The sequence below is a fragment of the Eschrichtius robustus genome, chromosome 1 (assembly GCF_028021215.1).
Source record: "Eschrichtius robustus isolate mEscRob2 chromosome 1, mEscRob2.pri, whole genome shotgun sequence".
Lineage (NCBI taxonomy): Eukaryota > Metazoa > Chordata > Mammalia > Artiodactyla > Eschrichtiidae > Eschrichtius > Eschrichtius robustus.
Window position 1 is genome coordinate 62,458,150 of NC_090824.1, and position 72,089 is coordinate 62,530,238.

The following is a 72,089-nucleotide window of genomic DNA, read 5'->3' on the forward strand; positions in this document are numbered from 1 at the left end:
TTTTCCCATTTTGTTTGAGTCTTTAAATATTATTTGAATAACTGCATAAGATAATTCTAATTTTTAAACATGTATAAATAGAAATATATTTTGGATATCTTTATGCTCAAAACATTTTTTGTGTTTCAGAATACTTTCTTAGGGTAGATTACAAGATTATATTTACCAAATACTAGAAGCAGCCATAGGATCAGAAGGGATTTGATTTTATGTAGTTAATCTTATTGCCTTTGAGAACAATTCTATTTATTTTTATAATCCTTAAAAATCTATGGAAATTTTTCTTTGCATCTCTCTTAAGTGTTAGAGACAGAAACCCTCAAATCACTCTTCTCATTATGTTCTCTGGTGAAGAAAGAAAACATCTAGTTGTTATCTTAGTAGAATAAGATAGTTAAAGAATATTATTAATTTTAACGATCATTCTCTCTAAGAAGATAAAGATGTTAATAATGATAGCAGCCAACTTTACTGAGAACTCACTATGTGCATGGCACCATGTTCTAGCATTTTACATGCATTAACTCAATAAAGATAATTGCATGATTGAGAAAGAAGATGAAGAGTAATTCACCTCAACAACTAGGCGTGGTGAGCCAATTTATCAACACAGGAAGTAGGTTTAGGTTTCCCTTAAATAAATGTAGAATATAAGAAAAACTGCTGTTAGTCAACCAGTAGATATACCAATAGACACTTTCTCATCTTGAGGAACGTTGTAGAATCCCTCAGAGGCCATTAAATATGGGAGAGGAAAGCAATTGGGAGAAGGAATGAGTGACATGTGTACTTTTCATTTCTTTCTTTATGAAGTAATGGATGGCTGAAAATAGAAGGGTTAGGATGGGAATACCAGTGAGAATCAAAGAAAGGAATATAGTCAAATAACTTGAGAAAAGTGTTTAAAAGAACATAGTAGCCCGATTGTATGTGCTAGCCACTGGTGTGAGAAAATTTTTATATTACCTAATTTTATGCTCACAACTCTATAAAGTGGGTGAAATTATCCCCACACAGTCCAAGGGAGAAACCGACCAGCAAATGCTTGACAGAGTATAGAAGTCTGGGTTAGAAATATTCAATAAATACATTTAATATTTTCAAAGAGAAAATCAACAAAAACAAAAATAGGTGATGAGACACACACATTAACCTAGTAGTTAAGAAAAGTAACCAATTAGACATCTTAGATATAAAGACTATATTTGAAATTTAAAAACCTCAGCTGTTGGGCTAAATAGCAGACAAAATACAGATGAAAAGCAAATTAATGAACAGGAAGATGGAACTGAGGAAAACTCCCAGAACCAAGCTATTAAAAGACATAAAATATAAAAGAAATTTTAAGAGACACTTGGGATACATATTTTCAGGAGGAAAAAATAGAGAGAATGGTGGATGGGCAATATCTTAAGAGAAAGTGACTAACAATTTGGCAGAAAAAAAATTTTGAAGACCCATGTCTTCAGATTTTAAAAGCTTATCAAATGCTAATCGACATTAATTTTTTAAAACTCATGTCTAAACCCATGATGAAACTTGTGAAAAGTAAAATAAATCATTAAGCTTCCATAAAGAAGACACAGAACACTATAAGGAATGAGAAAATATTGTCATTAGATTTCTCATCAGTAACGATAGTTCTAGAAAAAAAGTCAGAAAAATACTTTCAAAGTACTGCGGGAAAAAAAACAAAAAACAACCTTAGAACCTGACAAGGTTCTAAGAAAAAACCTGACAAGTCAAACTATCAGTGAAGAGTGATGACAAACACATTTTCAGATACATAAGAACATAGAAACTTTAACACCCACAGATCCTTGCTTTAAGATGTTTGGAGAAGTGGATTTGCAATTGTAGTTCTTGAAGCAAACTTGCTTCAAAGTCAGGGAATGAACTTTTCAGAACAGTAGAAAATTAGAAGTAGAGTCATTATCTGGGACATCTGTGCTTTGCCCAACACCCTCTTCCTGCCCTTATGAAAATGTAGCCTGGCTGGTACTATTGGCTTAGCAGGAATTTAGCTTTCTCAGTTCTGGAGAATGTTACTTTGGAGAGTGTCACAACCACTGCATGACCCCTAAGAGAACAAAAAGGTCAATAAAAGCAGTGATAGATCTCTACTTCTGACCAAGATGGAGTAACAGGATTCAGATCTATCCTGCCAAGTAAACAACTAGAAAAAAATTTTTTAAAAAAACAGATAAAATAAGCAAATGCTTTCAGACATTGGACAATAGGAATCATAGGACTATGATCCCTGAAAGGAAGCAAACAAGTTGAGCCCTACAATTGTGCCAGTTTACTAGGCAGTAACTAGACAGTTTCTAGTCTGCAGCTCAGGGAGGTGGAATGCGAATAAAGTCTGTTTGTCTCACTGGGTTGAAGAGACAGTGATCAGAGTTTGGGGAGGCAAGGCAGCTAGAGTTTGTGGGACAGGGAACCAGAGAAAAGGGAGCTCTGCAGAGAAGGAGAGTTCTGGAGATCTGCAGATCTTTGGCTGAGTATTGATCCAGGTTCATGTGAAAGAAAACTAAAGTAACAGGCAGTTTCTAAAGTAACAGGCAGTTTCTAAAGTAACAGGCAGTACAATTACCAGTGCTCACACAGGAATGTAAATAGTTTGTGTTCTCACCAACGCGAGTGGAAAGCTCTTGCAATATAAGGGGCATTGATTAGAATACTCAGGATGGGTATCACCTTAGTTGTGGGGCTAAGTTAGCCCTGGCCTACAGCTGCTCTGGACATGCCAAGACAGAGCTTAAAGACAAGCCTCAAAAACATAAAACTTATTATATGTAACTTAACTGCATATCAAAATAAAACCCTAATTAATGAACGCTTCAAAATCCAGAAACCAGCAATGTAAAGTTTACAGTGTCTGGCAATCAAAAAATCAGGAAAATATGACCCATAACCATAACAAAAATCATTCAGTAGGAACAGACCCAGAAATAAGAGATGATGTAACTAAAAGACAAAGATATTAAAATAATGTCAACCTTTAAAACAAAAAGGTAAGTGGTTTAGCTAGCAAAATCAACTTTATTTGGGACTAACAGAGGAATTGCTATTTGGGACATGCAAACCATGCCAATTCATAGGCAAGTCCAGAGAACAAAGAAAAGGAGCGCTCTTTTATATAGGAAAGGAGGAGGATGGGAGGGACTGTTTTGAGTTAAAGTTCATTGGAGGAGAACGAGAATTCAGGGTTGTGGCAGCTTCCTATTGGTTGAGTCGCAGGGGATTTTATTGGCTGGCTGTTGCTGGGCAAGGAGAATATCTTCCTTCTTTCTGCTAGGGTATGTAAAGTAAGCTTCCTGTTGAGGTATGCTGCAATGAGTGGTATGTTTGTGAGAGCTCCCCCTTCAGGACTTCCTGACTCAATTTTGAATGAGGTTTCCCTTTATTCATTTTCACATTTCACCCTTTTGGTCAAGATCTTTCCTCTAAAGCATCACTGATCAAGAGTCAGTTTTCCCATATTTAGTGGTTTTATCCCTTTGATGCCAGGAAGAACCTTTCCTGGTTGTCATGTCCCACACTGGAGGGAAAGTATACAGATTGGAAGCCACTGAAGCCACACTTGAGTAACAAGGAAGGGTAGGAGAGAGAACTCTCAGGCATTTCTCATCTAAAGTCTATATCTTATCAAGGTCATAAGTGTTGGAGATCATCTTGAAGCATTGAGCTAGCATCACTTTATCAGTACATTGTTTCTACAAGAGTTTGACAGGCAATAGGTACAAAACTTAAAAATAATTATGCAAAGCAACATTTAAAGTTATATGACAAATCCAGATTGTATCATGGTTCTAAACCAGGACTTTAGACTTGAAGGTAGCCAACTGACAAAATCAAAGGACCATGGAGAGTCGGGTTATATTTGTGTTAACCAGTGCACTGTTCCCTGATCTTACATAATTGGGTTTCTGCCTCTCCAGGGGCATCTATCCATGTGCAATAGGTGGTATTTGTTATTGCACGAATGCTGCCTTGTTCACAAAGCAGGTAATCCAGAGCTGTGTGACTGTCTAAAAATACTTTCGCCAACAAGTCAAGTAATTTTTGTTGGGTCACTACTGCCTTGGCTGGGGAATTGGATAGCCCTCGTAATGGTAGGGAAAGATTTCTGATAATGTATTCACTGGCACATACTCCAACCCAAGGGAGAAAGGCTCTCCCTATGGAGGCAAACCTGGAGTCACGTATGCCTCCTAGAAGTTTCCATTTAAGGCAGCCACAGAAGCTTAATGGGGTGGGCCAATGGGAAACTTCTGGTTTGTTATGTATGTTAACAGGAACAATTAAATGTCCCAATAAGCATTGACTTCCAATTCGCCAGCTATCTAAACATTCATATCCCCATGGGAAATGCTGTTCACTGAAGACAAAAATGAAAACAGGTGGAGTGCAGAGAACTCTAGCTAAGATCTAGTTATTGATAGGTCCATTAGCTGGAATTTCCTGATTGACCTTTTTAAGCCAAAGATCAGAGGAATTGGGATGACATTCTGTAACGTGTCATTCCATCCTAAAAGGGTCCTTTCTGAAAGCCTTGCAAATAGAAGTTAGCCTGTTTGTATTTCCCTTGGATGCAGGGGACACATCATGTTTAGATAAGGAAAAGAATGTGGGGGAGTGACGGTCATATAATTAATGAGGATGGAGGTGCTTAGTTGAACTAGTACGGTTTTGACTGGGGAAAGATTGAAACAAGGTATGGTCAAAACAGTCTAACCCAATAGCTAACATTCATAAGCTCACAGCAGTGGCATTTGGGACTAAAGAGAAATTGGCTACAGGTAAGACCAAACAGTCTATGACATAGTGAACAGATTGGAGTTTCTGGTGACAGATCTAACATTCAGAAAGTTTTCCCCCTTTTGCAGTAGATTGGGAATTGCGGATAAGAGCATTGCCTTTCCAAGAAAGAAAGGGAGAAAATAAGCTAAGAAGCAACAGTGAGAAAAAGGTATACAGGTCTGGTCCAATCATCTTGGAAAAGCCATCTCCTTCAGCTGTTGTCTGCTTTAATTTCTGGAAATCTTTATTTTCGGGTCAGCAGTTGGTGTACAGGCTCAGTCAGGGTTTGGTGCTTTCTTTAGATGTGACACATGAATCCAAGAGTCTACTCCTAGGAGTGTGGCAGCACAAGGATTGGTTAACAGTACCTGATAGGGGTCTTTTCAATGGGGTTGAAGAGAGTCTTTCTGGAGATATCTTTTCCAATAGATGAAATCTCTAGGCTGCAAAGTTTGGTGTTTGAGGTCTTCATCTCTTGGGAGAATGCTGTGAAAAGATTGTAATACTAAAGCATGGTTATTTTCACTGGATGTAATTAGACCTTTGCAATATTGAAGTATATCTCTTTTTATTATTTGTGGACCAAAAGAAACAGGAGCTATATGCATGGGGCACCCAGCAATTATCTCAAAGGGTGGTAGTTTATGAGTTACAAAGGGGGTGGATTTGAGATTTAGAAGGACCAACAGCAATGCCTTTGGCCAAGGTATTTGGAGGGTTTCCACAAATTTTGCCAATTGGGTTTTGATGACATCATTAATTCTTTCAACTAGTCCTAAAGATTAATTTGAGGATGATGATAAGCACAGTGAAAATGCTATAAGACTGGCCAAACAGTGCAGACTTTTTAATTTTTTTAACATCTTTATTGGAGTGTAATTGCTTTACAATGTTGTGTTAGTTTCTGCTGTATAACAAAGTGAATCAGCTCTACGTATACATATATCCCCATATCCCCTCCCTCTTGTGTTTCCCTCCCACTCTCCCCATCCCACCCCTCTAGGTAGTCACAAAGCACGGAGCTCATCTCCCTGTGCTATGCGGCTGCTTCCCACTAGCTATCTATTTTACATTTGGTAGTGCATATATGTCAATGCCACTCTCTCACTTCATCCCAGCTTACCCTTTGACTAGTAAAATGGGTTCCCCAGTCACTGTGGAGCTCAAGAGGGATTCCCCACGTAGGGATAATCTTTTATAATAGTATTTTAGCCACTGAAGTGGCAGCAGCTTATCTACGTGGAAAGGTTTAGACCAAGTGGAAAAACAAAACAAACCATGGCTAAAACATATATTTATATCCCTGAGACAAAGAAGCTGAATAAAATCCATTTGGCAAACTTCAGATGGTCCATTTGGCAATTTAAAGTGTCCAGGAGCAGTGTGGACTGGTTTCCCTGGATTATATTTTGGGCAGGTAGGGCTAGCAAAGTAGGCACTTCTTTCAGCCTTATTAATATTTCCCCACCACTATTGATTCATAAACGTTATCACTTTATCCACAGACTAATGGTTTGATGCATGTGCAGTGGTCGGTAATGGGAATTTTAGAGTCTCTGGAAGGACTGGATTAGTATTTGCCTCAAAGCAGGGTTCTCTTTTTATTAGATTTCCAATATTGTTTTTCCTTTTCTGGGGCTGATTTTTGGGCATATCTAGTCAAATTTTCTAGATTATCTAGAAACATCCCTTTGGACCATAACAGAATTTGGTTGTTGGTTCCTTTGAGAGCAGTATTCTTGGTGGAAATATCAGTTAGGTGGTTTCCTTTAGCTTCCGGGGAGTCAAGTTTGGAATGCCCAGGGACCTTAATAATAGTCAAAATGGCTAGTAGGAGTATGGCATCTAATAAATTTTGGACATAAGTGCATTTTTTCATTTTATCTCCATTAGAGATAAGGAAACCTCTTTGTTTCCATAGCATTCTGAAGTCATGTCTACTCCAAAGGCATACTGACTACTGGTATAAATGTGGCTTTGCCCTGGGCTAGAGTACAAGCTCAAGTAAGAGCATATAATTCAGCCTGTTGGGCCAAGGTAGCCAAAGGCAAAGATACTGCCTCCATGACTTCAAAAGGAGCTGCATTTCATATCCAACACAAAGTTTACCATTTTCATCCTTGAAATAAGAAGCGTTGGTAAACCATGAGAACTCAGCATTGGTTAGACAAGTTTCCTGTAAATCATTGTGAGTGGTCAAAAAGTGATCTGTCAGAGTCTAAGAGTCATGAGGAGTATCATTTTTATAGGAGGGAAGAAGGATGGCAGGGCTTAGGTTATTACAGTGAGAAAGAGCTATATAAGGAGCAGTTAGCAAGAGGTGAGACAACTGGCTGAAAGGTGTTGAGTGTGCTGAGAATTCAGGAGGGCTTCTACTGCATGGTGTACAAAGATGGTTAGAGGGGATCCCATGGCTATTTCTCCAGCGGCCTTAACTAAAAGGACAGTGGCAGGGATGGCTCTGAAATGAGGGGGGTATCCTTGAACCAATGCTAAACCATAGTAGTTAACAGTGTACTTAACAGCAGTACTTAACTGCTGACTGTAGTACTCTATGGGGCAATAGTGATCCCCATGTTTTTGGGTAAGTACTCCAAGAGTGCTTCCATCCTTCTCATATATGAAGAGGAAAAAGGGAAGTTGATAATTAAGGTGACCAAGGGCAGGGGAATTTATCAAGCTTTCCTTTCTGGTGTTAAAGGCTAGGTCATCCTGATCTTTTCAAGCAATAGGGTCAGGTTTGGTGTCCTTTAGTAATGCATATAAAGACTGGGCCGTGAGAGAAAAGTTCAGAATTTGGTTCTGCCAGTAGCCAGCCAATCTGAGAAAACTTGTAGTTGGGGTTTGATTTGGGGTTTTGGGGAAGTTCAGGATCCCATGAAGCCTATCTGGATCTAGGTTCAGCCCTTGTTCTGAGAGCGGGCCCCAAAAAACAAACTTGGGTCTGAAAAAATTGCAGTTTCTCCTTAGAAATTTTATGTTCCTTTGAGGCTAAAAGTTTTAACAGGTGAATGCTGTCTTCCTAAAGGAGACATGGAAAGCAGGGTAGAGAAGCAAATTGTCTACACATTGTAATAAAGTAAGAGTCTCCAGGAAATTTTATATCATCTAAATCAGCGTTGAAGGTTTGTGAGAAGTAAGAAGGACTTTTGGTAAAACCCTGGGCATTACCGTCCAGGTGTATTGTTGTCATTCCCAAATAGAGGCAAAGAGATATTGACTATCTTTATCCACTGGGATGCTAAAGAAGGCACTACATAAATAAATCACAATGAAAAATTAGCTTTCAGTGGGGATGGAGTCTAGTAATATATAGGGATTGAGAACAACAAGGTGATGAGGGGTAACAATACTGTTTATGGCTCAGAGGTCTTGGACAAATCTCCATCCCCAACCATTGGGTTCCTTGACAGGTAAAATAGGGGTGTTGCCGGGACTAGTGCGGGGGAAAATGAGGCCCAGGACCTTCTAGTATTCTATTATTGACTTAATGGCCTGGAGGGCCTCCATATTTATAGGGTATTTATTAATTCTGGGGAAAGGCTTTGAGGAATCTCTTTGGATCTTAATAGAAGGTGCACTGTGGATTGTGCCAATGTCAGTTAAGGATGTTGCCCTTAAGGAGGGTGGTAGCTGATCAATAGAGACAAATAACTAGTGTCTTTAGAATGAGCTCTAGTGCCATCAGAGGTAGAACAAATAAAAGATGTTGAAGGATCATTTGTTTTGTCTAGTTGTCCATTTTGGTTGCTGCTATCAAATTCTAGAATTATTTCCCCGTTTTTGGAGAAAGAAATTCTAGCATGATATTTTTCTAAGAAATCTTGGCCCAGTAAATGCATAGGAGAAGGAGAACTAAGGAGAAAATGGTGGGTGTCTCTTAGAGGGCCTAAGTAAAAGGAGATAGGTTTAGAAACAGGAACCTGTTGAAGGATATTTGAGACCCCCACCATTTGGACAGTTTTGATACCCAAAGTAGGAGCTGTTTAATAACAGTGGGGTTGAGCACCAAGAGTGTAGCTCCAGGGTCAGTAAGAACACAGAGAGATCCATTCCCAGTCTGGAGAGTAGTTTCTCCAAGTTGACTAAGGGGAAGGCTTGGGAAAACCTCTCTAGTTCCTCAGAGTCCTGTCATTGGGGGTTAGGAGGGCATTGGAAAGACTGGTTAGAGGACTGAAGACACCTGGGCACTTAAGCTTGTAATAGGTTTTCTTCTAATGTCCTGGTTTTTTGCAATAATGGCAGAGACCAAGAGGGTTTTAATTTTGTTTAGGGGCCTCCATTTGCTAGAGTTGAAAATTTAGGATTTTTGTGGTCTTACTTTAGGTGAATCATCCAGGATGTGGGTGAGCTGGTTGGCTAAATTAACTAAACCTGGAGAGGGTGTAGTTTCCCATTCTATCCTGATCCTTTTAACTAGAAGAGAAAGATCCTGGTTCAGCTCATTAACTAACATAGAATTAAAGGCTCCCCGAGTGGATTCAACATTCAAAGGAAGGCCAGAATTTTTTAAAGACAATTTGGAGCTGGCCATAATAATCATGCACAGATCACTGGGCTTCTGGGGACAAGCCTGAATTTTGTTTCTATCAGCTGGCTTTGGGAAAGCCCTAGGAATTGACAAATGGAGTTACCCGGCAATTCCCTGATCCTGATCATATAATAAAGCAATGGTGATTTTTCTCCAGATTATAATTTTAAAGGCTTCTTGAGATCATCCCAATTAACAGTTTTCATTCAGTGTTGGGCCTGGCCTTCACTGACAAGCTAATATAAGTCAGAGAAACCAAGTTGATATGTATGAATGACTATATTAAATTCCTCAGCAAATCTGTGGGGATCCTTAGATACTTTAGGAAAAATTTTGACTATGGCTCATAGTTTTAGTTCAGGGAACATAAGAAATTAGGGGCTTAGCATTTGGATTCTTAGCCTGATTTCAAAGGGACAGGTTTTAATAGATTCAGGGGAGGAGGAAGTGGGGAGAGCTTCGAAGAAAAATGGAAGTTCAATGAGACATTTAGAATGAGGAAGCAGAGGGTATAGAGGAGGTGAGGATGGCACAGAAGGGAAAGAGGAAGATGGCGCCAGAGACAAAGAGGGTGGGGGAGAGGGAAAAGAAGCCTCAGAAGCTTTCTTGTTTTATTTCAATTGTTTGCTTACATTGGTTAATTTAGAAATGGTATTTTGTAATGAGGAGATTCTATTTTTGAATGCATTTGGAAGCCTCCCGTTTCCGATTAAAATAGGGATCCCATTCATTCTGTTTAATTTTAGAGCTGCAGTCTTCTAATTTAGTTATGAGAAAAACAAGTTTTGGGATGTTGAAAGTTCCCCATAATGGCCATTGGAGTTGTAAATTATTTTTGGTTAAGTTGGTCCATTTAGCTTAAAATGTACATGAAGCGGGACTATAGTTTTTGAACATAAAACTAGCTGGGGTCCCAGAAGGAGGCTCCTCCTGAGAGAATTTAGAGAATTGGGATCCCACACTTTAGAACCTGAGGTTCAGAAAACAAATGTGGACTCACCAAAAGGACGATGCCTTAACGAAAACAAAAACAGCTACTGAATTAAAGTTGGAGAGCTTAAACAAAAGGAGGTAGCTCAAATATTAGCAGAGACTTACTGAACCAAAAGGAAAAAAAAAAGACTCAATGAAATGAAGAGTGCAAAGGGCTCAAGTGGGTAATGCACATGATTCTGGATAGTTTCTATTGCTATGTTGTTAGTTCCTTAGGGATTCATTGCCTACAGATCCCACTTCTGACACCAAGTAACATCAACCTTTTAAACAAAAAAGGTAAGTGGTTTATCCAGCAAAATCGAGTTTGTTAGTGAAAAATGGAGGAATTGCAATTTGGAACATGAAAACCATGGTGAACCATAGGCAAGTATAGAGAACAAAGGAGAGGAGCATTCTTTATAGAGGAAGAGGAATTTGGGAGGGGCTGTTTTGAACAAAAGCTCATTGGAGGGGAGTGAGAGTTTGGGGTTGTGGCAGCGTCTCATTGGCTGGGTTGTTGCTTGGAAAGGAGAAAATCTTCCTTCTTTCTGCTAGGGTATGTCAAGTAAGCTGTGACAAGTGGTGTGTGAGAATTTCCCCTTCAGGACTTCCCAACTCCCTTTGAATAAGGTTTTCCTTTATTCATTTTTCACAATACCAAATACAAATATTCTCTTTGTGCTCCAGAAAATATGAAGAAACATGACCATGATGAGGAGATATATGGAAGATATAATGAAGTTTCAAATGGGACTTCTAAAGTAGAGAAGTACAATATAAGAAATGAAAAATGCACTGGATGGGATTTAGAACAGATTAAACGGTTTAGAAGATAATACCAATGAACTTGAAGACATAGCAATAGAAACTATCCAAAATAAAGCACCATGAAAAAAAGACTAGAAAGAAATGAATAGCCATCTGGGATATCAAGTGGCCTACCATATGTACAATTGGAGTCCCGAGAGGAAAAGAGAGAGAGAGGGGGTGCTAGAAAAATATTTGAAGAAATAAAAGTTTAAATTTTCCAAAATTGATGAAAACTGCAAAACCACAGTTCCAGGAAGCTCAATGAATCCCAAGTGGAATAAAAAGAAAGAAAACTATGCCAAGGCACAGTATAATCAAAATTGCTGAAAACCAACAATAAAGAGAAAAATGTTAAAAGCAGCCAGAGTTAACAGAGTTAACACATACACACATACATATACAGAGGAACAAGACTAGGAATTACAGCAGACTTCTCAAACTATGCAAGCCAAAAGATAACGGAGACACATCCTTAAAGTACTGAAAGAAAAAGAGAGCAGATTTATTTACCCAGCAAATATATTAAAAATTGAAATCAAAATAATTTTTCAGAAAAGTAAAAACAAAGAGAAGTCATTACCAACAGATCTTCACTACAAAAAGAGTTAAAGGAAGCTCTTCAAGCAAAGGGGAAATGAGACCAGATGGAAATTTGGATCTACCCAAAGGAATGAAGGGCACCAGAAATGATGAATATATGGGTTAATATAAAATACATTTTTTTGGTTTTAAACATAATGGATGGTTCAAGGCTAAATAATAATCATTATTTGTGGGAAGATATAACATATGTAGATTTTCCTGACTATTCTTGTTTGTTTATTTTTCCATATTAACTTTAAAATAAACTTTCCAGCTCCAGAAAAATATATTTTTTGATATTTTTATTCAAATTATATTAACTTTATATATTCATATGGGGAGAACTATCAACTTTATGATATTTAATTCTTAGCCAAGAATGTGGGAGGTCTTTCAATTTGTTCAAGTCAACTTTGTGTTTCTCAGAAGTGTCTTATAGTTTTTTTTTAATAAATTTATTTATTTTTGGTTGCGTTGGGTCTTCACTGCTGTGCACGGGCTTTCTGTAGTTGCAGGGAGCAACTACTCACTACGACAAAGGGGACTACTCTTTGTTGCAGTGCATGGGCTTCTCACTGCAGTGGCTTCTCTTGTTGTGGAGCACGGCACTCGGACTTCAGTAGTTGTGGCACATGGGCTCAGTAGTTGTGGCTTGCAGGCTCTAGAGCGCAGGCTTAGTAGTTGTGGCACACAAGCTTAGTTGCTCTGCGGCATGTGGGATCTTCCTGGACCAGGGCTCGAACCCATGTCCCCTGCATTGGCAGGCAGGTACTTAACCACTGTACCACCAGGGAAGTCCTCTTTTTTTTTTTTTTTCTTATAATGTCTGAAACATTTATATTAACATATTTCCATACATATTTCCATACAAATACAAATATAAGATTTTTAGAAATTTCATGTAATGTCTGAAACATTTATATTAACGTATTTCCATACAAATAACCCAATGAAAGTTTAGTATTAGTTGTTTTGTTTGTTTTTTTATACTGCAGGTTCTTATTAGGCATCAATTTTATACACATCAGTGTATACATGTCAATCCCAATCGCCCAATTCAGCACACCGCCATCCCCACCCCACCGCAGTTTTCCCCCCTTGGTGTCCATATGTCCATTCTCTACATCTGTGTCTCAACTTCTGCCCTGCAAACCGGCTCATCTGTACCATTTTTCTAGGTTCCACATACATGCATTAATATACGATATTTGTTTTTCTCTTTCTGACTTACTTCACTCTGTATAACAGTCTCTAGATCCATCCACTTCTCAACAAATGACTCAATTTCGTTCCCTTTTATGGCTGAGTAATATTCCATTGTATATATGTACCACATCTTCTTTATCCATTCGTCTGTTGATGGGCATTTAGGTTGCTTCCATGACCTGGCTATTGTAAATAGTGCTGCAATGAACATTCGGATGCATGTGTCTTTTTGAATTACGGTTTTCTCTGGGAATATGCCCACTAGTGGGATTGCTGGGTCATATGGTAATTCTATTTTTCGTTTTTTAAGGAACCTCCATATTGTTCTCCATAGTGGCTGTATCAATTTACATTCCCACCAACAGTGCAAGAGGGTTCCCTTTTCTCCACACCCTCTCCAGCATTTTGTTGTTTGTAGATTTTCTGATGATGCCCATTCTAACAGGAGTGAGGTGATACCTCATTGTAGTTTTGATTTGCATTTCTCTAATAATTAGTGATGTTGAGCATCTTTTCATGTGCTTCATGGCCGTCTGTATGTCTTCTTTGGAGAAATGTCTATTTAGGTCTTCTGCCCATTTTTGGATTGGGGTGTTTGTTTCTTTAATATTGAGCTGAATGAGCTGTTTATATATTTTGGAGATTAATCCTTTGTCCGTTGATTCGTTTGCAAATATTTTCTCCCATTCTGAGGGTTGTCTTTTCGTCTTGTTTATGGTTTCCTTTGCTGTGCAAAAGCTTTGAAGTTTCATTAGGTCCCATTTGTTTATTTTTGTTTTTATTTCCATTACCCTAGGAGGTGGATCAAAAAAGATCTTGCTGTGATTTATGTCAAAGAGTGTTCTTCCTATGTTTTCCTCTAAGAGTTTTATAGTGTCCAGTCTTATACTTAGGTCTCTAATCCATTTTGAGTTTATTTTTGTGTATGGTGTTAGGGAGTATTCTAATTTCATTCTTTTACATGTAGCTGTCCAGTTTTCCCAGCACCACTTATTGAAGAGACTGTCTTTTCTCCATTGTATATCTTTGCCTCCTTTGTCATAGATTAGTTGACCATAGGTGCGTGGGTTAATCTCTGGGCTTTCTATCTTGTTCCATTGATCTATGTCTCTGTTTTTGTGCCAGTACCATATTGTCTTGATTACTGTAGCTTTGTAGTAGAGTCTGAAGTCAGGGAGTCTGATTCCTCCAGCTCCATTTTTTTGCCTCAAGACTGCTTTGGCTATTCGGGGTCTTTTGTGTCTGATACAAATTTTAAGATGATTTGTTCTAGCTCCGTAAAAAATGCCATTGGTAATTTGATAGGGATTGCATTGAATCTGTAGATTGCTTTGGGTAGTAGAGTCATTTTCACAATATTGATTCTTCCAATCCAAGAACATGGTATATCTCTCCAACTCTTTGTATCATCTTTAATTTCTTTCATCAGTGTCTTATAGTTTTCTGCATACAGGTCTTTTGTCTCCCTAGGTAGGTTTATTCCTAGGTATTTTATTCTTTTTGTTGCAATGGTAAATGGGAGTGTTTCCTTAATTTCTCTTTCAGATATTTCATCATTAGTGTATAGGAATGCAAGACATTTCTGTGCATTCATTTTGTATCCTGCAACTTTACCATATTCATTAATTAGCTCTAGCAGTTTTCTGGTGGCAGTTTTAGGATTCTCTATGTATAGTATCATGTCATCCGCAAACAGTGACAGTTTTACTTCTTCTTTTCCAATTTGTATTCCTTTTATTTCTTTTTCTTCTCTGATTGCCGTGGCTAGGACTTCCAGAAGTATGTTGAATAATAGTGGTGAGAGTGGACATCCTTGTCTCGTTCCTGATCTTAGAGGAAATGCTTTCAGTTTTTCACCATTGAGAATGATGTTTGCTGTGGGTTTGTCATATATGGCCTTTATTATGTTGAGGTAGGTTCCCTCTACGCCCACTTTCTGTAGAGTTTTTATCATAAATGGGTGTTGAATTTTGTCAAAAGCTTTTTCTGCATCTATTGAGATGATCATATGGTTTTTATTCTTCAATTTGTTAATATGGTGTATCACATTGATTGATTTGCGTATATTGAAGAATCCTTGCATCCCTGGGATAAATCCCACTTGATCGTGGTGTATGATCCTTTTAATGTGTTGTTGGATTCTGTTTGCTAGTATTTTGTTGAGGATTTTTGCATCTATATTCATCAGTGATATTGGTCTGTAATTTTCTTTTTTTGTAGTGTCTTTGTCTGGTTTTGGTATCAGGGTGATGGTGGCCTCATAGAATGAGTTTGGGAGTGTTCCTTCCTCTGCAATTTTTTGGAAGAGTTTGAGAAGGATAGGTGTTAGCTCGTCTCTAAATGTTTGATAGAATTCACCTGTGAAGCCATCTGGTCCTGGACTTTTGTTTGTTGGAAGATTTTTAATCACAGTTTCAATTTCATTACTTGTGATTGGTCTGTTCATATTTTCTGTTTCTTCCTGGTTCAGTCTTGGAAGGTTATACCTCTCTAAGAATTTGTCCATTTCTTCCAGGTTGTCCATTTTATTGGCATAAAGTTGCTTGTAGTAGTCTCTTAGGATGCTTTGTATTTCTGTGGTGTCTGTTGTAACTTCTCCTTTTTCATTTCTGATTTTATTGATTTGAGTCCTCTCCCTCTTTTTCTTGATGAGTCTGGCTAATGGCTTATCAGTTTTGTTTATCTTCTCAAAGAACCAACTTTTAGTTTTATTGATCTTTGCTATTGTTTTCTTTGTTTCTATTTCATTTATTTCTGCTCTGATCTTTATGATTTCTTTCCTTCTGCTAACTTTGGGTTTTGTTTGTTCTTCTTTCTCTAGTTTCTTTAGGTGTAAGGTTAGATCGTTTACTTGAGATTTTTCTTGTTTCTTTAGGTAGGCTTGTATAGCTATAAACTTCCCTCTTAGAACCGCTTTCGCTGCATCCCATAGGTTTTGGGTCGTCGTGTTTTCATTGTCATTTGTCTCTAGGTATTTTTTTATTTCCTCTTTCATTTCTTCAGTGATCTCTTGGTTATTTAGTAACGTATTGTTTAGCCTCCATGTGTTTGCCTTTTTTACGTTTTTTCCCCTGTAGTTCATTTCTAATCTCATAGCGTTGTGGTCAGAAAAGATGCTTGATATGATTTCAATTTTCTTAAATTTACTGAGGCTTGATTTGTGACCCAAGATGTGATCTATCCTGGAGAATGTTCCGTGCGCACTTGAGAAGAACGTGTAATCTGCTGTTTTTGGATGGAATGTCCTATATATATCAATTAAATCTATCTGGTCTATTGTGTCATTTAAAGCTTCTGTTTCCTTATTTATTTTCATTTTGGATGATCTGTCCATTGGTGTAAGTGAGGTGTTAAAGTCCCCCACTATGATTGTGTTACTGTCAATTTCCTCTTTTATAGCTGTTAGCAGTTGCCTTATGTATTGAGGTGCTCCTATGTTGGGTGCATATATATTTATAATTGTTATATCTTCTTCTTGGATTGATCCCTTTATCATTATGTAGTGTCCTTCCTTGTCTCTTGTAACATTCTTTATTTTAAAGTCTATTTTATCTGATATGAGTATAGCTACTCCAGCTTTCTTTTGATTTCCATTTGCATGGAATATCTTTTTCCATCCCCTCACTTTCAGTCTGTATGTGTCCCTAGGTCTAAAGTGGGTCTCTTGTAGACAGCATATATATGGGTCTTGTTTTTGTATCCATTCAGCCAGTCTATGTCTTTTGGTTGGGGCATTTAATCCATTCACGTTTAAGGTAATTATCGATATGTATGTTCCTATGACCATTTTCTTAATTGTTTTGGGTTTGTTTTTGTAGGTCCTTTTCTTCTCTTGTGTGTCCCACTTAGAGAAGTTCCTTTAGCATTTGTTGTAGAGCTGGTTTGGTGGTGCTGAATTCTCTTAGCTTTTGCTTGTCTGTAAAGCTTTTGATTTCTCCATCAAATCTAAATGAGATCCTTGCCGGGTAGAGTAATCTTGGTTGTAGGTTCTTCCCTTTCATCACTTTAAGTATATCATGCCACTCCCTTCTGGCTTGCAGAGTTTCTGCTGAGAAATCAGCTGTTAACCTTATGGGAGTTCCCTTGTATATTATTTGTCATTTTTCCCTTGCTGCTTTCAATAATTTTTCTTTGTCTTTAATGTTTGCCACTTTGATTACTATGTGTCTCGGAGTGTTTCTCCTTGGGTTTATCCTGTATGGGACTCTCTGCCCTTCCTGGACTTGGGTGGCTATTTCCTTTCCCATGTTAGGGAAGTTTTCGACTATAATCTCTTCAAATATTTTCTCTGGTCCTTTCTCTCTCTCTTCACCTTCTGGGACCCCTATAATGCGAATGTTGTTGTGTTTAATGTTGTCCCAGAGGTCTCTTAGGCTGTCTTCATTTCTTTTCATTCTTTTTTCTTTAGTCTGTTCCGCAGCAGTGAATTCCACCATTCTGTCTTCCAGGTCACTTATCCGTTCTTCTGCCTCAGTTATTCTGCTATTGATTCCTTCTAGTGTAGTTTTCATTTCAGTTATTGTATTGGTCATCTCTGTTTGTTTGTTCTTTAATTCTTCTAGGTCTTTGTTAATCATTTCTTGCATCTTCTCAATCTTTGCCTCCATTCTTATTCCGAGGTCCTGGATCATCTTCACTATCATTATTCTGAATTCTTTTTCTGGAAGGTTGCCTATCTCCACTTCATTTAGTTGTTTTTCTGGGATTTTTTCTTGTTCCTTCATCTGGTACATAGCCCTCTGCCTTTTCATCTTGTCTATCTTTCTGTAACTGTGGTTTTTGGTCCACAGGCTGCAGGATTGTAGTTTTTCTTGCTTCTGCTCTCTGCCCTCTGGTGGTTGAGGCTATCTAAGAGGCTTGATGGGAGGCTCTGGTGGTGGGTAGAGCTGACAGTTGCTGTGGTGGTCAGATCTCAGTAAAACTTTAATCCACTTGACTGTTGATGGGTGGGGCTGGGTTCCCTCCCTGTTGGTTGTTTTGCCTGAGGCAACCCAACACTGGAGCCTACCTGGGCTCTTTGGTGGGGTTAATGGCAGACCCTGGGAGGGCTCACGCCAAGGAGCACTTCCCAGAACCTCCGCTGCCAGAGTCCTTGTCCCCACAGTGAAACAGAGCCACCCCCCGCCTCTGCAGGAGACCCCCCAACACCAGCAGGTAGGTCTGGTTCAGTCTCCCCCAGGGTCACTGCTCCTTCCCCTGGGTCCCGATGCGCACACTACTTTGTGTGTGCCCTCCAAGAGTGGGGTCTCTGTTTCCCCCAGTCCTGTCGAAGTCCTGCAGTCAATTCCCACTAGGCTTCAAAGTCTGATTCTCTAGGAATTCCTCCTCCTGTTGCCGGACACCCAGGTTGGGAAGCCTGACGGGGGGCTCAGAACCTTCACTCCAGTGGGTGGACTTCTGTGGTATAAGTGTTCGCCAGTCTGTGAGTCACCCACCCAGCAGTTATGGGATTAGATTTTACTCTGATTGCGCCCCACCTACCGTCTCACTGTGGCTTCTCCTCTGTCCGCCATCTTGGTTAATCCTCCAAAGTCGGACTTCCAGGGAAGTCCTCTTATAGTTTTCTTTAGATAGATTTTGTACATCTATTAGGAAGCCTAAATCTTAAATATTAGGAGCTACTGACTTGTGAAAATGAATTAGAAATGTAGACTAACTACCTCTGAAATTAAAATACAAATCAAAGGGGAAAAGTGGGGTTGATATTGTAAAGCTTGATTTACATGACTTTCCAAAGAAAAAATATTTTTAATATAAGGTGAGCATTTATAAAAATAAATGAGGTGATTAACAACTATAATAAAATGGGAGAAGAAATGTAAAACATGCCTTTGTACCCTTGAATGAGCCATTTTTCTTTTAGTTGGTCTATTTGCTACTAAAATTAGCAATTTAGGTACTGTTTTCCTACTTTTTCTACCAATTACTGAGAGAATGGTGTTGAAGTCTCCAAACATAATTGTGGATTTGTTTCTTTCTCCTTTCAGTTCTATCAGTTTTTGCCTCAAATATTTTCAAGATCTGCTTTTGGTGCACAAACAATGTTGTTAAGTCTTTTTGGTGAGCTGTCCCTTTTAACATTACATACTGCTCTTGTGATATCCACACTGTCTGATATTAAAATAGTCATTCTGGCTTTATTTTTATTGGTACTTGCATGGTATATATTTTTTCCATCTTTTAACTTTTAAGCTTTATATTTAAAGTGGGTTTCCTTTAGTCAGCATATAGTTAGATATTAATTTTTAATCTTTAAATCTGTGTTTAGATCATTCACATTTAATTTAATTATTGATATGGTTGGATTAAAATCTATTACCTTGTTATTTTCTCTTTGCCCCATCTCTTTTTTGTTTCTTCTTCTTTTCCTGACTTTGAATTAAATATTTTTATGATTCCTTCATATCTCCATTATTAGCTTATTATTTATACTTAAAAAAAATATTTTAGTAGTTACCCTAGAGCTTATAATTTACATCTTTAGCACAGTCTACCTTCAAATATTATACTGCTTCATGTGCAAGGTAAAAACCTTACAACTGAATACTTACAATTCCTCCCTCGCAATTTTTGTGCTATTTTTGTCACACATTCCCTTATATGTGCTATAAACCCACAATAATTTGCCACTATTTCTACTTTAGACAGTTCATTATCTTTAGAACAAATAAAAATAAGAAAAAAGTGTCTCATATATCACTTTATTTTAATCATTTTTTAAGATCTTCATTTTGTTGTGTAGATACCAATTTCTTTCTGCTGTCATAGTCCTTTTGCCTGAAAAACTTCCTTTAACATTTCTTATAGTGCAAGTCTGCTGGTAATGAATAATCTTCATTTTGTTTACCTTTAAAAAATCTTTATTTCTCCTTCATAGTTGAAGTGGAGATATGGAACCTAATTTCCCCCCTCTTGGGTGTGGGCCAGACATAGTAACTTGCTACTAACAAGTAGAATCAGATGGAAATGTCAATGTGTGACTTGAGAGACTAGTCCTAAAAGGCCCTGTGGCTTCTCTATCACTGCTTTTCTCCACAGTGGGTGACAGAACCACCACGCAAAGTCACTCCTGAATTTCTCACCCACAGAAACTTGGTGATAAGAAATATTTGTTGCTTTAAGCCACTAAATTTCAGGGTAATTTGTTACACAGCAGTATATAATATTGGAGTTCTCTGGGTTTCCTGGGTCTGTGGTTTGATGCTTTCACTATATTTGGAAATTTCTCGGTCATCATCTTTTGAAATGTTTCTTCTGCCCCAATCTCTCTCTCTATTCTCCTTTAGAGGCTCCAATTACATGAATATTAGACCGCATTATATTGTTCTACAGTGGTTGGATGCTCTATTTTCAGTTTTAAAAACTTGCAAAATCAGCCTCATCATGCCCCGCCTTAAGTCACCAATCCAAGCTCAGCAGCACCCCCTTCTCTGAGGGACTCCAGAGGGATGTTCCTCTAAGCTCCTGAATTTTAATAATTCCAAACTCTTCCCTTTGTTCCCGCAGCCCTAGAGGGGTTAGCTGCTTCCTGAATTTGCTAACACTGTGATAGATTATTGTTTTCTTGTTATCTTTTCAGTTAATTAACAACTTATCATTAGTAATAATTTAAAATTTTTCTCTGTTCAAGTAACAGGTATGTTTTCTAAACCTTGAGTGAATCACAAATCAGTATGGGAAGTCCCAATAAACCAATCCTCAAAGCTGGGATTTTGAAACTGGTTTATTGTGTCCTTGGACTTGATTGTAGTACTGAGCTCCTTGCTAATAGAAAGTGGAATGTTGTGATCCGTTGTACGACATGGCAACACAGTTAGTCAGTTTTACTCCAACTTCTTTGATCGTGGAAACTTCTGTTGGAAGAAGCATCTTACAGAACGGGTATTCAGCAGAGCAAACTCTGGGAAATGCTGGCTTCACCATACTTCTCTATCCAATGATCCTCCCTAAACACATCAATGCATGTTCAAGTTGCTGCTCCTGTTTTACCTAAATTGAGAATTTGTACTCAACATTTGAGCCTCAAAATCAATGTTTTACATCAAGTGTTTAGAGCTTTTCCTGACACTGAATCCAAACACCTCCCCAAAGGAACTAATAGGTTGTATTGCTTTATACATATCTCTAATATGATCATTGTCACATTATATCATAGATGTTTGTTTACATATATGCCTCACCCATGAGAACTGGAGCTTTTTGAGAAATATCCTTGCCTGATTCATCTTTGTACCTTCAACATGGTCAGAGTGTCTGGCATATAGTAGGTACAATTAATTTGTATGGGTATCATTCGTGAGAAGGTTATGGAGACTAGCTGTATTTATTCATTAAGAAAAATTTGAGCACTTTTTGAATTTGCTGTTCCAGAGGAGAATAAACGGACATGCTTCATTATTTGAAATGAATTGTTTATAGCATTCTTACTACATGTTACAATTTCCCCTCAAGTGTAGGAACTTTTTTTTTTTTCCATTTTACAAATCTGTTCAACTTAGGCAAATAAATTCAGCTCAACAAGCATATACTGAGCAATTACTCTGTGCCAGAAACTATGCTAAGCCTTATGTATACAAACATGATACATATAAAGTGTCATAGCTCAGTGGGGAGACAGATTCGTAGTCAAGTAAATTTCATATCAATGTGATAAGTACAATAATGGAAGCATATACAAGTTGTAGGAGTTGTTTAGCAGAGAAGATAAGGTCTTTATGACAAGGAGTATGAGGAAGGACTTCCCAGAGATTTCTGAACTGGAGTTTTTGAAGGAGGAATAGGAGTTTTCCAATTGGATAGGAGGCAGGGGCACAAATAAAAACATGGAGGCAAAAAAATAGTAAAGCTTTGAAGAAGTAAAAGCAGTTTTGAGAGCATTAAGCACCAGATGGTTTGTGGCAGAAAATGAGGCTGGAAATTTAGGAAAAGGCCAGATCATGAGAAGAGCCTTAGATGCCATTCTAAGGAACTTGGGCTTATCCATCAGGTGATGGGGAGCCAGAGAAGGCAAATTAAACTTTTCCTTTTCTACATTAGGAAAAAGGTGTATTACACCATCTATTGAGCACGTGTATCTCAGGCACTTTGCTGGGCACTGTTTATTTAATAGGGTTGTACCTTTAAAGCTCTTTGTAAAGGACATTTTTGTTGATAAGGTAGGTAGCCTAGATTTCATTTATAGTTTCTATCCTCCCAAGTGATTCTTAGGATGAACTTTCAGGACAGTATTTCTAATTCTGTCGCTAATGCCAAGACCAACAATTTGAATTATTTCTGCCAGGCAGAAGATTTTTCAGCAACCCACTTTATAAACTGTAATTAGTTTTCTATAAAGGGTAAATTATTTCCTTTACTCTCTAAATTTCAGAGCTTTCATCATATTTTTGTTACACATTATTTTCTATATGTTTCTATTTAAAGTTAGCCCAAGGAAATCCACATCTTTTCAGCCTACAAACTCTTCTATTTAAAGTAAATAGAAGAAAATAAGAAAAAGTTCCAAAATGAAGGTAATAGGCATCAGGAAGGAGTAAGAAAAGTCCCTGGAAAGAAGAAATAATTCACAAAAGAGTTAAATTGCAAGTATTAGCTAAGTAAGCAATACTATGATATAAGTGGAAGTCTGCATATTGAAACAGAGAATCTCATAGAGAATTTATATAGAGATCAAATGGCCATCAATTAATTCTATATTAGATGTTCAAGGGAACAAGTAAAACTTGAAATTTCAAAATCAGTGATGGCAAAGAAAAGAATGAGCAGTACCTTATTAAAGATGGTATTCTTATAATATACAAAGCAAGTTCCCAAATGTGTCTTATACCACTGTCCTGAATATTTGAAAAAAAAACCAAACCTCACACCTAGATGAAAACAAATAATCTGAAACTAGTTGCTAATATGTTACAAAACAAAAACTTTTAGTTACCCCATTAGAATTATCCTCTAACAAGAGAACCAGAGGCAAAGAAAATTGCTAACATTGCAAAGAATCATGAATTTAGGTTAAACATGGGGATGAGTGGCTTGAAGGAGAAGGTTGCTCAATTTGGGATTAGATATTGTGAAATCTTTTTATGGACATCTCTAGACATAGGCTGGATTATAAACTGTATATCTTGCTGTGAACAAGGGAGCAGACAAGATTACTCAAGATCCTGTCGCCTGGTGATCTTTGGAAATGAAAGCCTAATTAACAGGCTCCCTAGAGGCAGGTCAAAGGCGTTCTTTTATCCCTACTGCCCTTAATCCCAGTTCCTTGATGCCTTATTCCTCCCCCTTTCATTCAGCGTACTCTAAAACTGAATACACATTGTGCAAGTTTCCACCTCTGCTTCTTCTACTGTAAGCGCATTAGACTACTGGAATTAAGAATTTTAAATCCCTCATCTCTAAACTGATGTTTATTTTTTTCAAGTGTTTTGGAATAAAGTTTAACACTAAAAACTTTCTAAAATTTCTTTTCAATTGCACAACAAAATTTTTAATGTTAGACTCTGTAATACTACAGAGTCTTTCAAATATCTTTAACTAAAGTTATCTGATAAGTAATACTTTGTCAAATTTCAATTCGGATTGATCTTTAATTTCAAAGATTGTGTTGCATGCGATTGCTTACTTGGTTAAATTCCTGTTAGAATCATATTGACAGTGTTTCTCTTCTTTAAAACAGCTTTAGGATGAGCGTCTCTACCGTAGTACCCAGGGAGTAACAACTGATTTATCAGTTTTAAAACTTGACAGAATTATTTTGCAGATTTAAAGTAATTAATATCATTCCCTTGAAGGTAAATGAGGCATAAAAGCTTTTTCTTGTTTTATATCCTCTTCCTCGCATGAAAAATTAGTTATGATAACTAATTTATGTTAAATTAGTGATGTTAACTAACTAATGAGGGTTCAAGAAGCTAACCCTCATTAGATAAAGACTCCAATCATTATTTGAAATACTGTAGATAGCCTCACGCAGGTTCGCAGTCATCCGCTCTGGGTCCTCTGCGGAACCCTGTAACTGCACCTGATTGGTGCACGTGCTTGTCAGTCACATAGAGGGGGCGGGTGCTCAAAGACCCGCTCTAAAAGAGACGCAGTGCTTTTACATCATCGCGCAGCGACCAAAGCAGGGGAGGGAGGGGTGGGTTGTGAGGGCTCTTCGGTGCTGGCGGAGGCGGCCTACGAAAGTGTCATGGCTACTGCCGCTGAGCTTAGTCGCCCGACCGTCGGTGACAGGAGCCTAGAGCGGAGCTGCAGCCCCAACCTCTCCCAAGAGGTGGTCTGCGAAGTCTTTCGCTCCTTGCATACCCTGGCTGGACAAGTGAGTGGTGGTCTGTGGGAGTAGGGGTCTGGGAACCGTCTAGCCCCTCCCCCCTTTTTTCCTCGAGCGGAGGCCTGCCGGGTGTGGGACCCGGCGCGAGTAGCCGAGGCCGGGGGAGGAGCCCGGGCTCCGCCGTCTGCGGTCTGAGTGAGGATGGCCGCGCGGGTTAGTTCACGGCCGGTTGCAGGCTAGATTTCCGTGCGATTTTTCTCCCCAAGAGTGAGTGAGGCTAGTGTAAGTGAAAACCCGGCTCGGAGATGAACAGGCTTGGAGAGGATGGATGCGGAGAATCTTCTCTGAGGGTTTGGGAGGCGCCTGGCGCTCAGGCTCCTTTTACTTACAGTTCATTCTTTATAGAAATTGATAGGTTAGTACGGCCTGCGATTTCTGGAAATGCTCTCTCTCCGCCTTTTTTGGGTGATTTCCTCTTATGAGTCACTTGCTTTTGTTTATTTCTTTTTTCCTTCTGGCCGTTGCTTGCATCTCTTCCCCTTTAAAACGGGGAAGAAGAGAAAAGGAATTAATCTAAACTACTCATGGCGTAAAGTTGGCTGAGTTATCCATGGTCGATACTGCTTGTATCACAACTGTTGTTTAATAATTGAGCTATTAACTAGTTTAACTGGCTGATAAATAGCTTTTGTAGAAATGTCATAATAAAATGGGGTTTAAATAAAGGTGCTCCTTACACTCAAGTCACTATTTCGTTTCATGATGTAAAGTGCAAAGCAAGCAAATTTTAAATGAGAAACAACTTGAAAATATGTTTGTCTGATTTTAAAAAGCAGATTTTTTTAATCTTAGACGGAATTAGGCATTTATGTTGAAGATAATGGTAACTTCCTTTATGAAAGTAGAGCGTTTGATTTGTGAAAACTATTTTTAAAAGCCTTGGGTGGATGGAGAATCAGTCTCTTAAAACGTTATTTAAATATTTTTAAAAATCCTAATATTTGTTCTAACTTAAAAAGAGTATTACTGTAAGTTAAACATTCAGTTTGGTGTAATGGAACGATTATTAATAGAATCGGCTAAAAGTTTTAAACTCACTTGTTTGTCAAGGACTTAAACATTTTTTTTAAGACTTGGGGACATATTATTTCAGTCTCAAGACTCAAGACCTGTAAATGGTTTAAAAGTTTGAGAACTTTCTATGGCGTGGACATTGGAACTTTAAGGTTTTTTTTTAATATCCTAATACCAAGATGAAAAAAGTTTATACTCACCTATAGTTTACACAAGTTTTTTCCCCCCACTGATGAGATACTTTTTAAAAATAACATTAAGAAATAATTTAAACATTTCTTTTGAAATAGTTTGTATACTGAATTTTTAAAACTCATTTAAAAATTTTAAACATTCAGCTATTCTGTAGGTAAAAGTAGAGATGTGATTAAAATTTACTTATGTCACCTGTCAAAAATGTTTAGAGTAAATATTTGGTGAGTTTTCATGACAGAGTGAAAGGACCATTTATACAAGTGTCATAAAATAAGATCATCTCATCAATTAAATGCTAGCCAACTTGGTAATACTCTTTATATTTCGAGATGTATTGTTTAAAGAATTAAAGCCCGAATACTATACTTATAAAATTGTCCTTGGTGGAAATCACTATTTCCTTTCAAAACAAGTTTAAGGAATTTTTTTAAATGTATGTTGTAAAATGCCTAGGTTCATTCTGTATAGTATCATTGTGTTATTAGCTCTCCTCAATAGGAAACATAAAGTTGAATGTTTCAAAAGTATTTTTTATCCCAGATTTCCAATTTTCTAATTTTAACTTTATTGCTTACCTCTGGTTGGTCCATCTTACCAAGCTGAAGAAATATTTATTGTTAGCTTGGGTTTTCGTATTAATAAAGTTTTTACTGAAATACATATTTTAAATAGGCCATATTAATGGCAGACTAATACATTTTTGAGTGAATGGTTTACAAGTTCTATAGGGTAAAAATGCATAGAATTCATATTACTAACAGAGAATTTGTTGAATAATAGTGGGATGTATTGGGATAGTTTTAAAGTTAATTTGTGACATTATGTGATTTTCTTAAAAGACCAAGTATCTTTAACTGCACTTGAAAGCTTACATAATTCTGCTGAATTGAAATGAGAATATGATCCAAACATTAAATTTAATTTCTGTAAGTTATTATTGTCTCTAGAAAATTTGATGCTTTGCTTTGGTTGAGGATTTGTCTGCATTATCCCCAAACTGTATTCATAAATTTGTTATAATAGACTATAGACCCCTTGAGAACTGTAAAAGTATAGTAATAGTTTACTTCCATGCATAAGTTGTTGTCTAAGGAAATCTTTATAGGCATTAAATAATATAAATTAAGATTAATGTGGTTATCTTAATATAAAACTTTAGTTAAAATAATGTAAACTAATTTTTGCCAGTGCAGCCTACACAAAACTTATTTCTTTACACTTGTCTAATATGGACTTTAAATATTTCTGGTCAAAGGGTGGTAAACTTCTGTCATATAGCATTCATTCATATAGTGCCTTTTTTGGGAACTTTAGATCTTTTCGGTTCTATGTACATTGGTTTATCTTTTTGTTTTATTACAATCACAATTTATAAGATCTGTATTTGAACTAATGTAACAGTTGTCTTTATTTTGTAGAAAACATGACTAATTTTAAATAAATGATTTTTGAAAAAATAATAGTTAACTCGATTCTGCAATGTAGTATATCCTTATAAACACGTGTCCCTAGAAAAGTTTACGGTGATTCACTTTTATTCACTCGAAAGACTAGAGATGGAGGCTTTCCCTCTAAAATCTTCACTCATTTTGATATTAATTTTATATTCAGGTTCTTGGTAGTTTTCTGTACATAATTTTATTGTAATAGGTCACGGATAGCCAATTTATAAGAAATTTTCGTACAATGAGCCCTCATACTTTAATAGAAAATACTGTTTAGCAGTAAGTCTGGCCTTTCCATCCAGTCTCTGGCCATTTATTTCACTATTGTGCAAAAGTATTTGTTTTTCAATTTCAGATTTCCGCAGCTAAATAATAGTTTAATTTTTATTTGAAGTAGATAAACACGTTGCCATGTATCACTAGACTTTATAATATGTATGAATATAAATGTATGAATTGATTTTTAAATTATTTTTAAAATTGGTTAAAATTGAAAACAATAAAAATGTGATTCGGAAGACATCAGAGGAATGATATATTTCAGTTATGTATTTATGTGCATATTTAACAAAAAGAAATGTGTATATCAGAACTTTCATAAAGGTACCTGCCCCCTCTGTTTAATGCTCTGAGCTAGAAGCAGTAGGATTCTGAGTAGGACAAGACTATTTTGACCCCTATCCAAAGTTTTTTAGATAATGAATTATCAAAAAAGATGGTCCCATTACACAGACCCAAGAATAGAATTAGAGTGAGGTGTCGTTCTATGTTTTTATGAAAATTTCACGTTTTTTGGCTTTTTAAAGTGGTAACTAGGTGTAGAGCATTTTTATGTATGATTGAAAACTTGAGAACTTTGAGCTAAATGGTGTGTTATTCTATAGAAATCTTATTTTTGGACAATCCCATGTGTACAGCTTAATCTTGTAATTTTTTGTGATGTTGCTGGTTTGCCCCTTTGAAGCTTAACATCAGAGATGATGTGGTGAAAATTACAATCGATTGGAACAAGCTCCAGAGCCTCTCGGCATTCCAGCCTGCTTTGCTCTTTAGTGCACTTGAACAACATGTTTTATATTTACAGGTAAATTTCGTGTTAAAAATGTTAACTCGATATTGAGACTAGAAATTAATTGTAGTTAAATTGTAAGCTGTAGTATTTGTCAGTTCTATCTTAATACTATATTAATAGTGGTATTAATAAAAGGTTACTTCGGCCAGATTGGATCCAAATCTGTTAATTTACATAGTGATCAGGACAATTACAGGAATATAGCCCAATAGGCTGATGTGGGTATGAAGATTGAATGAATGCAGTTCTATTCAATTCTAGACTTGCACTGAAAATTCAATACAGTTGCATCTATGGTGGGTTATAATTAAGCAATAAGACACGGCAGGTGTGTGTCATGCTATGATAATGATTCCATGCCTTGGGTGAGTTTGGAGGCTCATGGAGTGCTTTCAGTGGTTCAAGAAGTGGCATTATCCCAGCATGACACATCCTGGAGTGTCTATTGCAATTAAACAGTTTCAGCATAGTTTTTAAAAAGAAAGTAATTTCTGTGACATTAATGTCTCATGTTAGTAAGTAGCCAGTCACTATTTTATCATTTTTTTCTTGAGTTTGAAATAATTCATCCTTTATATTACGTCAACACTGAATTGTTTATTTATAATAGTATTGTTATATTTTTTAATATTTCAGTTCAATAACTGAACAGTATTATGACCTTGCTAGTTTCCAATTGAACATCTTTGCAGTTATAATTGATGCAAGTTTGCAGTTTATCTCTAATCAAAGTATAAAATACGAAGTGTCAAAAAGGTTTGGATTGGTCAGTTTACTTCTATTAAGATGTTACAAGGATTCAGAAGAGTATCTGGTATAGCAAATAATGGAAGCAAAATTGTAGGTATGAAAAAATAATTGGAACACTGACAAGTGTTGGTGTGTTTTGATTAATGGAGTAGACATTTAATTTTCAGTCCTCTATTCAGTGACTTTATGGGAAATTTTAACTCTGTTTCATGTTAAAAGTAATAGTTAACCCTAGTTTTAAAGGGCGGAAGCAATGAGCTATAGGACTCAATTGAGGCCTAATTGTGGATGGGTCTGGGCGGGGGGAATGGGTAGTATAATTTACATTATACAACAGGGTTTTTTCCCCCTCTAGTATGGTGATAGGCATCTACCTCTTTTCAGCTATGGCTCTTGTTCGTTTTCTTTTTAAAAATTTAATTTCATGACCCAAGAAGATATCTTGCCATGTCAGGAGAAGCTTGAGTGTTCACTCAGCATAACACCTATATATTTCATGTCTATGCTCTCTCATTTACTTTGGCCAACTGCAGTTTCAAGTGGAGAATCTCCAGTGATATAGTGATAATGCAGGGCTTTGCTGAGTGAGAGCACTGGCTCTCGTGTTAAGGAGGAAAAATACTAAGCCTTAGTATTCTGAGGAGGCATTTGAATGACATGTTAATTAAGTGGCATTGGTGCCAGAGGCTGAGGCTTTGATTTGGCACAAAATAAAAGATGAGTGACAGAATGATTCCCTCAAAGAAAATTTTAAATTTCCTCAGGTTTTCTTTTTCTTCTTTTCTTTCCTTTTTTTTTTTTTTAAACAGATTTATAGCAAATGATATTGGTCACGATAGCAGAGAACAGCACAAACACTTACATGTGCTCAGATCTATGTATGATGTGCCAACCTTTTAAATTTAGTTAATTGATATTGAATATTGCCTTTACTTAGCAGAAATTTATATAAATATGGTAAATATGTGATTAATTTTGATCAGTTTGAACCTCAGCAGATGGAATTGTGTTCTCAGCCTTTTTTAGCAAAACTTCAGCCTCTGATTAAAGAGGAGAATACAACTGTTGTTGAAGAAATAGGAAAAACAGAAACAGGGAACAAGAATGAAGTAAATGCCAAATTTCCCATTGGCGACCTACAGGAGGAAGAAAAGCACAAAGATTATGATTTGGGAGATGTGAAAAAGACACAGATCCATTTTGATCCAGAAGTAGTTCAAATAAAGGCTGGAAAAGCAGAAGTAAGAAGTTGGGTTTTGGGGGGTGGGTGAAATATTTTTTTAAATCTTACTATGTTTGAATTAAGACACACATGCTTATTGTTTGTAGATTGACAGACGAATATCTGCATTTATTGAAAGAAAGCAAGCTGAAATCAATGAAAACAACGTCAGGGAATTTTGCAATGTTATTGATTGTAATCAAGGTAACTACCTAGAAGAAGTTAATTTTTGTAGGATTTTAATGATCTTTCATTTGTTTTTTAAAATGAATAACATTAAGAACACAGTTTAATTATTTCACAGGTTTATTTGGAAACTAAGACAGCAGTATTTCCTTCTGTTTAATAATACAAAATGGTTTTCATCTTGGTTATCCAAAAGTCAAATAAATGCTAACGTAAAAAGGCAAATGTTTACCACACATGTAAAGATTGTTTTAAAGTTCCTTCAGGAAATGAAGATAAAGTGTGGGTGGCAGGGTGTCTCAGTCTCACTAGTAAGAAGGTCTAAGCTATATAAATTTCAAGTCTCTAAAGGTATTTATGAAATTATGATATTAATACATGAAGTGAACTTAGTAAAGTTAATACTCCTCAAGAGGGAGCAGTTTTCTCACTACTCCTTAGCTGTTTGAAATGTTTTATGTCACGATAAAACCAATTTGTCATCAAGACTATGGTGTCTTATGCTTTTTTCCTTTCTCTCATAGTGCATACATTTGCTGTTTTTCATCAGATTCTCCTTTCCTCTCCACATGATGTTATAGTATATTTACAGATCTGCAGGTATGCTGCAGAATACAAAATTGCAAAGCACTAGTGTGGATCATAGTCAGGCATCATAGTAATAATCAGAACAAGTAGTTCTTAGAAAAAATTATGGAGAAGAGTTCCTAATTGGAATGAACATTTTTCTTGTTGCCTCTAATATCTCATGGCTAATTATTATGAACACAATTGTCAGATGAACCTAGAATTGACTCATATCACATTCGTACACTGATTCTCTTAATAATGAAATAATACAGGCTCAAGGTGGGTCCTAAATGCAGCCTTTTCTACTATTAACATTATACATACGTATCTCTAGATTTGGTATATTTTACTGTTAGCTTTTCAGAACAGGTGCAGCAGTGGCAAAATCTCAGGTACTACAATCCAACTGCAAGCTACCCATGAGAAAGCGTTTGTTGAAGGAGCAAGCACATGTATCACTAATGTTATTCCTCTGTTCTCCCTGCTAACTCTATTGTTATAAACCACCAGGGGATAGAAATTGACAAGAATTGAAATGCTCAGCAGGATTCCTTAGCCCATTCAATCCCTTGCTGGCTCCAAACAGTGTTGGGAAGAATTGCTGTGGAGAGTGACTAGCACTCATACATTCACTGTCTTCACACCATGCTGAATTTTTCTCTAATGGGTCAGTTAATCTATATATTTGGAATATAGCTCTGGAATGGATGATAGCTTCTTTTTTTTAACCCTTAGCCCCATGAAATGGTAGAAGGAGAATGGAGAGGTGATGGCCCTTTAAACATATTTTCAGGTGTTTCAAAAAGAAAAAAAGAAAATGACTCTGTCTAGTGTCTATATTTAAAAGATAAGTGGGTTTGGAATTTTATTCACACAGTTTGATGTGTCAGCAGAACTATCTTAAGGAAACTTAGACTGAAAAAATTCAGATGTATTGTAACGTGTTAGTGTGTTCCTTTTAATACCTCTCAATTGACCAAAATATAATCAATGGGTTTTTTAAAAAATCAAATTCCCTAGGGAAAAAAAGAATTTTCCTTCAGTATCTCTTTTACCATCCATTTTTATTATAAAATAATTAAGCGGAGTTTTTTAGGAAATTTACTGCAATGCATGGTTTTACTTAATGTCATTTTAAGGATTATTTTATAATATTTGAAATGCTTATATATTATGTTAATATCATTCCAACTTTCTCCCTTGGTTTATGATTTATTTGTTGATGTATAACTTGAAAGAAACTATACTTTTCAGCTTAGAAAAAATTTGGAACAAAATTTCACATGGTATCATTCTTAAAATTGCGTTTTTTGAAAGGGGCAGTCTGGAAAGAGATAGATAGCTTTTGTGATTAGGGATTTTTTTTTAGATGAGCACTGGAAATCTAGGAAAAGTATAAAAGTGTGTGTTGTAGGTTTCAAGGTCATTTTTGTGTGGCGTTCTGAAATAAAAATGTGTTAAATGCATAATACTTTATATTAGATGTTCACTAATTTGATCAGTAAGTAATATCAAAAATGCTGTATTTTTTAAAAAGATATTTTAGTAAAAATACTGAGTTTTGTTTATTTCTATGTTGAAATAAAGTGAATAATGTCTCTTTAGCTTAGAAATTTTAACTCTCTATAATATATAAATTATTTTCTCGAAAGGCCCAGATGGTTTTTAGGGATATTGGTATTCATTAAAAATTAGATTATCCCACCAAATGTTGAGGACTTTTCTATGTATAAATCTGGAAATTAGAGAACATTAGATATACGTTTTAGAGAGTAAAGATCACTAAATTTTATCCTGTGCATGATAGTAATTTAATTACTGTTATTTAAAATGATATTCTCTGATTATGAGTAATATGTTAATATGCATTACTGAAGGGTTATCAAAATATCATACATTTGAAGTTAAGAATATATTTAAACTTATACTCATCTAAATTCTCCTTAGAAAATAGTTGTGCGAGAACCGATGCTGTTTTTACTCCCTACCCTGGGTTTAAAAGTCATGTAAAAGGTAAGTATCCATTATATAATATCTTCATCACTGGCAGAAGCTTATTCTAGATTATAAGCAAAATGGAATAGAAATCACTTTCCTATCTAAATTTTATTTATTTTAAAACAAATCAAAAACTCTTGCCTTTCTTTGTACTTGGGTTTGTGGTTATGAAAAGAACATAAAGTACTGTTAAGGAGAGAGACTTTCTGATTTTTGAAATGTAAATTTAATAGGCTCAAAAGTTTCTTAATTTAGTTTCTAGAGTTGTGAATACATATGGACCACAGACTAGACCTGAAGGAATTCAAGGGTCAGGTCATAAACCTAACAGCATGCTCCGCGATTGTGGTAATCAGGCTGTAGAAGAACGACTACAAAACATTGAGGCTCACTTGCGATTGCAGACAGGTAAGCAGAGTGCTGGGCAGTGTCCTGTAATGTATCTTTGCAAGTGGTTAAAGAAATCCCGATTCACTTAGTCACCAAGTTTTCATTGAGCAGCTGTCATGTACAAAAAACATTGTTCTGATTGGTACGAAAATGAAGAAAGCATAGTCCCTGCTCTCAAGGAATTTACAGTTCATGTGTTTACGCTCTTCTTCCTCCTCTTACACTTCTCAACAATATCCTGACGCTCTCAGTTTATTAAAGTCATAGCTGAAAACTAGTGTAGTTTTTTTCCTGCCATCAATTTCATAACTTAACCATGACCATCTCTCATTCGTATCCCCCACTGTGCTGGTAAAAAGTATTAATAAGTGTAACCCTAACCCTTTAAGATCTTCCAGTGAGGATAAGCATTATAAATAAATGAGTGCCATTGGGGACTAACATTTATTAAGTGACTGACTAAATACTAAGTGCCAGTCACTCTGAAAATATTATACATCTATCAACTCACTATTTAACAGTACCCTTGGGAGATGTTGGTGCTGTAATCATTGTCAGATAAACGAACTGAAGTTTTGAGAGCTCAAGCAGCATGCCCAAGGTAGTAAGTGGCAACTAGAAATCAAACTTAGATCTTAACTGGCTGCAAAGCCTCAGTCTCCCTCCCGATTTAGTCACCAGATACTGTTGATTCTATCTTCTAAATATCTGCAAAAAGCACAGAGGCATAAAATATGGTTCAGGGAATTTCTGAGTCCAGTCTGTCTGGTGTATTTGTGGATGGAGGGAGAAGATGATAAGAGAATGAGTAAATCTTTGAGGATAGTAAGAGATTAGCATTAAAATTAATTCCCTTTCTCAGAACTAGATGCATTTACAATACAAATGGTATAACAGGATTGACTGGTTGATTAAATCTAATGGTATCAAGTAGTTAATTTTGAAAAGTATCTGTTGAATGCGTACTATACACCAAGCACTGTTTTAGACAGGAGGGATAGTGAGATGTAGTCACAGTTCCTGGCGTCAAGGGCTTTATAATCTGTTTGGGAGAAAGATTAATAGCAAAGGGGGATGTTAAAGGGGCTGTGAGGGAAGGGTATGGTGGGGCACAAGGAGCCTCCATGTGAAGAGATTCAGGCAGTGCTTTGTTGACCCAGTGAAGCTTGAAATGGTTCTTGAAAGGTAGGGAGGTGAGGCAGAGGATGTTGTAGGTAAAGGGAGCAGCAAGAGCAAAGTCAGATGAGTAAGTTATTCATTTTACTTTATTCGAAAGCAAGAACAACCAAAATCCTAAAATTTAAAAATTCTCAAAAAAAACCCCCCATATTTCTAGAGTTTTTATATTTAACAAGTTGATACTTTTGATATGAAAATTTACCCATATTCTTTAATTGCATAATGATTCTTTAATCATGTATTTGTTCATTCAGTAAATATTGAGCACCTGTTCAGTCTATGAACTGATGCTTCCTAGGTTTGTGCAGTGTACAACCTGCACAGCCATACCCAATGAACAAAACATAAAATTCTGCCCTTTAAGAACTTACATTAGAGTGGAGAAACAGGCAGTAAATAAGCAAAATATACAGAATGTCAGGGGGTAGTAATGGTTTGGAGAAAAATAAAGGAAAAAAGATAGGGAGGGAGTGCTAAGTAGGGGGAGGTGGTAGTACTGGTATTTTTTAAAGTGTGGTCAGAGAAGGCCTTACTGATATGGTAACTTTTGAGCCAAGACCTGAAGTTGGCAAGTGCAAGCCTTGTGAATACAGAGGTAGAGAGAATCACAAGTGCTAAAGTTGTAAGAGTACTTGGCCTAGTTGAATAACAGAAAAATGGCTGAAATGGTATGAATGTGGGGAGAATGTCCAAATTGTATAGGATCTTGTAGACTATTGTAAAGGCTTTGAGTTTTAATCTGAGTGAAATGCGAAGGTGTTGGAAGGTTTTGAGCAGAGAACTAACACTATCTGAATTACATTTTAAAAGTATTGCTGGCAGCTGTGTTGCGAACAGACTTTATGTGTGCAAGGCAGAAACAAGAAGACCAGTTTGGAGGTTGTGATAATCCAGGGAGAGATGATGGTGGTCTAGACCAGAATGTTTGCATTGGAGGTGCTAAGAAATGGAAGGATTTGGGATGTAATCATAATCTTGAAATTTGAGTAACCTTAATTTTACCATACCCCTGCCTAGACAGTTTGTTAGTTAAGAATTATGGTATTTTAAAGGAACCCCCATACTCTTTTCCATAGTGGCTGTATCAATTTACATTCCCACCAACAGTGCAAGAGGGTTCCCTTTTCTCCACACCCTCTCCAGCATTTATTGTTTGTAGATTTTTTGATGATGGCCATTCTGACTGGTGTGAGGTGATACCTCATTGCAGTTTTGATTTGCATTTCTCTAATGATTAGTGATGTTGAGCATCCTTTCTACCATATGACCCAGCAATCCCACTACTGGGCATATACCCTGAGAATACCATAATTCAAAAAGAGACATGTACCACAATGTTCATGGCAGCACTATTTACAATAGCCAGGACATGGAAGCAACCTAAGTGTCCATCGACAGATGAATGGATAAAGAAGATGTGGCACATATATACAATGGAATATTAGCCATAAAAAGAAATGAAATTGAGTTATTTGTAGTGAGGTGGATGGACCTAGAGTCTGTCATACAGAGTGAAGTAAGTCAGAAAGAGAAAAACAAATACCGTATGCTAACACATATATACGGAATCTAAAAAAAAAAAAAAAGGTTCTGATGAACCTAGGGGCAGGACAGGAATAAAGACGCAGACATAGAGAATGGACTTGAGGACATGGGGAGGGGGAAGGGTAAGCTGGGACGAAGTGAGAGAGTGGCATGGACTTATATACACTACCAAATGTGAAATAGATAGCTAGTGGGAAGCAGCCACAGAGCACAGGGAGATCAGCTCGGTGCTTTGTGTCCACCTGGAGGAGTGGGATAAGGAGGGTGGGAGGGAGACGCAAGAGGGAGGGGATATGGGGATATATGTATACGTATAGCTGATTCATTTTGTTATACAGCAGAAACCAACACAACATTGTAAAGCAATTATACTCCAATAAAGATGTTAAAAAAAATTATGGTAAAGCTCCTTTTAAATGTTCTTCTGGGTTAAAGGAGAAAATATGGCATGTAAGGAGAAGTATAAATTGAAGAAAATGATATGACATGTTACAACCACTGAATTGAATTGTCAGTTGTCACTGTGCATTTTCCTCCTCCTAAGTAACTGTCAAAGTCTATCAGAGATACAAGTTGTTCTATACAGGAACTATTCAATGTCTTGTAAAATGAATTTAACATAAAACAAAATGCCTATCAACATAGGAAGCATAAATGGGGCTTGGGGAGAAGTGTAGTATAATAATATATCCCATAGAGTATATTATGAAAATGTTTGCTAAAGATTTCATTCTGTCTTACTCTTGTTAACTTATTTTCTGAAGTTTAAATAATTCCCATTCTTTTGCATAAGTGTCTTTGCATGGTATTTTACGAATAAAAATTGTAAGAAGAAAGAATTATCCATAGTACCTCAGAATTTTTTTAATGTATTTAGGTGGTCCGGTGCCAAGAGACATTTATCAGAGAATTAAAAAACTTGAGGACAGAATCCTTGAATTGGAAGGCATCTCTCCTGAATATTTTCAATCTGTAGTAAGTATAAGTGTCTGTAAGAAATAAATGTTATTTTAGGATTCATTATCACATAATTCACTCATCGATCTGCTGTGTGCAAAACACTGTTTTAATAGTTCAGTGATGAATGAACATAGTTCTGAGTAAAGAGTTACCTAGTTCTTTAAAGATTGTGATTTTGAATATTGTATTATGGACTCAATTTCTTTTAAAGGGTTACTTTTATGGTACATTACCCAAATTCTCAAACTTAAGCCATTTTTATGGCATAATACATCAGCCTGAATAGTGGTGAGTCCTGTCATTCTGAACTTGCTATCTTGTAAAACAAAGACTCCCTCTGGGACCTTGTTCTCTGTTGTCCCTTCTGTCTCTTTAATCTCTCACTCTCCACAGACTCCTTCCCTCAGCTCATACACGTTTACATTTCCCCCCGTACGAAACAAACACACACCTCAATCTACCACCCTACCTTTTTCTTTACCCTAACCACTGGACTTTCTGAAAGACTAGTCTATATTTGTTTAATTTCTCAATTCTAGCATTTATTTATTCATTCATTCTTATCCCTTTTACCAAGGACAGTAAAAAACAATTTGTGCTGATAAGCATCTTCTTTGTCATATCAGCATGTTTCAGACAAGCCATCCTGAGCTCCATGTGTTAATTTACTCAGTCTTCTGGGGTGATTATACATAACACCTGCCTTTTCTGGGGCTTAGTGTTTGTTTGTTTTAAAACAATGCCATATTAGAAAGAACTAAAGTAAAAGTGAACAAAATTTTTAAATTTACTAAATTTTTAATAAAATTTACTGAAACTCCTGTTTCTGAAATACTATGTAAGATAGCTCAGTTATATTATAAGTCACTGGTGAAAATGCACTTAGAATTATTTTAGGAATAACAGCAATCTTTCCAGTTTCAAATTGGTATTAGAGTAAGGTACAAAAGAAGGAATATTTCCAGATGAAGAAGGCAAGTTGAATAACCAAAGTGAGCAGTGAATCTTAAAGCTCAATAATTTAGAGACTTTTAGTGATTTACTTCCCTCAAATATAAAATGATGTCTATTAAAGTACTGAGGGCTGAAGCAAGGATTAAATGAGATAATACCAGTCAAGCACCTAGCCTGCTGTCTAGCACATGGTAAAACCTCAGTAAATATTAGCATTTATTTAATTTCAGAAACCATCTATGAAGTAGCTGTATAAACATGGATAAGTCATACAATTACAATATATCTTCTTTAATTTTAGAAGATTTGTTGGTTGTTTTACATAATTACAAAGGTCCTTCCACTTTTAGGATTATTCTTTGTATCTTCCTAGAAAACTTCATAGAGATTGTATGCCTTTTCCTACAACAATATACCATAAGTTTTTCCCATTCAAGCTGCCTTCATTAAGAAATCCCTAGGCAGGTTATTTTTTCTAGTTCAATTTCATACCTTGTTAATATAATGCTTGTTAACAATAGAACTGATCTTACAGGAGAGTATCGTAGTATTAGATGCCTCAGGTGAGATCTTGCCCCGTCATTTATCTTTTCTCTCTGATTCTGATTTTAAAAGCTTAACATAACACCTATTACTAAATTTAGTTAACAAAAGAACAAGCCCTTTAAATCATAATCTTATTTTGGGGGATCCATTTTACACAGGATAGAATGTTTAGAATGTTTGATTAAGGAGGTAGAAATAGATTGTAGAGGACCTTAAATGCTGTCCCCAGAAGTTTAAAGTTTAAATGCTATTGAAATCATTTGAGCAGGGAAGTGACTTGTGCAAGTGATATCTAGAAGATTTATCTATCACTGTTCTGGGAAATATATGAAAAGGGAGAGACTGAAAATAAGGAGACAGTATTATACTAGTTTAGATGTGAACTGAGATCCTGAAACAAGGACATAAGAGTGAGACTAGAAAGGATTAGTGCCATAGACAGTAGGAAAGAAAAGTTGGCAAATATTGATAATTAATTGGATATGGAAAGAGACATGGAGCAAGAATGAGTCCAGTTTCTGGTTGGAGAAATGATGCCATCATTGGTAGAAATAAAATCTGGAGAGAGAGATTTTTGGGTGAAATGTGAACTTAGAGTCATAGCAGGATATGCAGATAGAAATATCAGATAAGCTTTTCAAGATGTAGGACTTACACTTGAGATAATTAGGAGAGACAGTGTAGAGGTGAGAACATAGAATTGGTAAGAACACTGAGACTGTCAGAGGCCTAAGGTCTGAAACTAACTTCAGGGGCAGGAAGTGTGATAAATGTAAACAGGATTGGCATGGATGTGTTGGGTTGTCATATCTAGTGCTTTAAAAGAATATTTCCAAATATATTAAACAATCTATATTTGATTAGAAGGATCACTTCTAGATTAGTATCGGAAATGACATACCCAAATTAATACTGAGCAACAAGCACGGAACACTGACATGGTTTAAACATTCAGATTGACTCTGTCCTTAAGGCCTATGAATACGTATGGTACAGACCCAAAGGCAAAGATTTCATACCCACCCTTCCATAACAGATGAATGTGCCATCTCTAGGAGCTGCGCTCCTCGCTCAGAATGGAGCCAGCTCTAGGGTTGTCCTTGCGCGTGAGAGGAGATGAACACACACCCTGCAGACGACATAGCACATTATTCACCGCTCTTACCTTCCTCTTGCTGGGAGTACACGTATGGCAATTGCATAGTTTTATGTATCTATTCCTCAGAAGTCTACGGAAAAGACTAGATATGTAGTTTCTAAAGTTAGAAAGTAAGGGAAAATTGAGCCCATTAAATTTCCTAAGGATTGAACTTTTGTTAGAAATTGAATTTATGAAAAGTTTTTAACTGAAATGTGTCTAATCCAGGTTCACATGTAGATGAATTCTAAACACAGTGGGATAGAGATTATCTTGGGTAACCTTGAAGCACAGCATATGAAAAGGGAAACATTAACAGAAAAAAGATATAAATTGTATTTGGTTCCTAAAAACAAAACTAGATTATGTAAAGTTCTTTTCATTTATGAAACAGACGTAACACTCCAAAAAAAAGCTTATATATGTAAAGCACGAATTACAACAAAGTTAGTATTTGTTGCACGTTTTAATGTAGTAGTTCTAAAGATCTTTACCCATCACATTCAACATGGAAAAATTTGAATGTGGTAATGTTTTAAAAATTTTAAGGGCATTGCTTAACAGACCATTTAAAAGATACAATTTTATGAGTCTTTCCAGAGAATTACTTACTGATTTTAAATTATGACCCTTGAAAACAGTAAGTGTAATGTTCTTCACAGGTATATTTCCACAGCACTTTGTTCATTTTATAGCACTTATCACTTATAATTATATGTTTACACATCTGTTTTTCACACTATATTTTCAGCCTCTGAAGGGCAGGAACTGTGTCTTGTTCATCTTTGAACACAGAGTGTAGTAGGCATGGAATAAATGTGCGAATGAATGTATAGGACCTGGCTGATAGTTAATTATTGGACTTTTAAAGTATGTTAACTTTGTTCCAAAGCACTGACTAGGTGGAATCTTAACTCTAGTCTGTAATGGTTAAGTCCCGGTTCTAAAGGGAAGCGTGGGGAGAAAGGAGCCCTGAAGGCCACGTCAGCTTCATGCATGCAGGCCGTTTACACGGGGAGGTCATGGTGGGCCTGTAGCATGAGGTGAACAAGTGGGTCTGGCTGGAAAATTAAACTGCAAACACGTTTTGGAGGGCGTTGAAGGTCACATTAACCTGTTTGTAATTCCAGTGTCATTGGGGCACAGTTAAGTCTTTGCGAAAGAAACCTAGAATGGGTTTCTGTCTGGTGACATTGTGAAGTTGTGAGTTGGAGAGAGTTTGAAGTCAAAGAAAGTAGTTTAGGAAACATGTCATTGTCCATACCAGGGAGAAATGAAGGTCTGAATCAGGGCAGTGGGACTAGAAGGGAAGAAACATTTAAGGCACTCCACCTGTAACCCTTAGCAATCGGTTACCCTTTAAAACTGATTAGAAGTAAGAAAGGGGGTTGGTCATGAAAAAGGCCTCCTTACCACTGAGTTTTCTTAGAGCATGGGTTTTCTGAACCTCATGTATGTGTTTAATCACCTTCTCTTTGGGACACAGGCATTATAAATGTAGCTATAAATTACCTGCTAACTTAAAATAGTGGGAGAGTAGAGACAATTTTTAATTATCTCTGTTCAGCTGTTTAGTGTGTTGTGCTCTCAAATATTTACCTGAGACTTGTTAAAATTTCTGCCTTTTACATTGAGATTTCCTTGTACCCAAACAGAATAAATGTTAAAGCTGGTCCAGTGTATCCACAACAGATATGTTTCTAAGTGTTCAGCTTGTTGAAATATTCTGCTCAGACCTAAAATAAGCCCCCAAAGGCTGCATTTTACTGTTTTTAAGTCATTGAACCACTAATGTCCTTGTTCTGATACTTCTCACTTTGGTTTCATGATATATTAATAATCTGATTGCTCATTGACATGGAAACTGTCCATATTTTACAGATTGAGCTGTTAGGAAAACAAGGGGAAGTATATTTTCATCAGGGTGTAAAAAACCACCTTGTGGGAAGGTAGGTGACTGAGTAGTGACCAAATTAAACATTAAGCCTTTACCTGCCCATAGGCCCCACCACAGGTATCCAGCTCAGTTTGGCACAGGAAGGAGCATGTTTATATAGGCACTTTCTTCCCCATATTTAATAATTCCAACACTTAACTGATTTCCCACTTATTATAAACTACTGATAAGAGGCATACCTCAGTATTCTTTGAAAATAGCTTTGGACACAAAGGAAAATCAGAATTTTTACCTTCTCTTCTAAATCTCAGTGGTCACAAATGTTAAAGAGAAAATTTTGCCACCTATGTTGATAGTTTCTTTGTCAGATGTACTAATATACTAATTTGCCATTCAAGAGCTTGTGGTTCTGTGAAACTAAGAACAAAGTCTAGAAATACTTCATTAGGTCAGGGTTTAAAAAACACACAGCAGTGTGTTGGTGAGAATGTTATCAGCTTCAAATAATAGAAGTTTATACTCAAACTGGTTCTAACAGTATGGAAATAATCTTATAAAATGTGAAGTTCAGCAGTAATGCAATCTTCAGGGTAAATTGATTTACTGCGCTTAAATCATGATTGTCAAAGAACTGAGCTCTTTCCCCTCTCAGCTCTGCTTGGTGTTGGCTCTTTCCCCAGGCAGATGGCAAGATAGCTACAGTGCTTTCTGGTGTCCTAGCCAGATAACAGCAGTGTCCAGAAGAACTGCCTCCTTTGAGGGCTTTCTCTTAGAAGTGAGGAAGTTTTTTCCAGAAGTTCTCCCCCTAATCCCCAGCTGACTCTCCTTAGTTATTGGCCAGAATTGGGCCCATGACCATTTTGGTCACTGACAAGACCAATGGGGTGGAATCAGTATTCCTCTGAGTCACATAGAGGAGCAGTAGACAGCTGCTCACTTAGACAACCACCGTGTCCATTATAGTCAATCAAGGGTGTGTGTGTATGTGTGTGTTTTCACCCCCTTGCCTGGTATTCCAAATTCTGTTTCCCTCTGTCTATTGCTGCTTCACTTGTTCAATATCCTGGGAAAGAAATGTGTTAAAGAAAGGAAACTAAGTAGGAAATCCACAGAGCACCTCTTTCCACAGTCACTCAGCCTCATTAGAAGCTGGGAATTAATGGGAAAGTGTGTATAGTCAGGGACAAGCATGTTGCTGTGATGTTACTATTATATACTTTTAATATCATCTCTGGAGGGTAACTTCCAAAGTAGAAAAAGGCAGATATTAGTTACAGATAATGCTAGGTGAGTTTGTGGGCTTTATTTCTGCCAGGGTTCTCCTTATTTTGTTCACTATTCTATAAAGGAAAATTGTTTAGATTTTCTAAGCATTGATTACTTATTATTTTTTTACTTTTAATCTAGAACTTTTCTGGAAAAAGAAGAAAAGTTCAACCACCTCAAGTAAGTTACTACATTTTTATTTTTTTTCTGAAACAGTTTGATTGGTTTTATACCTTTCTTATTAATAAAAGTTTCTACTGTGGTTGCTTTTATCATATCTTGGGATTAAAGGACTGAAAAAAAAAAAAGAGCAACATAAATTAATGTGTTGAATTAGAGAAATAATTTTAAGGGTGTGGAATGACTCAGATGGGCCAAATAAGTATTAAAATCTATCCAGATGTTAACTGTAGAAGAAAGTATCAGTTACAAAATGCTGAAAAATAATAAATGCTCAAGTAATTTAAATCTCATCCCTTCCCTTCTGCCCATTTTTTGATTGGGATGTTTGTTTTTTGCTGTTGAGTTGTGAGATCTGTTTATATATTTTGAATATTAACCCCTTATCAGTCATATCATTTGCAAATATTTTCTCCCATTCAGTAGGTCTTTTCGTTTAGTTGATGGTTTCCCTTGCTGTACAAAAGCTTTTAAGTTTAATAAGGCCTTATTTGTTTATTGTTGCTTTTATTTCCTTTGTTTTAGGAGACAGATCCAAAAAATTATTGCTATGATTTATATCAGAATGTTCCGCCTATGTTTTCCTCGAAAAGTTGTATGGTTTCCAGTCTTACATTTAGGTCTTTAATACATTTTGAGTTTATTTTTGTATATGGTGTTAGAGAATGTCCTAATTTCATTCTTTTACATGTATCTGTCCAATTTTCCCAGCACTACTTATCGAAGAGGCTGTCTTTTCTCCATTGTATAATCTTGCCTCCTTTGTTGTAGATTAATTGACCATAGGTGTGTGGGTTTATTTCTGGGCTTTCTATTCTGTTCCATTGATCTACGTGTCTGGTTTTTGAGCCAGTACTATACTGTTTTGATTACTGTAGCTTTGTAGTACAGTCTGAAGTCATAGAGCCTGATTTCTCCAGCTCTGTTGTTTGGCTGTTCAGTCTTTCATGGTTTCATACAAATTTTAAGATTATTTGTTTTAGTTCTGTGAAAAATGCCATTGGTATTTTGATAGGGATTGCATTGAATCTGTAGATTGCCTTGTAATATGGTCTTTTTAACAATATTAATTCTTTCAATCCATGAACACGGTATATCTTTCCATCTTTGTTGTCTTCAGTTTCTTTCATCAGTGTCTTATAGTTTTCTAAGTACAAGTCTTTTACCTCCTTAGGTAGGTTTATTCCTAGGTATTTTATTCTTTTTGATGGAATTGTTTCCTTAATTTCTTTCTAATAATTCATTGTTAATGTGTAGAAGTCAACAGATTTATGTATATTAGTTTTGTATCCTGCAACTTTACCGAATTCATTGATAAGCTCTAGTGTTTTTTGGTGGCATCCATAGGATTTTCTGTGGATAGTGTCATGTCATCTGCAAACAGTGACAATTTTACTTCTTCCTTTCCACTTTGGACTCCTTTTCTTTCTTTCTTTCTTTTTTTTTTTTTTTTTTTTGATTGCTGTGACTAGGAGTTACAATACTATGTTGAATAAAAGTGGTGAGAGTGGACATCCTTTTATCTTAGAGGAAATGCTTTCAGCTTTTCACCATTGAGTATGATGTTAGTTGCAGGTTTGTCATATATGACCTTTATTATGTTGAGGTATGTTCCCTTTATGCCCACTTTCTGGAGAGCTTTTATCATAAATAGATGTTGAATTTTGTCAAAAGGTTTTTCTGCATCTATTGAGATGTTCATATGGTTTTTATTCAGTTTGTTAATGTGTATCACATTGATTGATTTGCAGATATTGACAAATCCTTGCATCTCTGGGATAAATCCCACTTGATCATGGTATATGATCCTTTTAATGTATTGTTGAATTTGGTTTGCCAGTATTTTGTTCAGGATTTTTGTATCTGTGTTCATCAGTGATACTAGCCTGTAATTTTTTTTTTTTTTTGTAGTGTCTTTGTCTCGTTTTGGTATCAGGGTGATGATGGCCTTGTAGAATGAGTTCGGAACCTCTGCAGTTTTTTGGAATAGTTTAAGAAGGATAGGTGTTAATTCTCTAAATGTTTAGTAAAATTCACCTCTGAGGCCATCTTGTCCTGGATTTTTGTTGTTGGGGATTTTTAAAATTACTGATTCAATTTCATTGCTGGTAATTAGTCTGTTCATATTGGTATTTTCTATTTCTTTTGGGTTCAGTATTGGGAAATTGTACATTTCTAGGAATTTGTCCATTGTGGCATATAGTTTTTCATAGTAGTCTCTTATGAGTCTTTGTATTTCTGTGGTGTTGGCTGTAACTTCTCCTTTTTCATTTCTGATTTTATTAATTGGGCCCTCTTTTCTCTTGATGAGTCTAGCTAAAGGTTTACCTATTTTGTTGATTTTTTTTAAGGAAATGACTATTTTGTTGATTTTTTGTTTGTTTGTTTCTATTTTATTTATTTCTGCTCTGATCTTTATGATTTATTTCCTTCTACTAACTTGGGGTTTTGTTTGTTCTTTTTCTAGTTGCTTTAGGTGTAAGGTTTAGGTTGTTTATTTGAGATTTTTGTTGTTTCCCGAGATAACCTTGTATTGCTATAGATTTCCCTCTTAGAACTGATTTTGCTGCATTCCACAGATTTTGGAATGTTGTATTTTCGTTATCATTTGTCGGCAGGTATTTTTTTTTATTTCCTCTTTGATTTCTTCAGTGATCCATTGGTTATTTAGTAGCATATTGGTTTTTTAGTAGCCTCCATGTGTTTGTGTCTTTTGCAGGTGATTTTTTTTGTTTGTTTGTTTGTTGATTTCTAGCCTCATAGTGTTGTGGTTGGAAAAGATACTTGATATGATTTCAATTTTCTTAAATTCACCAAGGCTTGTTTTGTAGCTTAGCTGTGATCTATCGTGGAGACTGTTCATACGCACTTAAAAAGAATGTGTGTTCTGCTGCTTTCAGAAGGAATGTTCTCTGTATATGAATAAGTTCTTCTGGTCCAATGTGTCATTTAAGGCCAGTGATTCCTTATTGATTTTCTGTCTGGGTGATCTGTCCACTGATGTAAGTGGGGTGTTAAAGTCCCCTAGTATTATTGTGTTACTGTCAGTTTCTCCCTTTATGTCTGTTAATATTTGCTTTATGTATTTAGGTGCTCCTATGTTGGGGTGCATATGTATTTACAATTGTTACATCTTTTTCTTGGATCGATCCCTTGATCATTATGTAATGTCCTTCTTTGTCTCTTGGAACAGTCTTTATTTTAAAGTCTATTTTGTATGATATAAATATTGCTACTCCAGCTTTCTTTTGATTTCCATGTGCATGGACTACCTTTTCCCATCCTTTCACTTTCAGTCTATGTGAGTCTTTAGATCTGAAGTGAGTCTCTTGTAGGCAGCATATATAGAGGTCTTGCTTTTTATCCATTTAGCCACTGTCTTTTGATTGTAGCATTTAGTCCATTTACATTTAAAGTAATTATTGATATGTATGTTCTTGTTGACATTTTGTTAATTGTTTCAGGGTTGTTTTTTGTAGGTAATTTTTGTTTGCTTTTTTTTTTTCTTGTGACTTGATGACTATCTTTAGTGTTATATTTGGATTTGTCTTTCTTCTCTGTGTATATATCTATTACAGATTTTTGGTTTGTGGTTACCATGAGGTTTTTATATAGCAGGCTATATATATATATATATATATACATATATATATATACACATGATTGTTTTAAGTTGTTGATCTCTTATTTCAAATGCATTTTAACAACCCTGCATTTGTCCTCTCTTTCCCTCATGATTACTGTTTTTGATGTCATATTGTTACATCTCATTTTTTTGTGTATCCCTTAATTGTTTATTGTGGATGTTAGATGATTTTACTACTTTTGTCTTTTAACCTTCTTACTATCTTTGTGCATGGATGATTTACTACCTTTACTGTATGTTTCCCTTTATTGATGAGCCTTTTCCTTTTGTAATTTTCACATTTCTAGTTGTGGCCTTTTGTTTTTGCTTCTAGACACTCCTTTAACATTTCTTGTAAAGCTTATTTGGTGCTGCTGAACTCTTAGCTTTTGCTTGTCTGTAAAGCTTTTGATCTCTCCATCAAATCTGAACAAGAGCGTTTCTGTGTAGAGTATTCTTGGTTGTAGGTTTTTCCCTTTTATCTCTTTAAATATGTCATGCAACTCCTTTCTGATGTGCAGACTTTCTGCTGAAAAATCAGCTGATAGCCGTATGGGAGTTCCCTTGTATGTAACTTGTTGCTTTTTCCTTGCTACTTTTAACTTTAATTTTTGCCATTTTAATTACAGTGTGTTTTGGTGTGTTCCTCTTTGGGTTAATCCTGAGTGGGATTCTCTGTGCTTCCTAGACTTGGATGTCTGTTTCCTTTCCCAGATTAGGGAAGTTTTCAGCTATTATGTCTTCAAATATGTTCTCAGCCCTTTTCTCTTTTTTCTTCTAGGACCCCTATAATGCAAACATTAGTGTGCTCAGTGTTGTCCCAGAGGTCTCCTGAGCTGTCTTCATTTCTTCATTCGTTTTTCTTTTGTTTGTTCAGCATCAATGATTTCCACTACTCTGTATTCCAGCTCACTGATCCAATCCTCTCTTTCATTTAGTCTACTGTTGATTCCTTCTAGTGTATTTTTCATTTCAGATATTGTATTCATCTCTGTTTGGTTGTTCTTTATATTTTCTAACTCTTTGTTAATAACTTCTAACTTCTCTCTCTGTGCATCCATTCTTCTCCTGAGCTCTTTGGTCATATTTACGATCACTACCCTGAACTCTTTCTCAGGTAGATTTCCTGTCTCCACTTCACTTAGTTCTTCTTCCAGGGTTTTATCTTTTTCTTTTGTCTGGAACATGTTCCTTCAGGTCTCATGTTGCCTAAGTTGCTGTTTTTACTTTTATGTATCTGGTGGTTGGTTATGTTTCCCAACAATGGAGAATTGGCCTTTTGTTACCTGAGCTATATGCTCTAGGGGTTCCCCCTATGAGGGCTGCATGGGTCCTTCTGTTGCGGCTGGCTATGTGGGTGGTCTAGTAGGTTTGGTTGGCCCCTAGTCTGGTTCGCTGCCAGGCCCTGCTTTGTGTGGAGGCTGCCAACCACAGGTTGGTGGTACTGGGTCACAAGGTGGCTGACTGCAGAACCCCAGGTAGCCCTGGAGCTAATTTTGGCCCACTGGTGGCTGGAGTCAAGGTCCAGGACACTTCAGGGCTGTTGCCCGCACATGGTAGGTGAATCCAGGTCCTGCAGCTACTGCTGGCCTACTGGCAGGCAGAGCCAGGTCCTGGAGTCTTAATTCTGTGGCCAAGGCGACCCAGAGCTAGTGTCGGATCACTGGTGGGTGGGGCTGGTTCCTGACACAATTGAGTGTGGCGTCCAGGACATCCTGAAGCTTGTGTTGGCCTGCTAGTGGGCAGGGCCAAGCTGGTCCCAGTTTAAGGTGTGGCTTACTGGTAGGCAGTCCGGGTATGCAGGCTGTGGAGCCGTGGTTTTCTTGTGGTTGGTGTCTGTCCCTTGGTGGGTGAGACTGGTTCAGAGGTTACAGTGGGCTTCCAGGGCAGGGCCGGGGCCCAGGGGATTCTGGGACTGGTGCCTGCCCACTTGTGGGTGGAGCTGGGTCCTGGGTCCTCTGGTTGCCAGGGCTGTGTCCAGAGGTAGCCATGGGCTCAGGAGGTCTTAAGGCAGCCTGTCTGCTGGTGAGTGGGGCTGTGTCCCGGCCCAGTTAGTTGCTTTGGCCTGAGGCATCCCAGCACTGGTGCCTACAGGCTGCTGAGCCAGGACGGGACTGGGTCCTGGGGCTAATAATCTAGAGGGAGGATTCCACAATGCCACTTGCTAGCACATGTTAGAACGGGCTTCTAAAAATGGCTGGCCCACCAGCCAGTGGCTGTGTAACCAGGGTGAGCTGCAACTACTTTCTGTCTCTCTGGACGACTCTGCAAGATCAGAAGGTTGGTCTGACCCAGGCTCCTGTCAAATTACTGATTCTGCTCTGGGTCCTAGAGCATGTGAAATTTTGTGTGTGCCCTTTAAGAGTGAAGTCTTTATTTCCCCAACCCTGTGGGATTCCCAAAAGCCATCCCTGCTGGCCTTCAAAGCCAAATGCTCTGAGCTGGTCTTCTCTCTGCACTATATATTGGTTGTCTTTTAATGTGTTGATGATTTCCTTTGCTATGCAAAAGCTTTTAAGTTTGATTAGGTCTTGTTTGTTTATTTTTACTATTCTTTTGCTTTGGGAGACCGATCTAAGAAATTGCTGTGATTTATGGCTGAAAAATGTTTTGCCTATGTTTTTCTTCCAGGAGTTTTATTGGTGTCATGTCCTGTATTAGGTCTTTGAACCATTTTCGGTTTACTTTTCTATATGGTGTGGGGGAGTGACTTGATATACATGTAGCTGTCCAGCTTTCCCAGCACCACATGCTGAAGAGACTGTCTTTTTTCTTTTTCTTTTATTTTAACATCTTTATTGGAGTATAAGTGCTTTACAATGGTGTGTTAGTTTCTGCTTTATAACAAAGTGAATCAGCTATACATATACATATATCCCCATATCTCCTCCCTGCTTTATAACAAAGTGAATCAGCTATACATATACATATATCCCCATATCTCCTCCCTCTTGCGTCTCCCTCCCACCCTCCCTATCCCACCTCTCTAGGTGGTCACAAAGCACCGAGCTGATCTCCCTATGCTATGTGACTGCTTCCCACTAGCTATCTATTTTACATTTGATAGTGTATATAACTCCATGCCACTCTCTCACTTCGTCTCTGCTTAACCTTCCCCCTCCCTGTGTCCTCAAGTCCATTCTCTATATCTGCATCTTTATTCCTGTCCTGCCCCTAGGTTCTTCATTACCATTTTTTTTTGATTCCATATATATGTGTTAGCATACGGTATTTGTTTTTCTCTCAATCTGTATGACAGACTAGGTCCATTCACCTCACTACAAATAACTCAATTTCATTTCTTTTTATGGCTGAGTAATATTCCATTGTATATATGTGCCACATCTTCTTTATCCATTCATCTGTCGATGGACACTTAGGTTGCTTCCATGTCCTGGCTATTGTGAATAGAGCTGCCATGAACACTGTGGTACATGACTCCTTTTGAATTATGGTATTATCAGGGTATATGCCCAGTAGTGGGATTGCTGGGTCGTATGGTAGTTCTATTTTTAGTTTTCTAAGGAACCTCCATACTGTTCTCCATAGTAGCTGTATCAATTTACATTCCCACCAACAGTGCAAGAGGGTTCCCTTTTCTCCACACCCCCTCTCCAGCATTTATTGTTTGTAGATTTTTTGATGATGGCCATTCTGACTGGTGTGAGGTGATACCTCATTGTAGTTTTGATTTGCATTTCTCTAATGATTAATGATGTTGAGCATTCTTTCATGTATTTGTTGGCAATCTGTATATCTTCTTTGGAGAAATGGCTGTTTAGGTCTTCCGCCCTTTTTTGCATTGGGTTGTTTGTTCTTTTGATATTGAGCTGCATGAGCTGCTTGTAAATTTTGGAGATTAATCCTTTGTCAGTTGCTTCATTTGCAAATATTTTCTCCCATTCTGAGGGTTGTCTTTTCCTCTTGTTTCTGGTTTCCTTTGCTGTGCAGAAGCTTTTAAGTTTCATTAGGTCCCATTTGTTTATTTTTGTTTTTATTTCCATTTCGCTAGGAGGTGGGTTTAAAAGGATCTTGCTGTGATTTATATCATAGAGTGTTCTGCCTATGTTTTCCTCTAAGAGTTTGATAGTGTCTGGCCTTACATTTAGGTCTTTAATCCATTTTGAGTTTATTTTTGTGTATGGTGTTAGGCAGTGTTCTAATTTCATTCTTTTACAAGTAGCTGTCCAGTTTTCCCAGCACCACTTATTGAAGAAGCTGTCTTTTCTCCATTGTATATTCTTGCCTCCTTTTTCAAAAATAAGGTGTGGGTTTATCTCTGGGCTTTCTATCCTGTTCCATTGATCTATATTTCTGTTTTTTTGCCAGTACCATACTGTCTTGATTACTGTAGCTTTGTAGTATAGTCTAAAGTCAGGGAGCCTGATTCCTCTGGCTCCGTTTTTCTTTCTCAAGATTGCTTTGGCCATTTGAGGTCTTTTGTGTTTCCATACAAATTGTGAAATTTTTTGTTCTAGTTCTGTGAAAAATGCCATTGGTAGTTTGATAGAGATTACATTGAATCTGTAGATTGCTTTGGGTAGTATAGTCATTTTCACAATGTTGATTCTTCCAATCCAAGAACGTGGTATATTGCTCCATCTGTTGGTATCATCTTTAATTTCTTTCATCAGTGTCTTACAGTTTTCTGCATACAGGTCTTTTGTCTCCCTAGGTAGGTTTATTCCTAGGTGTTTTATTCTTTTTGTTGCAGTGGTAAATGGGAGTGTTTCCTTAATTTCTCTTTCAGATTTTTCATCATTAGTGTATAGGAATGCAAGAGATTTCTGTGCATTAGTTTTGTATCCTGCTACTTTACCGAATTCATTGATTAGCTCTAGTAGTTTTCTGGTAACATCTTTAGGATTCTCTCTGTATAGTATCATGTCATCTGCAAACAGTGACAGCTTTACTTCTTTTCCGATTCGGATTCCTTTTATTTCTTTTTCTTCTCTGTTTGCTGTGGCTAAAACTTCCAAAACTATGTTGAATAATAGTGGTGAGAGTGGGCAACCTTGTCTTGTTCCTGATCTTAGTAGAAATGGTTTCAGTTTTTTACCATTGAGAACAATGTTGGCTGTGGGTTTGTGACATATGGCCTTTATTATGTTGAGGTAAGTTCCCTCTAGGCCTACTTTCTGGAGGGTTTTTTATCATAAATGAGTGTTGAATTTTGTCGAAAGCTTTTTCTGTGTCTATTGAGATGATCATATGGTTTTTATCCTTCAGTCGGTTAATATGGTTTATCACATTGATTGATTTGCATATATTGAAGAATTCTTGCATTCCTGGGATAAACCCCACTTGATCATGGTCTGTGATCCTTTTAACGTGCTGTTGGATTCTGTTTGCTAGTATTTTGTTGAGGATTTTTGCATCTATGTTCATCAGTGATATTGGCCTTTAGTTGTCTTTTTTTGTGACATCTTTGTCTGGTTTTGGTATCAGGGTGATGGTGGCTTCATAGAATGAGTTTCGGAGTGTTCCTCCCTTTGGTATATTTTGGAAGAGTTTGAGAAGGATAGGTGTTAGCTCTTCTCTAAATGTTTGATAGAATTTGCCTGTGAAGCCATCTGGTCTTGGGCTTTTGTTTGTTGGAAGATTTTTAATCACAGTCTCAATTTCAGTGCTTGTGATTGGTCTGTTTATATTTTCTATTAATTCCTGGTTCAGTCTCGGAATGTTGTGCTTTTCTGAGAACTTGTCCATTTCTTTCAGGTTGTCCATTTCATTGGCATATAGTTGCTTGTAGTAATCACTCATGATCCTTTGTATGTCTGCAGTGTCAGGTGTTACTTCTTTTTCATTTCTTATTCTATTGATTTGAGTCTTCTCCCTTTTTTTTTCTTGATGAGTCTGGCTAACGGTTTATCAATTTTGTTTATCTTCTCAAAGAACCAGCTTTTAGTTTTATTGATATTTGCTATTGTTACCTTCATTTCTTTTTCGTTTATTTGTGATCTGATCTCTATGATTTCTTTCCTTTTGCTAACTTTGGGGTTTTTTTGTTCTTCTTTCTCTAATTGCTTTAGGTGTAAGGTTAGGTTGTTTATTTGAGTTGTTTCTTGTTTCTTGAGGTAGGATTGTATTGCTATAAACTTCCCTCTTAGAACTGCTTTTGCTGCATCCCATAGGTTTTGGGTTGTGTTTTCATTGTCATTTGTTTCTAGGTATTTTTTTGGTTTCATCTTTGATTTCTTCAGTGATCTCTTGGTTATTTAGTAGCGTATTGTTCAGCCTCCATGTGTTTGTATTTTTTACAGATTTTTTTTCCTGTAATTGATATCTAGTCTTATAGCGTTGTGGTCAGAAATGATACTTGATATGATTTCAATATTCTTACATTTACCAAGGCTTGATTTGTGACCCAAGATATGATCTACCCTGGAGAATGTTCCATGAGCACTTGAGAAGAAAGTGTATTCTGTTGTTTTTGGGTGGAATGTCCTATAAATATCAATTAAGTCCATCTTGTTTAATGTATCATTTAAAGCTTGTGTTTCCTTATTTATTTTCATTTTGGATGATCTGTCCATTGGTAAAAGTGGGGTGTTAAAGTCCCCTACTATTATTTTGTTACCGTCTATTTCCCTTTATGGTTGTTAGCATTTGTCTTATGTATTGAGGTGCTCCTATGTTGAGTGCATAAATATGTACAATTGTTATATCTTCTTCTTGGATAGATCCCTTGATCATTATGTAGTGTCCTTCTTTGTCTCTTGTAATAGTCTTTATTTTAAAGTCTATTTTGTCTGATATGAGAATTGCTACTCCAGCTGTTTTTGATTTCCATTTGCATGGAATATCTTTTTCCATCCCCTCACTTTCAGTCTGTATGTGTCCCTAGGTCTGAAGTGGGTCTCTTGTAGACAGTATATGTACGGGTCTTGTTTTTGTATCCATTTAGCCAGTCTATGTCTTTTGGTTGGAGTATTTAATCCATTTAAGGTAATTATCGATATATATGGTCCTATTACCATTTTCCTAATTTTTTTCGGTTTATTATTGTAGGTCTTTTCCTTCTCTTGTGTTTCCTGCCTAGAGAAGTTCCTTTAGCATTTGTTGTAGAGGTGGTTTGGTGGTGCTGAATTCTCTTAACTTTTGCTTGTCTGTAAAGCTTTCAATTTCTCCTTCGAATCTGAATGAGATCTTTGCTGGGTAATCTTGGTTGTAGGTTTTTCCCTTTCATCAGTTTAAATATGTCCTGCCACTCCCTTCTGGCTTGCAGAGTTTCTGCTGAAAGATCAGCTGTTAACCTTATGGGGATTCCCTTGTGTGTTATTTGTTGTTTTTTCCTGGCTGCTTTTAATATATTTTCTTTGTATTTAATTTTTGATAGTTTGATTAATATGTGTCTTGGCATCTTTCTCCTTGGATTTATCCTGTATGGGACTCTCTGTGCTTCCTGTACTTGAGTGGCTATTTCCTTTCCCATATTAGGGAAGTTTTCAACTATAATCTCTTCAAATATTTTCTCAGTCCTTTTTTCTTTTCTTCTTCTGGGACCCCTATAATTCGAATGTTGGTGTGTTTAATGTTGTCCCAGAGGTCTCTGAGACTGTCCTCAGTTCTTTTCATTCTTTTTTCTTTATTCTGCTCTGTGGTAGTGATTTCCACTATTTTATCTTCCAGGTCACTTATTCGTTCTTCTGCCTCAGTTAATCTGCTATTGATTCCTTCTAGAGAATTTTTAATTTCATTTATTGTGCTGTTCATCGTTGTTTGTTTGCTCTTTAGTTCTTCTACTTCCTCGTTAAACGTTTCTTGTATTTTCTCCATTCTATTTCCAAGATTTTGGATCACCTTTACTATCATTATGCTGAATTCTTTTTCATGTAGACTGCCTATTTCCTCTTCATTTGTTTGGTCTGGTGGGTTTTTACCTTGCGCCTTCATCTGCTGTGTGTTTCTCTGTCTTCTCGTTTTGCTTAATTTACTGTGTTTGGGGTCTCCTTTTCACAGGCTGCAGGTTTGTAGTTTCTATTGTTTTTGGTGTCTGCCCCCAGTGGGTAAGGTTGGCTCAGTGGGTTGTGTAGGCTTCCTGGTGGAAGGGACTGGTGCCTGTGTTCTGTTGGATGAGGCTGGATCTTGTCTTTCTGGTGGGCAGAACTGCCTCCAGTGATGTGTTCTGGGGTGTCTGTGAACTTATTATGATTTTAGGCAGCCTTTCTGCTAATGGGTGTGGTTGTGTTCCTGTCTTGCTAGTTGTTTGGCATGGGTTGTCCAGGACTGGAGCTTGCTGGTCGTTGAGTGGAGCTGGGTCTTAGCGTTGAGACGGAGATCTCTGGGAGAGCTCTCGCTGATTGATATTATGTGGGACCGGGATGTCTGTGGTGGACCAATGTCCTGAACTCAGCTCTCCCACCTCAGAGGCACAGGCCTGACACCCCCCCCCCCAGAGTGCCAAGACCCTGTCAGCCTCACGGCTGCTAGTGTTGGAGGGTCTCCTGCATAGGTGGGGGGCAGCTGTGGCTCAACACAGGAACACGGACACTGGCAGCAGAAGTACTGGGAAGTAGTCCTTGGCTTTAGCCCTCCTGGAGTCTGCCATTAGCCCCACCAGAAAAAACTGTCTTTTTTCCATTGTGTATTCTTGCCTTCCTGGTCTGTAGATCAATTGACCATAGGTGCATTGGTTTATTTCTGAGTTCTCTGTTCTGTTCCATCGATCTATATGTCTGTTTTTTTGCCAGTACAGTGCTGTTTTGGTTATTGTAGCTTTTTAGTTTAGTTTGAAGTCTATAAGTGTTATACCTCCAGCTTTGTTCTTTTCCTTCAGGATAGCTTTGGCAATTCTGGGTCTTTTGTGTTTCCATGTAACTTTTAGGTTTATTTGTTTTAGGTCTGTGAAAAATGTCATAGGTATTTTGATAGAGATTGCATTAAATCTGTAGATTGCTTTGGGAAGTATGGCCATCTTATCAGCATATAGGTCTTTCACCTCCTTGGTTAAGTTATTCCTAGGTTTTTTTTTTTGTTTTTGACATGGTTTTATATGGGCCTTTTTAAAATTTTTCTCTTTCTGATAGTTCATTATTAGTGTAAAGACATGCAATAGATTTCTTTATATTAATCTCGTATCCTGCTACCTTACTGAATTCATTATCAGTTCTAATAGTTTTTGTGTGGAGACTTCAGGGTTCTCTATATAGAGTACCATGTCATCTGCAAATAGTGACAATTCTAACTCTTCGCTTCCAATTTGGATACCTTTTATTTCTTTTTCTTGTCTGATTGCTGTGGTAGGACTTCTAATACTGTGTTGAGTGGAAGTGGTAAGAGTAGTCCTTGGCTTGTTCCTGAATTTAGCTGGAAGGCTTTGAGCTTTTCACCCTTGAATATTCTGTTGCCTGTGGGTTTGTCATAAATGGCCTTTATTATGGTGAGATATTTTCACTTTGTTTTTATCATGAATAGATGTTGAATTTTTTCAAATGCTTTTTCTGCATCTATTGAGATTATCATGTGGTTTTTTTTGTCTTTCCTTTTGTTAATGTGGTGTATCACATTGATTTGCATATGTTGAACCATCCTTGTGACTGTGGAATGAATCCCACTTGATCATGGTGCGTGATCCTTTGAAGGTATTGTTGGGATTCGGTTTGCTAATATTTTGTTGAGGATTTTGCATCTATATTTGTTAGAAATATTGGCCAGTAATTTTCTTATTTTATAGTGTCTTTTTCTGGTTTTGGTACCAGGGTGATGGTGGCCTCATAGAATGAATTTGGGAGAGTTCCCTCCTCTTTGAGAAGGAGAGGTATGAGTTCTTCTTTCTATGTTTGGTAGACTTCCCCAGTGAATCCGTTTGGTCCTGGACTTCTGTTTGCAGGGAGTTTGTTTTTTTTTTTTAATTAGAGATTCTATTTCACTTTTAGTGATTGGTCTGTTCAAATTATCTGTTTCTTCTTGACTCAGTTTTGGCAGGCTGTGTTTCTAGAATCTTGTCCGTTTCTTCTAGTTTGTCCAATTTGTTGGCATATAACTGTTCATATTCTTTTATTATTTTTTGTATTTCTGTTGTATCAGTTGTTATATCTCTTCATTTCTTATTTTGTTTGGGTCCTCTCTTTTTTTCTTGGGGAACCTGGCTTAAGGTTTGTTGATTTTGTTTGTCTTTTCAAAAAACCACATCTTGGTTTTATTGATCTTTTGTATTTTTGTTTGACCTCTTTTATTTATTTCCTCTCATCTTGATTATTTCCTTCCTTCTGTTGACTTTGGGTTTTGTTTGTTCTTTTCCTAATTATTTTAGCTGGTAGGTTAGGTTGTTTGTTTAGTATTTTTCTTCTTTCTTGAGGAAGGCCTATATCCCTATGAACTTCCCTCTCAGAAATGCTTTTGTTGCATCCCACAGATCTTGTAAAGTTGTGTTTTTCATTTCCATTTGTCTTGGTATTTCCTGATTTCTTCTTTGATTTCATCATTCACCCATTGGTGTTTTTAGTGCATGTTATTTACTCTCCTTTTCCTGTTTTCTCTGTGGTTGATTTCTAGTTTCATACCATTTTCAGTAGAAAAGATACTTGAAATAATTTCTGTCCTCTTAAATTCGTTGAGGCTTGTTTTGTGACCTAGTATACGGTCTATCGTAGAGAACATTCCATGCGTGCTTGTAAAGAATGTGTATTCTGGGTTTTTTGGATGTAGCATCCTGTAGAAATCAATTAAGTCAAGTCCAACTGGTATATTGTGTCATTTAGTACCTCTGTTGCCTTACTGATTTCTGGTCTGGATGAGCTGTCCATTGATGTCAGTGGGCTGTTAAAGTCTCCTAGCATTATAGTCAACTTCTCCTTTTATGTCTGTTAGTATTTGTTTTATATATTTTACTTAACTGTTTCTCCGAAATTCATAGAGGCAGAAAGTTAGTTATCTACTGTAGTCTTCTTGAAGGATTGTTTCTACGTGGGGACGTTCCTGTGTAAACTGTATCCAGTGTCTTTGGTGCAAGGGATGGTTTTAGTATGGATGACAGCCACGTCTTTCCTCTGGGTGTGCTGGCCATTATCCCCTTTATAGGGGATGTGGTTGGTGTTGGAGTATCTAAAGCCTGTGCAGGGTGTGAGGCAGGGCTTTCTCTCTGCTGTTGCTGTCACTGCCCTGTCAAGGGTGGGGTCTATTTCACAGTTGTTGTAGAAGACCAGAGGGTTGGGTTAGATCAGGCTCCTTTGTCCTTGAGTGTGTGCCCTGCCCCAAGGAGGTGATTGCTGAAGCAAGTGAGGCCCGTGCAGTCAGAGAGAACCTATGCACTGCCTGTGTAGGTGTTTGTGGTTCTGCTTAGAAGCAGCCCAAGGATGCATGTTTTCCTCTACTATATTTGTCCCAGATCTAGTGCAAAGGTATGGCATGGAGGAGTGTTGTGACTGCAGGAATTGAGGTGGCTGCACTGCTGCCTGAGATCTGGGCTGCCTCTGTGGCAGTCTTCCCTTAGAATCTAGCACTAAGCTGCAGTGTGGACTGGACATTCCAGGGCACTCTCGCTGGGAGACGAACCACTGTGTTCCTGAGTGCTCTGACAATGGCTGCCCCTGCCCCATCTGGATCATACTCTAGGCACCCTGTTCTGTCTCTGCATTGCTAGACCGAGTCTTTTCCCAGTGTTCAGTTGGCCCAGATCTCGCAGGCTGTGGTGTGGCGTGAACAGGGCCAGGGGTGTTCACCCCTTCGGATTGAGAAGTGTAATGAGGCAGCATCCACCAGTGCAAGGCTCTCTCCACCCTGATTATTGGGAAGCCAGCACATGTACTCCTCCTGGGTAGAGTCTAGGCTTCTCCAGCCCTTCTCTCTGTCCCAGTGGATTTCCCAGCAGGCAAGGGTGCTTCTCACCCCTGTGCAGGACCCCAGGACTGGAATTCAGGATTGTGGCCTAACCTGCTTGCTCCCCAGTGCCAGGGTCCACCCATGCAAACCTTCTCTTCCTTACATATTCCTCCCAGGGGCACAGGCCCTGACCTGATGTGTTTTTTTTTCCTGTCCTACCTGGTTTCGTAGAGATCTTCCTTGCAGCTTTGGTTGTACAGTTCTTCTGCCAGGTTCCAGTTAGTTTTCCATGAGAATTGTTCCACATGTAGATATATTTTTGATGTGTTTGTGTGGGGAGGTGAGCTCCACATCCTCCTACTCTGCCATCTTGATCCCCCTCTACTTATTTTTTTGATTGTAAAATTTTGAGTAAATTTGAGAGTATCCATTTTTTCCAGGAGAGGTAGTTGATTGAAGTTAAGTTAATCTATCAAAAGAGAATTTCCAGTTATTTTAAGCAGTTAAACTAGTCCTAAATACTTTTTTTTTTTTTTTTACTATTGATTATGAGAATAGTCAGTTGAAAAAATGTTTTTACAATCCTTTCAAAAAGTATAAAAGTTCCAGGAGAGCTTAGTCATTAGAAAAGCAAAAGTAAGAAATATTTAAGCCTTGTTATTTTATGCCTTTAAATTTATAGTATAGTCAACATTAATATATAGTTCAGTTTTAAAATTCTCATGAGAAAAGGGTATTTACCATGCTTTTGGATATTTTATATTTTTATAGTACATTTAGAACTTTATCTGCATTAAGATACTTCAGCAATTTGTGTTATTGTTTACAGCAGAACTATTCACTGGCTGAACTTGATGAGAAAATTAGTGCCCTCAAGCAAGCTCTGCTCAGAAAATCAAGAGAAGCAGAATCCATGGTGACTCATCACCTTCCATGAAAAACTCCTCTCATTGTCATTTTACTTTTTTAGATATGTGTGTGTAACTTACTTACCTATCCATTTAATTAATTGCAGTGTATTTATTAATGTAGACTGACTTCCCTCTGAAATCAAGGTTTATTTTCATGTGAGTGAGTCCACTTTGCAGCAAGCAATCTTCAAATATTCCAGTGTACTTTAAAATAGTTAATGCATTGAAAATATAGCATTGTTGGAATTTATTCCCTTCTGTTTTAAAGGAGGTATTTTGGAAATTGAAAAACTTAATTTGAAAGTACATCTTCATGTGTATGTGTGTGTTTAACCACAGAAAGGAAGATTTATTTTATTTTGAATAGTGATATTTAAGAAGACTTTATATTTGTAACATTGATATTAACCAGTTTTAGTTTAAACCAGTACTTTGTACATAATAGGCATTCAATAAAAATTTGAAGTGAGTTTTAAATGAATGCATATATTCTTTTCCAAGTGTCAACTTAATCTAAATAGTAGATCATACCTTTTATCCCCTTATTGACTGTGTGACCTTAACAAGTTACTTAATCTCTTTCTTTGTGCCTTAATTTCCTTATCTGTAAAATGTAGGATAATATATCCTACATTTGTTATGAACAGTAGTTGAAATCATGCATGTACAGCTTTTGAAACTGTCTGGCCTAAAAGAAGTGCTTAGTAAACGTTAGCTATTACTATTGACTAAAACCAAGTGTGTCTTTGGAAAGTAGTTAAGATGTTACAACTTATATAGTCCCTCTCCCTTGAGAGCCTCACCTTTTTGGAGTGCCCCAGTTTTATATTAGGCAGTACGTATATCATTTCCATAGTTGCAAACTAAACATTTAAAAGATGCAGCTACTACCCACACACTTATGATCAATTAATCTATGACATAGGAGGCAAGAATATACAACGGAGAAAAGACAGTCTCTTCAACAAGTGGTGCTGGGAAAACTGGACAGCTACATGGAAAAGAATGAAATTAGAACATTCTCTCACACGATATACAAAAGTAAACTCAAAATGATTAAAAGGCCTAAATATAAGACATGAAACCATAAAACTCTGAGAAGAGAACATAGGTGAAACAGTCTTTGACATAAATTGTAGCAATATTTTCTTGGATCATTCTGCCAATACAGAAGACATAAAAGTGAAAATAAACACATGGGACCTAATTAAACATGTAAGTTTTGCATAGCAAAGAAAGCCATCGACAAAAAGACAACATATGGAATGGGAGAAGATACTTGCAAACGATGCAACTGACAAGGGGTTAATACTCAAACTATTTAAACAGCTCATAGAACTCTATCAAAAAAAAAAACCAATCCAATCAAAAAATGGGCAGAAGACTTGAAAAGACATTTTTCCGAAGACAGAGATGGCTAACAGGCACATGAAAAGATACTCAACATCATTTCTCAACTAACTACCAGAGAAATGCAAATCAAAACTACAATGAGGTATCACCTCACACCAGTCAGAATGGCCATCATCAAAAAATCTACACACAATAAATGATGGAGAGGGTGTGGAGAAAAGGGAACCCTCATGCACCATTGGTTGGGATGTAAATTGGTGCAGCACTGGGGAGGTTCCTTAAAAAATTAAAAATAGAACTACCATATGATCCAGTAATTCCTCTCCTGGGTATATATCCAGAGAAAACAAAAACACTAATTTAAAAAGATTCATGCACCCTAATGTTTATAGCAGCACTATTTACAATAGCCAAGAAATGGAACCAACCTAAGTGCCCATCAACAGATGATTGGCTTAAGAAGATGTGGTATATATACACAGTGGAATATTACCTGGCGATAAAAATGAAATAACTGCCATTTGCAGCAACATGGGTGGACCTAGAGAATATCATGCTTAGTGAAGTCAAACAGAGAAAGACAATACTTACGACATCGCTTACATGTGGAATCTAAAAAAATACAAATGAATGTAATATGCAAAACAGAAAGAGACTCACAGACCTAGAAAACAAACCTGCCATCATCAAAGGTGAGGGGGAAGTGGGGAGGGACAAATTAGGGGTATGGCATTAACAGGAACTATGTGTAAAATAGATAAGCAACAAGGATTTACTGTATAGCACAGGGAATTATACCCATTATCTTGTAATAATCTATATTGGAATATAATCTGCAAAAATAATCACTATTCTGTACACCTGGAACACAATATTGTAAATCCACTATACTGCAGTAAAAAAAATGTTTTTTTAAAGCAGGTATAATCAAGGAGCAGATGTTTAGCTCAATAATTGTTTGGTTGCAAGAATCAGAAATCTACCTAAAATAGCTTGTAAAGCAGAATTGTTAAAAAGCATCAGAAATCTGGAATTTAATTGCAGGAAGTATAGCTTGACAGTGTGGCATCCAGAAAGTTACCAGTGGTTCGGTTCATCTCTTTCTCTGTGTCTCTAGCTGCCTCTGGCTCTGTCTAGTTCCGTCTCTGTCCCCTACCCTCCTTGTTTTCTGCTCTCCCTCTCCCTCTGTGTCTCTTTCCCTCTGTCTTCCTCATTCTTTTTCTCTTACACGTAAACATCTATGCATCTGCTTTATTCTCTCTGTGAACTGGTTTCTCTGAAGGCCTCATCATTTCTGCTTCCTCACATGGGTGACATGTTAGCCCTGTCTCCATCACCTTGGCTTGTTCATGCCTTTGAACTTCCATGGTGCACACTCTGAACCCAGCTCTACAGAGCCTCGCAACTCCATTGACCACTGCTTGCTTACCTGTCTTTGTATCTTAGTTCAAGTCCTTCAGAGACTGAATCTCAGCGTGATCAGGGGTCTCAGTCAGTTGTGGCCAGGATGATGGGGCAGGACCTCTTCATAGGAATATGCACTGTACACACAATCTTGTACCATGTTTGTGGAAGCCTTGAAAATGGGGTCACCTGGTAAAAAAAAGATGGGGCTTTAAAATCATTCCCAAGAACTGCGTGTGGACAAGTTGTTTCCACTAATGTCTTACCACTATATTTCTTCTCTGCACAACAAACTTATCCTTCAAGATAATCTTGCCTAATGTCATCCAGTATTATAGGTACAGCAACAAATGTCTGCCCTTCAGTCTCTATCCAGTGCTTGTAATCACCATCCTGACAGAATGACCTCCTCTGGGTTTATTGGCACATTGTACTACGATCACATCAGCAATACAGTAGGAAAAACCAACAAAAATTATCGATTAGAAAAGGAGGATGACTTAGAGGTGGGGAAGAAACCTAGAAAACAGGATCATATACTGGTCACTAGTCTGCCCCTAAATAAATACCACAAATCTGTTTCTTGGCTCTTAGCAGTAGAATATGTTCCTAAGTCATGTCTGACAGTCCTAGGATCTGGCCATTAGAAGGATTTCCTTTTTCTGTTATCCTTCGGACTTACTCTTCTGAAGGACATTAGAGAGTCCTCCTCTCTACAGTAAGTAATGTCTGGTGCCAGCATCCTCTGCTTGAGTCGGAGCCTCCAGAAGAGGCCGTTGGCGTGAGTTGGTATAGTTGCTTGTTTAAGACAGGTTCTTCTGGTGATAACTACCCAGTATTTCAGTGGGCTTTCAATCATTGTCTTTCTTGAGTGCATCACTGACTAAAAGGTGATGCCAAGAATTTCTGGGGTGGGCGGGGGGAGCGAGTAAGCTTGCTCCCTTAATCACCAGGGCACCTAATGACCATTCCTTCAGGATTTTTGTTATTCAGCTCTTCTTAGACCCCATTATTCTTAATGGCTCTGTCCTCAAGAGAATAAAGGAGGAAAAGTGACTTGAAAGAGGATTGTAGGACAGGAAGCACTTCTTCCCTAGTCTGCCCTTAAAAATCCCTCCCCTCCACAGGTTACATTCCAATCTAGGGACGTGTTTTACTAGGGTTTGGAAATTGGGGGTTGGGGGTGATAGGAATGTTCATCCTGTGGAAAAGGGCTGAGCTTCCCCAACTAGTCTAGCTATCATCCTTTCAACTGCTAGGCTCCTGAGCCCTGAGCTTTTCCAAATTCATGAGTAATATCTGGATCTTAACCTTCAACAATCTCAGCAGAAAAGAATTCCCTTTATGAAACATAGATATGTAATTTCCTGCTTTTTCCTATCTACTTTTAGTCAGACAACCTGGTACAGAAAACTCGTTGCCACTGACTTTTAATTACGTCCAAAGGGAATTAACACATTCCTACATTTCAACATTTGATTACTTAAATCTGAAGCTTTGGCTTTAGTGACATGTGGCTTGGGCCCAAGAGATTTGGGGCAGTTGTTTAGGTATTTTACCACCTCTTACCTCTATGCTACCCGTTTTCTATGGAATTGGGAATTCTCTCTCTCACTCCTGCCTTTACCCCATCCCTCTGCCTTGACTCCACAGCTAGTTCTACATAGAGCCTATTACAATCCTATTCCTGGCACTGATTTCTGTTTTAGGGATTTCTTGTTTCCAAGAAACAGAAAACCAATTCTGACTTAAGTAAAGGGGTGTTGTTATAAAGAACGTGAATAATTCAAATTGCAGGAAGTTCAGCCAGGATTGGTTACCCTCTTGCCCGCACTGGGGCATGTTGTCTGGATTCTGCATACCTGCTTCACTCTGTTTGTAGCTTGGCTTCTCTGAAAGATGTCTTCTTTCCTGCCTCTTTGCAGTTCGATTTTGCTCGAGACTTTGGGCTCCATGGCACTGTTAGCTTAGATGTAGCCCTTCGGTTCTGGTGTCCCGTGTTTGTTTCTTATGATTCAAAATCTGGAAAAAGAGGAACTCATATTCTCAACTTGGGTCAGCTGTCCACACTTGGGCCAGTTATCTTTGGCTTGAGTGTTAGGATCTAGAGGAACAAAAATAGCCACACTTGCCCAGCCCTACAGGGAAAGAAAGCATGGGCTGGGAACTCTGCCCCTGTGATCTCTGCCGCTTTATAAAGTTTTTAGTTCTTTAAGAAGTACTTTTTTGCCTGTTACTTTAACTGAAAACGTTTTATGATTGTTAACCCTAGAGATACCATCTGGGTCCACTGGACAAAACATTAGTTTTTTGTTTTTTGGTTTTTTTTGAGCAACTAACTATTTATAAGGATTGCTATTTCATGACTTTTCGTTTTTCTTAATATTCTCCCAGGGATAAAGAGAAAATCTACTTTTTAAAAATATAATAAAATTCATTATATCTTTCAATCCCTATGCGTGTCCATAGGACCCTTTTATAACTCTAAGATACATTATGGGATCTCAGTGACTTAATTTTCTTTAATTTTTCCTACATCTTTTGAGATACTTTACTATTTCATTAGCTCAGGAATTATTTAATCATTACTAATTAATTATACCCATGTAATTATTTTACAATAAATAATCACTATTACTTCATCCTTAGTTTTCATATCGCGTTGCCCCCAGTATTAACATCATCTTTTGAGAAGGTATAAAATTCTGGAAAGACACCAGCTTTTGAGTCTTTCTTTTTTTTTTAAAGGTTTTCAATGAGTAATACAGTTGAGAGTTTAGAATTTTTCATTTTGACCATAATGGCAAGTAGGAGAACATTAACAGAGGAATTTTCACAGTTATTAAGAGAATCAGAAGGTGAATGCAAAGAGAGGACAGTCTAGATCCTAATGATGTTGATGAAACTGATCATGTAGGCAGAACCTCAGACCATGAGTCTTCAGGTCCATATTCTAAATGAGTTTTCTCAAACTCAAGAATGGATGAGTGAACCATACATTTCTAAGGACAACAAGCAAATATGGTATTCTCATCCACTTACTCAACTCAAGGAAGCGCTTCATCATGCAATATTTTATGACAAGGACCTGGACCATCTAATTTTGCTAAGTAGATAGTTTGGCAGTATTCTTTCACCTTTTATGATGTTTAGCCACCAAAATTTACTTGATATAGTTCCTAAGTGAAATATGCTGAAGACAGGTAGGTACACAAATGTGACTGAAAGTAAATAAATGATGTAGAAATGAAAAAAATTACTGGACTTATTCTAATTTGTACTTTTAAATCAAAAAATTAAAATGTTTTCCAATCATTGCTATCCTTCTTCAAAAAATTATGTCAAAGTTTTTTAAAGTATTGCATTTTGGTAATGCACATGCAAGAAGAACCAGAGTAATGATAAGCCAGAACCTAATAGAAACATATCTGAAATCTGGAGTCACAATTAACAAGATGGATATATTCATGCATGGCAGGTAATGAGCCGTTAGCTACCTTCAACTGACATTACCCATTTCAAGTATATATAACTTCAAAGCCAAAAAAAAAAATGAAATAAAAATTGTGTTTACTATGTTTAAATTCTTTTTAAAGTTTTAAATTAGGCTATCCCTTTATACTTCTGTAAATTATTCATAATATGACTTAAAATATATAGTTTTAAATTTTAAGATTAATGGACACAGATGGTAATGGTATTTTTCCTGGTATATTGAGAATTAAGATATATTTTTACAATATGAAGAGCTTTATAAAATTCATATGCCAATATTAATTTTATAATAGTAGCAAAGTAAAAAAATTATCATGTATTTAGGCAAGATAAAATCACTTTCCAAGATTTTTTTTTAATGGTTTCAAGAAATTTAAAGACATGAGGTCACTTCCCCATGCAGTTTCTCTAGGAAACTTTAGTCAAGAGGAATGAATAAAATTGTGAGAAAATCCTTGGGTTGCAAAATATTCACATGCTTATGCTTTTTTAAAAAGTAAACATTTAAGTTGCTTTCTCTATGTAAAAAGTTGGTATACTTTCAAAAACAACCCATCCTTGTAGGACAAAATGCTTCAAATGTTCTTTACTCATTTTTTATAACTTGTAGTTCTTGGTAAACACAGAACTGTCTGAGAAATTTATTTTATTATAAGTACCATTTTCTTGTCTTTAAATGGCCTTCCTGGGATGACCTTAATCTACACTGCTATAAATCACTAGGGAATAGAAAAAATTTCCAAGTTATATTAAAATTAAAAGTTTGAATATTGATATAAGTTTAGACTATCATACAGGAGTTAGGTTAATAATAGATCTTTGCCATTCCAGAACTGTGAAATTAGCCCCCTTTTTAAAAAGTATGAACTATTTCAAACATACAGAAAAGTACAGACAATAATATATCAAACAATCATTTCCCATCATCCCGCATTAACAGGTGTTAACATTTGCCATTCTTACTTCAAGTTTTTACTTTTAAAGAAATAGGCCAAGTGGAGATAGTGAAAATCAATCTCCCTCTCTCAGAGGGAACCACAATCCTGAAGTTGGTATGCATCATTTTCATGCATTTTTTTAGTACTGTTTTGTTTTGAACATGTTATTTTAATTGTATCCTACTTAAAACTTGCTACTTTTCACTGAACACAGTTTTTGAGTTTTAACCATATTGATTTATGTATATCTACTTTACCTATTTTAACTGTTACTTAATATTTCAAATGTATGAATAAACTAGAGTTTCTATGTTCATTTCCCAAATGAGGGACATCTAAGTTGTTTCCACTCTTTTTACTTCTTTGCTGAAGTACAGGTGGTAGCCTCTGGAGTGGGTAGATTTCCAAAACACATAGCTTCCAACCTTGGAAAACAAGCTACCCTAGAGATTTTCTGGAATGTAATTTTAAAACAGGGATGCAAATTAACCAGTCATTTAATACAGATAGAAACAGATATTTCAAACGGTAGATAGGAAAGTTTAACCAAGCATAAAATGTATGCTCAATTTTTAACTGTGAAAATTCTGTTTCTTTCCTGTATCATCTCAGTTGATTTAAACATTTAAGGCTTAATAGCATGGGAAGTATGCTTTAAAATTCACTGTTGCTAAAGAACTTCAGCCTTCACGTGGCAGCCTATTAAATAGCTGCTATTCACCACCCTTTATTCCCCCTTGTTCTTGGAACTGTGATCTCATTTTTCTGTCTCAATAGATAGACAAGCATAGATGACCTCTCATGCCAGTTAACAAATATGGAGAAAAAAATGTGACTGATGCTTGAAAAGTCATGGCCTCTGACCTTTATTTGCCTTTATAAACAAAACTGGGGAAAAAAAAGAATGGAATTGAAAAGGCATTCTGTTAACCTTAGTCTGCTGCCTAAGGCTATCATCCTAATGTAACACTATGGTAAAAAAGGAATTATGGAAAATTCATTTATTCACTCAACTTATATTAAATAACATGCACAATAAAGGGGCTGGGTATACAATGACACACAAAACAGATGCAATTGCTGCCCTCAGAAGCCTTAAGCAGTATATGTCCTTATCCACAGCATTGACAACAGCCCTAGTTACTTCTTTTCAAGAAAACTAGGGGGACCTGGAAATGCCAAGAAGCATAACTAACATGACCAAGATAATTTATGAATGAAAATAACCAGAAAAGCTCACCATTAGGATTTGTATATCTGTAATATTATGCTGCTTTTGTATGCAAATTACAGAAAACTCTTACTCAACTGGCTTAAACAATGAGAAGTTTGTTATTACACATAAAGAGAAGTCCAAGATAGGTTAATCCACTAGTTTCATTAAAGACCCATGTTCTTCCCATCTTTCTGCTCTGTCACCTATAAGCCTTCATGGTGGCAAGACGGCTGCCACACTTCCAGGCATCACATCCAGATAAAACAATGTAGGTAGGACAGCAGAAGAAGCTGTCTTCTGATACTTCTTCTCAAGTGTCTCTTTTTTTATGAGACTTCCTCTTTTTACATCTCATTGGCCAGAACTGCATCCCATGTGCCTTCCCAAACCAATGACTGTCCAGAGGAATTACATTTCCATGACTGGCTTAGACTAATTTAGTTCAGTTTAAATTATTGAGCACCTACATGCCAAATGTCCTCTACTTTTAACTGAAAAAATAAGTAAATGAACAAACCAAATAGAGGACAGGTATTGTGTAAAGCTCAGGGATATACAGACAGTGATGTAAATGGGAGATTAAAATCCCTGTGTTAAATAAATTGATCAACTAATTTGTTTTTAATGTTTCCATGTAACTATGTTTTACAACAGGGAAAGAAGGTCAATGTTGGGAGATGCCTATTTCCCCATTAAGTCTTCCTCATAATTTCTTGGTCTCAGAAAAATAATTATAAACCTGAAACTTCAAGTGGGAAATAATAGAAATTAGGCATCGCTCAATATTTAAACTCTTGTTCATTTCATCAATGAAACACCATTACTGAACGAACATTTTCTTCCCTCAAGAAATAAAAATATGTCTCTGACTCTGTTTTATATTGTGCCAACAAGCCAAGTTTTATGTTTTATGTCAGTGACAGAGTAGAAGGAATTCTTCTTGTATTAAATAATACTGCTGACAATAGGGAAGTAATCCCTTTGGTTTAAGTTTTCAAGTTACCTTCTCATACAGTAATCTGAATTGTATCACGTTCTTACTCTAGGATGGGGTAACCTGCTGCATTGATTCCTCATTTTTTTAGATGTGAGAACTGGGATGTGTTGAAAGGTAAAAGCTTTGCCCAAGGGCTTCATGGCTAAGTAGTTACAGAATCAGGATTAAAACCTAATTACTTCTCCTAATCCAAAGCTTTTGGATCAGTTTAACAAAGTTTCATGTAGCTTAAAATTATCTGACACTCTAAAACCTTTTAAAAGAGTAAAAAAATAATTCAGAATCTCTCTTCTGAATAAATTCAAATATAACGTCTTCTTTTAGACCTTATCCTTTCCAGTGTAGCCCCAGCTTTTAGGTCCCTGAAATCTAGGAACTTCAGATATATTAGGTTCAAAATATTTCTGTTTCAAATGTTGCTATCACCTTCCCCTTATTAGAAACTGCGACATATTCCACATGAACTCAGAATGTGGCATGCCTTGGCCTAGACACTTGTGTGAATTTAAAACCTATTTACATCTTGATTCAGAAAGAGCCAAAAGTCAAATTTTAAAAAAGAACAAGATTACCTAGAATGGGATCCTCAAAGACAAATTTGAGAAAAATCTCACTGAAAGGAGCATTGTATAGGAAAAATGACTCTTCCCACTTTCCTGGACTTCAGGAGGGTTAAAAGTGAAGATGTTTTAAACCTGTCACACTTCACTTCTCTTTTTCAAAAGTGAAGGATAGGTGACAGGAAACTAAACACAGCAACAGGTTCAAAGACAGAGATATTTTCTAAGTAAAACTAGAAGGAAGGAGCAACAATTTCCCTAAGAGGATGGTGACAAGCCGTTTCTCCTTGGGAATGCTGCTTTCCATGGAGATTACAGAGAGCACAAAACTGACATCTCCTGCTCAGACCAGACTCCTCTCCCCATGGCGCACTCGGATCACCCCTGAGCCGTCCTGAGTCCCAGCAAACTCAGCACTTCCGAAACTAGACTCCTGATCTTTTCCCCTGACCCCTTCCCGTCACATCTTTCCCATCTCAGAGATGGCCACTCCCTTCTTTGTAGGCCCTCAGATCAAAACCCACCTTTAACCCTTACCTTTCTTTTATCCCCCGCATTTAATCTGTCAGAAAATTCTGTTGTCTCTTCGAAATATATTCAAGATCCAACCATTTCTGTTCGCTTCACCACTACCACCCCAGTCTGAGTCACCATCACACCAGTCCCCTGGGTAACTGCGAAATCCCCTGTGGGTCTCCCTCCCTCTGCCCTGGCTCCTCCATCTCTGTTTTCAACCCAGCGGCCAGAGTGATCCCTTAAAATCGGGAGTCAGTTCACATCACTTCTTTGCTGAGAGCCCTACAGTGGATCCTTAGTTCACTCAAGAGAGAAAACAAAATGCTTCCAGAAGCCTACAGGGCCCCGCAGAACCCGCCTGCCCCCGTCCTTCTGTGACGGTCTCCTCTCCACTCCTCGGCCTCAGACACACTGGCTGCCTTGGTGCCCCAGTGTGCTCACCATATGCCCACCTCTCGGCCGGGAATGCCTTCTTCAGATTGTCCCACATGCCCTGCACCTCCTTTGCTCAAACCTCACTCTCGATGACATCGACGTGCCAGAAAAAAACACCGGGCACCATTTAAAGTTTCATTTCAGGTAAGCAATAAATAGCCACCTACATCCCACAAATACTGCATGGAACACATGGATACTAAAAAAAAAATTATTCAGTGTTTATCTGAAATTCACATTTAACTGGGTGCCCTTTTGTTTTGCTTTTGTTTTCTTCTAAATCTGGCAACCCTACAGTGGATTCCATCCCCACCCAAGTACATCCTGCCTTCCCTCTACCCTCACATTCCAGAGTCCTCTCTCCTGCCCTATTTTTGTTCCTTTCCTCCTAACAGTTTCTTCTAACAAGCTACATAATTACTTAAATATCACATTTATTGTCTGCTCCCTCTTCTGGAAAGTCATATCCATGTGAGCTGTTCCAGCGTAAAAGCAAATTTAATTTGTGATCGAAGAATTTTATTTTTCAGTATATTTCTTTTCCACTGTTTTGAAGGGTCGAAAGCTTTTTTTTATGAAAACACTTGGAAAATCATGGGCACTGCTATCTCTCCATCCTTGCTATTTGCACAATTTAATACATATGCACGTATGTTAATATAATTGATTTCCACTTAAAGCTAACCGGCTGCTGTAAACTGTAGAAAAGAGGTTTGTCTTCCAAAAAATACACCAGACACACAGCTGACAAAATAGAAAATTCCCATGGGGGAAAATTAGCTTAAAAAAGAAATCCAAACACTGTGATTGAATTTCCCAATTATGCCTTTCTTTGATAGCCACCAATTACAGATATATATTTTAAATTAATAAATGAACTTTTCTTCTGCAGCTAGACGGCCATCTGTTGAATTCTATAGCTTAATAAAAGCTATAAAATATGTGACCACCTTGTTCTTTCTTGATTCCTTCATGTACTTATTCATTCAACTTACAGCTGTTGTTCAGCTGCTGTATGTGGAGTACTGTGTCAGGCGGGGGGGATGGGGGGAGTGGGAGAAAGACCCTTGAGAGGGAAGAAGGACCCAAGTCCAAAGGGCCCAGTAAATCAGCTTAAGGAGCCGATGGAAGGAGCAGGGGAATGGCCCTGTCAGACTTGCTCCTTGGAAAAATTACTCTGGCTTCTGGCTAGAGCGTGGGGAATAGATTACTATTGTTCGCTACATTACACTTAAGAAGTTATTATTATAAACAGGGTTTTAACCTTAAACCTCTGGGCCTTCAAGTAAAAATTTCAGAAAAGGGCCCCTTTGAAGAAACCACAGTAGGATCTATTTTAAATATCTTATTACGGTCTGTCTAAACGTAGTTTTTAAAGTTATTATATAAATAGGAAACATCTGCAATTGTATTCGATTCTGTGAATTTTGACTAATGGAGAAGAGTTTAAAATGGAGAAAAAGGAAGAAAGACCTGACGCGAACTAACAATGCGGAGGATTTACTCAAGCCAGACAGAGGATGAAGACCTCATGCATTATCTCGTTTAATCCTTACAGTCGGCTAAGAGGTTCTTGTATTATTATCCTCCTTTGCAGACAATGGCTCTGAGATTCAGAAAGGTGAGTACAGCCCTCTGCAAGGGGCAGGGTTGGCTAACCTGCCCTCATCCTCTCGAAGCCCATGTTTTTTCTCTACAAAAAGCTGCAAATACATTTATGGTACAGCTAAGTTAGCCAGCAGATGGATTGGGGAAAGGCTGAGGTAACCTTGAATAACAACAGAATAAAAGGGGGAAAATGGTCAGCTAAAGCAAAGGCAAACATTTAATTGGAAAAATAAGATATGAGGAATTATCCTTTTGATAAGAGCAAAGAAAGGCAAATTTTCTTCTCAAATGAAGAGATATGGAGTAATGGAGAGTAGCAACTTTGAATTTTGGGGAATATGACAAGTACAATCATGAGTATAGTTTCTATTGAATTACAGAATTCAAGAGATGGTCTTCCTGCTGAGGTACTAATATTAAAGATAAAACGCTACAGAGAAGAAATCCACTTATTAAATCATTTAACACCACCCCTCTCATATAGACTGATATTTGTCATTGGCCAAAGAGGTTTGATCAGCATTC

General features: G+C 37.1%; 1 protein-coding gene across 5 annotated transcripts; it reads left to right on the plus strand.

The window, feature by feature from the left end:
* Window positions 1-24,047: 24,047 nt before the first annotated feature.
* On the plus strand, window positions 24,048-59,398 carry MBIP (MAP3K12 binding inhibitory protein 1). Of its 5 annotated transcripts, none has more exons than XM_068533736.1 (10): window positions 24,048-24,224; window positions 27,855-27,974; window positions 29,855-29,953; window positions 30,042-30,138; window positions 32,638-32,703; window positions 32,944-33,096; window positions 36,680-36,777; window positions 41,282-41,349; window positions 42,705-42,743; window positions 58,961-59,398. In XM_068533736.1, the coding sequence occupies exons 1-10, from the start codon at window positions 24,096-24,098 to the stop codon at window positions 59,049-59,051; spliced, it is 960 nt and encodes a 319-aa protein (XP_068389837.1). In that variant the 5' UTR covers window positions 24,048-24,095; the 3' UTR covers window positions 59,052-59,398. The 5 variants fall into 5 exon arrangements, with proteins under 5 accessions (XP_068389837.1, XP_068389576.1, XP_068389647.1 ...); XM_068533475.1 differs by having other exon boundaries at window positions 29,729-29,953; window positions 58,961-59,396; XM_068533546.1 differs by having other exon boundaries at window positions 29,729-29,953; window positions 58,964-59,396.
* The last annotated feature ends 12,691 nt before the right edge of the window (window positions 59,399-72,089 follow it).

Coding starts and splice junctions, on each gene's coding strand:
- MBIP (XM_068533475.1), top strand. CDS start 24,096: ATGGCTACTGCCGCTGAGCTTAGTCGCCCGACCGTCGGTGACAGGAGC. Junction 30,139..32,637: donor TGTTATTGATTGTAATCAAG/GTAACTACCTAG, acceptor AATTCTCCTTAG/AAAATAGTTGTGCGAGAACC. Junction 41,350..42,704: donor AAAAACCACCTTGTGGGAAG/GTAGGTGACTGA, acceptor CTTTTAATCTAG/AACTTTTCTGGAAAAAGAAG.